The sequence below is a fragment of the Primulina tabacum genome, chromosome 17 (assembly GCF_025594145.1).
Source record: "Primulina tabacum isolate GXHZ01 chromosome 17, ASM2559414v2, whole genome shotgun sequence".
NCBI classification, from domain to species: Eukaryota; Viridiplantae; Streptophyta; class Magnoliopsida; order Lamiales; family Gesneriaceae; genus Primulina; species Primulina tabacum.
The window spans coordinates 29,273,560-29,334,507 of NC_134566.1; the positions used below are offsets into that span (position 1 = coordinate 29,273,560).

Sequence of the window (60,948 nt, forward strand, 5' to 3'; positions counted from 1 at the left end):
ATAATTAGAAGAAGATTTGTCGTTTTATGATAACGTCTGCTGGGAGTTTCAGAGTGCTGAAATATTTGAGCACTGTGACAAAACCAGCAGACTTATTGTTTTATCGAAAAGACAAATACTCTATCTGTTTTCTGAAAAAGGTATAAAAATCTTAGTCTGACTAAGATATTGTTCCCCCTCGGTAAATGCAACTAATAAGTGGATATTAAACACCAAACGACTTTTGGCAATCTTTCAATCTGAACCGTTGAAAATGAACAGTCGCAAGAGTCTTTGTGTCTTCCGAAGATTACTATAAATGCCTGCACAACTTAAACGAAGTTAAACATTCATAATCTAAAATGAAATCTCAAGTTAAAGAAGATTTAGAGTCTGATCCAGGGGCCGAAGCAAAAATGTTCAGAAGGAAGTTTGAAGATGTCATTCTTTACGTAATGATCCTTGGATCAAACTCCTGGAGTTGTAATGTCAACAATAAAAAAGATTTGTTGCTTCCATTTAGTCGGAGGTGTAGCATCGATCTTTTCCAGAGGCTTTCTAATGCAATAAGAGAGTGCTGGTTGATCGATGAAGCTGATGCCCTGGAAAGTATTTGATTATACATTAGTGCTAACAAGACCCAAGCTTGCTAGATTCTTACTAGACCCAAGCTTGCTGGAATCTTTTCGAAGCAGACCATCCTTTTCCTGCTGAAGATACTACGATCTGCTGATATTACTGAATGCAAAAAGTTTAATGTAAAGCTTCTTGTTAAAGAGCATTTGTTGATCTACTGCTTTTACTTCTGCATCGTTTAATGTACTGGAATTGTTTCTAATAAAATTTCAGTTTAAGTACTTGATATTCCCTTCTGCTTTCTTGCAAATAACTTACTGTTGGCTAAATAAGATAAATAACTGATGAATGATGAATAAAATTCAGAAGAAGAGAAGTCGTCTTGATAGCTTCTACTGGAAGATATAATAAGCCTTGTTTTGTTAATGAGACAAAATACCTTTTGCTTCTGACACAGAATCACAGAATATCAGAATAAGGTTTTTCTTAAATTAGTGCAATATATGGTAACAAATCCGATGAGAGCTAGATATGGGATGTTTCATATATCTACTGTAGTCAAGACTTTCTCGAGCTTTGGTCCCTGGTTTTCATCTATAAATATGAACATGGGTTAAACCAGATAGTCATTCTTAAGAAAAAAAATGGCAAGAGATAATAGTCCTGATTTGGCTGATGAGTTTATGAGAGAGGTGACTGCTGCAAGAAAGGAGGTAATAGAGGTCAAGGTGCTGAAGAAGACACTTGCTACTTGGACTAAAATCCAGGAGCTTAGGTCTTCCTTCGAGAGTGGGCGAACATCTTCTACTAAGGAGTTGATGATGATGTCGAAGTATTATCGACGTCTCCATAGTGCTGATAGTGCTGACGTTGTCTCTGATGATGGCGTCTACCTTCTTATGCTCTTAAAGGAGCTTAAGACTCTGAAAAAGATTGCTTTTTCAGATGAGTTTTTACATACCTCTACTGGAGAGCTGACCGCTTGGTTGGCATCCTGGAGAGTTTACGTTAAAACAGAAGTGACAAATGTACGCCCCCGTTTCTATTATCTATAATGAAATATTATGTCTACTGATTGTCTCCATCGTTCAACTTTTACCTTCTGCAAAATTAGAACTGAATAATCACAGAGGAAAAGTTAAGCCAAAATATCAGATAATGATAAATAATTAAGTTAAATCTATCAATCCAAGTGTATTTCGAAAGTAAGAAAACTTATTCTCAGGGAGAGGTTTTGTAAAGATGTCTGTTGCTTGCTGATCAGTAGGAATGTATTCCAGACGAATGTTCTTCTTCTGCACATGATCTCTGATGAAATGATGTCTGATGTCTATGTGCTTCGTTCTGGAATGAAGTACTGGATTTTGTGTGATTGCAATGGCACTGGTATTGTCACAGAAAATAGGTGATTCAGAGGCTTGAATTCCATAGTCTTTTAACTGTTGCTGAATCCATAATATTTGAAAGCAGCAGCTTCCAGCAGCCAGATATTCTGCTTCTGCAGTAGATGTGGCTATGGAGGTCTGCTTTTTACTAAACCAGGATATCATCCTGTCACCAAGAAATTGACAAAAACCACTTGTGCTTTTCCTATCCAGTTTACATCCTGCATAATCAGCATCTGAGTATCCAATAAGATTAAACGACGAGTCCTCGGGATACCAGAGGCCTACATTTTGAGTACCCTTAATATATTTTAAAATCCTTTTACCAGCAATGTAATGTGATTGTTTAGGGTTTGATTGAAATCTAGCACAAATGCAAACATCAAACATGATATCTGGTCTACTGGCAGTCAGATATAACAATTAACCAATAAGACCACGATACTGAGTTACCTCTACTGGAATTCCACTTTCATCTTTATCAAGTTTAATAGATGAGCTCATTGAAGTAGAAGCAGCAGAACATGCTTCCATACCGAACTTTTTCAGAAGCTCCTTGGTGTACTTGGCTTGATTTATAAAAATTCCAGTATCAAGTTGTTTAATCTGTAATCCTAAGAAGAATGTTAATTCTCCCATCATGCTCATCTCGAACTGGTTCTGCATTAACTTAGCAAACTTTGCACATAATTTGGGGTTAGTTGACCCAAATATGATATCATTAACATAAATCTGAACTAATAATATGTGTTTGTTTTTGGCTAAGGTAAATAAGGTTTTATCTACAGTACCAATGATGAAACCATGATTAATGAAAAATTGTGAAAGTGTATCGTACCAAGCCCTAGGTGCTTGTTTCAGACCATACAATGCTTTATATAATTTAAAAACATGATTTGGTAACACATGATTAGAAAAACCTAGAAGCTGTTCAACATAGACTTCCTCTTGTAGTAGACCATTAAGAAACGCACTCTTTACATCCATTTGATATACTTTGAAATTTTTGGAAGCAGCAAAGGCTAAGAATATTCTGATAGCTTCGAGCCTAACTACTGGTGCAAAGGTTTCATCATAGTCTATTCCTTCTTCTTGTCTAAATCCTTGTGCCACCAGTCTTGCTTTGTTTCTTACAACTGTTCCTTCCTCATTTAGTTTGTTTCTGAATACCCACCGAGTTCCAATGACAGCTTGGTGAGAAGGTCTAGGTACTAGAAACCAAATTTTATTCCTCTCAAATTGATTCAGCTCTTCTTGCATAGCTTCTATCCAACTGGGATCCAAAAGAGCTTCTTCAATCTTCTTTGGTTCATCTTGAGAAATAAACGCAGCATGTATGTATTCATTTATCATTTGCCTTCTGGTTCTCAAAGGCGCTGCTGGATTACCAATAACCAATGATGGAGGATGAGATTTTCTCCAAATAAAATGATTTAAAAGGATATCTTCCTGATTTGATATGTTGAGATTGTTCTTGACGGAATCAGTAGTAGGTTCTTGAGTGTCTTCTGCTGGTATAGACAGATCTAATGTCTGTACTTCTGGTTCCACTATCGGAATGTCTGGTTCTGGATTTTGAAGATCCTTGATGTTTGCTTCTACATCATCTTCACTGTCCAGTTCCAAGTGGATCCTGTCTAACCTGTTACTTAAATCTGACGTGTTAGATATTTCAGGAGCACTGCTGTCTTCATCGAAGACAACATGAATCGATTCTTCAACATTAAGAGTTCTATTGTTGAAAATTCTAAAGGCTTTGCTTACAGCAGAGTAACCAAGAAATAGTCCAGCATCTGATTTTGAGTCAAATGCAGTTAAGTGATTTTTGCCATTATTTAGTACAAAACATTTGCAACCAAACACATGAAAATAAGATACGTTAGGTTTATTCCCTTTCCATATTTCATACGGAGTTTGATTGTGCCTTTTGTTGACCATAGTTCTGTTTTGCGTGTAACAAGCAGTGTTAATTGCTTCAGCCCAGAAGCGCTGAGAGATGTCTGCATCTGCTAGCATTGTTCTAGCTGTTTCTTTTAGAGTTCTATTTCTCCTCTCAGTTACTCCGTTTTGTTGAGGTGTTCTGGCAGCTGAATATTCATGATGAATCCCCTGTTCATCCAAATATAACTCAAGATTTTTGTTAGTGAACTCAGTACCCCGATCACTTCTGATTTTAATGATGGAAGAAGATTTTTCATTTTGAATCCTTTTCAGAAGCTTGATCAGGAGGCTACTGGTTTGATCTTTTCCTGCGAGAAATATTACCCAAGTGAATCTAGAAAAATCATCAATAACAACAAGAGTATATTTCATTCCCCCTAAGCTCATGATAGGGATTGGACCAAATAGATCCATATGCAGTAATTTCAGACATCTTAAATTTGACTTGCTATCTTTGTTCTTGAAACTAGATCTTATCTGTTTCCCAAGCTGACAAGCAGAACAAACATGGTTTTTAACAAAATTAATATCAGGTAGGCCATCAACTATATTCTGCTTTTTGAGATGATTGATTGACTTGAAATTCAGATGATTCAATTTCTTGTGCCATAGCCAGTGTTTATTACTAAGCGAGGCAACTAAGCATGTAGGAGTGTTGACATGATTTGAGTTCCAAGAGACTCTATAGGTGTTGCCTTCTCTCTTTCCAGTTAATACAGTAATTTCAGCAGAATCTCTAACTACACATGAGTGCTTCTGAAAAGCTACAGAATAACCATTATCACATAGTTGACTAATGCTAATTAGATTGTAACAAAGGTTGTCAACTAGTAACACATCATTAATGGTTATGTTACCATGGATAATCTTACTTTTACCCACGGTTTTACCTTTTGAGTTGTCTCCAAAAGTTATCTTTGGTCCAGTGCAACTCATTATCTCGGAGAGTAGGTTTTTCTGTCCAGTCATGTGCCTGGAACATCCACTGTCCAGATACCATGTAGAGTTACTGATTTCTGTTTTCTTCTGCTGTTCCTGCAAACACAAATTTTAGTATCTGGTACCCAAATCTATTTGGGTCCAAGCCTTATCAGTCCTTTGGGGATCCACATTTGTACAATTTTTGTACTTCGGGTATCCATGGAAGTGTGTGCAACAAAGGGTCTGTTGTTTTTAACATTGTGCATCCTAGTATGTTGTTCTTCCCTTCTGTTTCTGTTGTCCAGCCTGTATCTCTTCTGAATAGGTATAGAATTATAGTACTAGTAGTTTTTAACCTTCATAGGAGGTTGTCTTCCTGAGTTGAATCCACTCATGATTCTAGAACTCTGGTCAACTTTTTCCTTAGGTTTAACATAACCCAGACCATAGTGCATTCTTCTGTTCATCTGATTTACATTCCTTTCTACTGAAGCAGTAGGTACTTCTGGTTTCTGTATCACGCTGGATTTCACAAAGTGAATATACTTCCCTTTGCACATATCCAGTTTTGGCTTAGTATTTGTTTCAGAGGTGCCTTCATTATTACAAAATCCGAGACCACTCCTGTCTCCAGATTGTTTTTGTAATTATTGCATCTTTTCCAGTGAAATAGAAGACTTGTTCCAAGCATTTACCAGTAGTGATAACTTCTGGTTTTCAGAAAGCATCTTCTGGTAATCTGCTTTTGCTTTTTCATTCTCCGTTTTTAATTTACTCATCTCAACTTGTAAATCATTACAGCTGTCTACTTGCAAGCAAGTTAACTTACTGTTCTGATCCTTTAAGTTCTGATTTTCGATCTTAACTTCTTTGAATGATTGAGAAAGTCTAGAATACTCTTCTACCATGTCATGTAATGCATTACCCAGATCAGTTCGTGTGAATTCGTTGAATCAAAATCAAATACCTCCCCAGATGTCGAGGTTGAATCAGTGTTTGCCATGAGACATTTAACTTCTTCTGCATCACTGTCACTGGAATGACTTTCTGAATCAGATGACTCAGAACTGGAGTGCCCATTTGCATTTGCTTTCTTCAGCAATCATTGCTTTTCGATCTCTTCTGGACTTTTTGTCATTCCTCTTGTGATCCTTTCTCTTCTGGTCATCCTTCTTTGGTTTAGGACAATCAGCAATGAAGTGACCTATTTTTCCGCAGTTAAAGCATCCCATATCACCAGATGGTGAATCTTTCTTGAAGTTGCGATTGGGACCCTGATAAGTTCGATGGTTCTTTTTCATGAACCTGGAGAATTTCTTTACAAACAAGGACATAGCATCACTACTGATTTGTTCAGCAGTCTTCTCCAATGTACTGTCAATGATCACAGTAGGTAATGCTTGAGGTACAGCTGTAGCAGCAGTAGAAGAGGTAGTAGCAGTAGCAGTAGCAGCAAGAGCCTTGGTAGGTAGACTTAAGGGCTCTTCTCCACTTCTTACCTCCAGTTCGAACTCGTATGCTTTCAGGTATGCAAACAAGTCGTGCAGTTCCAACTTGTTTAGATCTTTGGACACTCTCATAGCCATTGTTTTTACATCTCATTCTCTGGGTAAGGCTCTCATCACCTTGAGAGCTATTTCTCTGTTGCTATGCTCTTTACCCAGAGCTGTTAGCTCATTTACCAAGCTACTGAATCTTTCATCGAACTCATTTAGAGTTTCACCAGCTTTCATTTTTAGATTTTCGAACTTCTGCATTGCTACAGACAGTTTGTTTTCTTTCGTTTGCTCATTTCCCTCACATATCTGGATGAGCTTTTCCCAAATATCTTTTGCAGTAGAACACATTTTAATCTTGCTAAAGGTATTCTTGTCGAGAGTTTTATATAATATATACTTTGCAACATTATCAAGGTTGGCCTTCTTCTTATCTTCGCTGGTCCATTCACTTCTTGATTTTTCAACCATCTGCGGTGTACCCTCAGTAACAGCAACAACTGTGTTAGGCTTTAATATTTTCAATGGACCATCTGTGATGACATACCACATGTCATCATCTTGTGCTGCAAGATGAGCTTGCATTCTAATCTTCCAATCATCAAAATCTTCCTTAGAGAGCATAGGGATCTTGCTAAAGTGTGCCATCTGTTGTAGTTTTTCACGAACAAGAATAACCTGCTCTGATACCAATTGTTGAGGATCGAAGTTGAGTTTAGAGGGGGGGTGAATAAACTCTACTCGTTTTTTCTTTATTTTGATGAGGTACTAAAATCCTGTTAGAGATAGTAGTTTATCTTGTTGCGTATACCTTCACCTAGATTACAATTATAGGTGCGGAAACAATCTGATGAAGTAAGTGAAAGACAATAATAACAGTAGGCAGTAGTTGTTTATGGAAGTTCGAAGATGAAATCTTCTACGTCTCCCCTTCTCCTGTTTCCAGAAGATATAACTAAAAGACTTTGGATATTACAGTACAACTCTTGTACACACCCACTTCAGAAGGACTTACACCTTTGCCTACTGAAACTCTTAGTTACTCGACTCAAAAAATACGTGATACAAAAGGTTCTGAAAAGACTCTTTTCAGATTATAAGCTCTTCCTGATAAAGTATAAGTGTTGTAAAAGATTGTGAAGAGTGTAAGAATCAGTAGCACATGATGATCTTCAAAAGATCAGATATTTGCTATGAAGCCTGTGCTACTTTTCTTTGTGTTGAACTCAAAGTTATCAAGGAATTTCGAGGTTGTCTCGTTGAGTGAAATAGCGTTGATCCTTGAAAAGATATTATGCGTAGAGTTCTCTCTTTTGTAAGGGTTTGTTCCATGTATATATAAGCGACTGAGTTCAACGTTTATGATCAGAAGATGTCTTCAGATTTCTGATAGAGTCAGCTTTATTACCAAAAAAAGGTTCCTGCAGAAAAGCTATAAAACAATCAGTCCTGTTTTATATTAAACTCGGTAAAGTGAATTAAATGACTCCGTATAGTATTTAATGCTGCAATTAATACTAGTACTTGGTAACTTTAACGGTAACATTTAAAGTAGTCACATTAGGCAACATCTTCTACTGATTCTGTTTTTCTATCCTTTCTACTGCTTTTGTTTTACTAGACCAGTAGCTTCTGATTTTCTTTTTGTCTACTATTTTCTTAAAGAGTGCTGCTGGTCTGCTGGTTTTTATTTTCATCGCCACAATTAATTCATGTCCATCAGACAACTTATATTAAGATATGTATACTTACATAAATTATTATTTTAATTATTAAATTTATAAATGAAATTATTATTTGTGTTAGACTAATTTTGTAGTGTTATTTAATTTTTTTTTAAAATTTTAATTATTACGTGATTTTTTAGTCGGTACTAATTTTTGTAAAGAAGTGACTTCCCTTGTTATTTTTTTGATAATTTGCACACTTCCATTAATAATTTGTATTTTTGTAAAAAAAAAACTTAGTGTTACTGTTTTTTTTTTTAAAAAAGGGAAGTCACGCCCCTTGGAAAAATATAATAATTTTTTTTAAAAAAAAGAGAATTCATTATTTATGTTAGACTAATTTTGTAGTGTAATTTAATTTTTTTTTCAATTTTAATAATTACTTGATTTTTTAGTCATTACTAAATTTCGTAAAGAAGTGACTTCCCTTATTATTTTTTTGATAATTTGCACACTTCCATTAATAATTCGCATTATTGTAAAAAAAAAAAATTTAGCGTTATTGTTTTTTAAAAAAAAGGGAATAGGCGTGACTTCCCTTATTATTTTTTGTAGGCGTGACTTTCCTTTTTATTTTTTAATTTGTAGACTTCCATTAATAAAAAAACGTTAAAAAAAATCACACTTCCCTTATTTATTTTCTGTGATAAAAAAAGTTTAAAAAATTTAATTTAATTATTTAAAAAAAATATATTTGTATCGTCGATCGATACAATGTGGTCAAGGCTGCAAATTTATTTATTGATAATTGGATGGTAGTGAAAAACTATAAAGCCATATGCTTTATCTGTTTTGGAAGTACACGTGACTTGATGAATTTTTTTAAAAAAAAATAATTTGTGATGTTATTGAAGAACCATATTATGGTAAAAAAAAATGAGCTGCGGTTTTATTAATTATTGACATATGCTTGTTTGGATTTTTATTAAATTTTACAAAAAAAACGTTAAAAAAAATTTTAATTGTAATTCGTGTGTTAGAGTGATATGATTTTTTAAATTTTTTTTAAAAATAGATTATTTTTAATTATTGATATATGTTTGATTATAATTTTTTTTAACTTAAATAACTATTTTTAAAAAAATACGCTATCCGTTAATTATGAACCACGATAATGTTATATGTTTATTTTGTTGGTTATTGTTAATTTTTATAATATTTTTATAATCATATGTTAGGATAAAACTAATTGTAAATATAATATGTTTTGTATTTATATTTGTGTGAACTTGTTTTTCTTAAAAAACTGTGACTTTTGTATTTTGTTTGAAAAAATAATAATAATAAATAAATTCTTAAATATTTTAATAAAATACATTTTCCAATCGTTATTATTAACTACACTAATGTTAGATTCAATTGATTCTTTAAGAAAGATTCGAAAATTTAAATATGTGTGTGTATTTTAATTTTTATTATTAAAATAACTTCGTATTTTCAAAACTTGTAGATTGTAAAAATATTATTTTTAGTGTAATTATTATTTTTTACTTGTAGTTAATGTTTTATTTTATATTTTTTTTATAATTGATATTGTATTTGTTTTGTTTATATAATATTGTGATAGATAATAATAATAATAATAATAATAATAATAATAATAATAATAATAATAATATATTATTTTTATTATTGATTGTAGGATGTCGTTACATGCTGGACCTGTTGATCATAATGTTCTTTATCAGCAACAAACACATATATCTAATTTTATTACGCCTAACAACTTGGATAACATCCTAAGAGTGCGTCGATCAGATAATTTAATTTGGGAATTGTGGAAAAGTGGTATACTACACCATCGTGTTCGATCATGTCTAAACGAAATGGGCTTTTACGGCATCCTCTTATGTGGTGATTATGTTTATGATAATCATTTGATAACCGCTCTTGTGGAACGATGGCGCCGAGAAACTCATACTTTTCACCTGCGAGTTGGCGAGGCTACAATCACGCTACAAGATGTTGCGTTAATTTGGGGGCTGAATGTTGATGGTGATCCTATCATCGGGACTGATGTATCTTGCAAGTTTACTGTATGGCAGGTTTATTGTTACGATTGGTTATGTTTTATGCCACTTCAGACAGACTTCAGATCCAATAGTTTAAAGTTGATTACTCTGTACTTACACTGTACACAAACAGTAATTGATGAAAACAGTACAGACGTAGAAGTGGCACAATACTCCCGATGTGTTGCGATGTTGGTTATTGGTGGTTGTATGTTACTTGATTCTGAAGGTTGTGCGGTCAAACTGTTGTACTTGCATTTTCTGCGAGATATACATAAGGTTAGTAGTTATAGTTGGGCAAGTGCTGTACTTGCATATTTATATCACGAATTGTGTTCCGCCTCTGGGTCAGGAAAACAAGAAATCGCAGGCCCTTTATACATATTGTAGGTATATTTATTGCAATTTTTATTTCAATGTATACTCCTTTTTATACAAATTTATTAAACTCAATTGTTTTTTGTAGATTTGGGCATGGTCAAGAATGATTCCTCTATGTCCTGACCGCTTAGGATACAACCTCATCGCTCGACCTGAAAATGAAAACAACGGTGATAATATTCTTCCAATTCCACCATACGGAGCAAGGTAATAAATGCAACATATGATATAAAATTGATAACGTCATCTTTATTTTATAGTATTACGAATTTAATGTGCATACAGATGGAAAAATGTATTCACGTGGATACATACACCTACACATTCTGTGCGAATCATTCGTGATGTACTTGACAAGATGGGAGATTGTCAGGTGTTTACATTTCATTAAATATAAATTTCGTATATGTCATATATTATCGCTTGGGTACATGATTCAGTTTTTTCATTATTTATAGTTCAAATGGCTTGTTTACGACCTCGAAGCTGTGGATGTTTTGTCAATTGTCATTGCCCTTAGAATGTAGACATCTCACTCTCTGGCGAAGTGCGTGCCCATTGATATGTTTTCACATTGTGGAGATGCATCGCCCAAATCGAGTTCTTCGGCAATTTGGAATGTCACAAAACATTCCAATGTCAGCACTTGATGGAGATCATTTACATGAATGCTCGAGACGAGGACGCAAAAATTACGATTGGGTCAAACATCAAAGACTGATGGTGGATGCGAGGGAAAATCGTCATAATCTGATTGTTGAGAGTGATTTGGTTGAAAATTATAGCATGAAATATGATTATGAGACATGATATGATTCTATAACTCGACGTTTCATATCTCCTATAGAGCCTCAACAAATCGATTACGGTTATCAGCCCGGAGATGCATATTTCAGACGTATTGTGGTAAGTGCTTGTTAAACAATTTATTTTCAACACTTTGCCTTATTCTATTACAATTTAATATGCATGTGTTTGATAGGTTTTTTATTTTTATTTTATAATAGAGAGATGAGACATCAAATTTGAAGAATTTGTTTGGAGGACTCTCTGTTGATGATCAACCACGTGAAGCATTAGCTGAAGTTGTTAAAAAAACTATCCATACCTGTGATTTACTGTATGAAATGTCCTTTAGAACACCCGAGCAACAACATCATCATGCTAGGTCTTCAAATAGAAGGCGACGACTGAGAGATGATGATGTAGACGATGAACCATCATTCTCGACCCCTGACTGGCGACAAAGCCTGAGTACACAATCTCCGACGACTCATTCCTGGCCTCACAGCTCACATGGTACATGTTTTTATTATCTAACTACTTTGTTTAAATTCACATTCATGGTTCTTATTCAACAATATATTTATTTCACCTTCAGTGGATGATCCTTCGCATGGTACGATTACACAGTTGCCCGTAACTCTTGGTTGGGCTTCCACTTCACATGGTACATTTTTAAATATCAACGCAATTTCTTTATATTATCGAAGTATATGTTTATTTCTACCTCCATGTACTTATTGGACATCATATTTTTTTAACTTTCAGGAGAGGGTACTTCGCATGGAGATTCTGTATTTCGAGCTCCACTTCATTCCTATAGTGTGCCTTCCTCGTATGCTAATTGGTCAAATAAGGATTCTTTCAATGTTTCTTTTGGGTTAGGTACTTCGCGAACGGATAATGAATTTCAAACTCCACAGCAGGCTTACGAACGTTCAAACCTGCAACCAATCAACACGTAAACACTTCAATAATAGATTATTTTTTCATTATGAATGAAATATAAAATTAAAAGATAAAAAAATTACCTTTACATGTTCTGATTACGACGTTGTTGTGTTGAGCTTTCTCGCTGGATGCAGTTGCCTTTCTCGTGTGGAAGGCCGGTCCATCTCATTTCTGATTCTTGTAGTTCGGTCTCTCCCTTTTCTCCTTCTTTGACGCCTATTCGGGTTGTGACACAATTCGAATGTTGGTTCATCCCAATATTCCTCATCAGCAATTGGACAAAATCTTCCCTCGTACGTGTCTACGTATTCACTCATTTGGCGGTACATATTGCATGTGAACACGGAATTTCAAAGATAGTCCATTTTTCCGCATGAGCATTCATTAAGACTGAGGGTCACAACCTGTACACGTTCACCCCGACCTTGTCGCCCTCCCGTAACAACAGATGCCGATTGGTCTCGAATCTCGGTACGAACAACAGTGGGTTCACTAGATCTCGAAGACCATTTCTCGTACAGTCGAAAAGCGTAATCAGGCCAAGGCTGATTGCTCTGAATCATACGTTGCCTTCGTGTGATACGATCGATGAAATACTACACGCAACGATTGAATGTCAACTGAACTAACGCTGATACAGGAAGTCGACGAGCACCCTTCAGAACAGAATTAAGACACTCTGACATGTTGGTCGTCATAAAACCACGTCGCCATTCCCTATCGTGAGCAAGAGTCCATTTGTGTTTATCAATTTCAGAGAGATAAACAAAAGCTCTCGATTCGAGATTTTTAATTTCATCCATGATGGCATCAAATTTACGTATTTGATGTTGTATGCCTGCTTTCCAACATAGATCTTTTAGGTGCACATTTTTGAAATGTATATTGAAATTAGAACATACATGTCTAAGACAAAAACGATGTACGCCACGTTGATGTCTAAAATCGGGTATCTCCTCAACAACATTAATGATTCCACGATGTCTATCGGAGATAAGGCACACACCTGTTGATCCTCGAACCACATGCTTGCATAGAAGTTCCAAAAACCACTTCTAGGAGTCGTATGTTTCCTCATCGACTATGGCAAATGCTAAGGGTAAGATTTGGTTGTTTCCATCTAAACCCACAGCTATAAGCATCTTGTGCTTATACTTCGTGTATAAATGAGTACCATCAACACTAATTATTTTTCGACAATGTGCGAACCCATCTATACATGGTCGGAAGGCCCAAAACACGTAGTTTAACACCTTCAATTGAGAATTGTATCTCGGTAAATGGTTCCACTCTACAATAGTGTCTGGATTGTACTTCACAAGGGCACCCATGTACCTTGGCAAAAGACGTACTGAACTCTCCCATGTACCATATACATTTTCCACCGCCCGCTTTAAATTGTACCATGCCTTACCATATGAGATTTGATAATTATATCGATCTTTCACAAGCTGGATAACATATTTAATCTCATACGAAGGATCACACCGAACAATACCGACAAGTGTTTTTGCAATCATATTTTTGTCCAAGTTATGGTGGTCTAACCCCACCTGGCTAGACATACATGTATGTGGACCACCATATTTCGTGATCTTGAAATACCCAAATTTTAATTTTAACGATGCACGAAGACCCCACCTACAGTTGATATTTGAATGTTTATTTTTACAACTAACTTTTCACAAAGTCTTTGTACTCTCCACAACTTGATACTCACGTCGAGCAATTCTAACTGAAAAGTCCTTAACTGCTGCTATCAAATGCTTTTTATATTTAAAAACCATGTTCGTTTAAAGTTCTCTATCTGCGTTGTAATATGTCAAATTCGATGCAGATGGAATTCCAACAGAATCTGGGCGTTGCTCATCATATATTGTACTAAAGAATTGATGTACGTTATATAAAGATTGACCGACAGGCGGGACAGAAAATGGTAATGCATCGGGTCGGTGTTCAAGATTTGAGATGCCTTCAAAAGGATATGCATGCATATGATCACTGGTGTCGGTATGAGATGGACCAATATCAGCAAATGTGGCATTTTCGTCTTCATGCTCATCTTCATCTGTTTCACTTGTAGTTGTATCAGGTTCAGTAAATATTTCAGTGGCGTCAAGGTGAACATCTAATGATAACTCACATGATCTTTGTTCATCATGTACGACAGGTGTCAGTCCATAACCCGATCCAGTACGATGTGCACTCAGTGAACAATCCAAACCTACTTGATTTGTGTCAACTGAGTACCATCCTCTTGCACCAGAATCCCATCCTCGTGCGGAAATCGGCCAACTAACATTTTCTTCTACGGTGTCAGTAATATTCCGATCCCATCCCCCAGTCCAATCATGCGAATTAAATCGATTTTCATCTATTGGTTCGAAAAAAGCAGCAGCGGAAGTACCAGCTTCATCATGAAATCCCATCGAATTGAACCCTTCAGTTATACATGGAATGTATGATTCAAGAACCTCAACATCTACATTATGTTCAATGAAATCCTTTTCGATATACAATTCAATACACTGCATTTCGTTAATAGAATCCAGCATAAACTTTAAATTGTTGTCATCATTGATGTCAAGATGCACCTCTACGCAATGTGACTTATCCATGTAGGAATATTTTGTTGACAATTTTAAATTAAATTTTGAACTTTCAATATTTGTTAGACGGTATACTATTTCTTTCAACTCATGTAAATTAATAGATCTTGGTATTCGTGTTGCCCTCAATGCAGTGGTACTATATTTTACGGTGTGATGTCCTATAATAACATTACCACTTACGAATAAAAGCACCGGCACACTGTCTATTCCTATAAAAAAAAATTCAATAGGTCACACAAAATAAAAAAGTGATAATAAATTTTTTAAAATTTCAATTGAATAACAAAATGTGAAATATAACAAAATAATACACTATAAAATTAATTTACATATGCTTTCATTTTTATTAAGATTAAATATAATAATAATGATGATAATGCTAAATTTGTTTTACTAAACTTCTACTATCAATAATAATAATATTTTTTATTTAGTAAGTAAGTAATAATAAAAATAATTATGATAATAAATTTCATATTAAATAGGAAAAAAAAATAATAGTAAAATCATTTATATGTATATTTTTTTAATAAAGTTTTTAGAAAAAATAAATTTTATATTAGTTATGTAAAATAATAATAGGTCCTACTAAATACGAATTAAGTTAATAATAAAATCATAATACTTATTTTTATTTAATAAATTTATACCAAAAAAAATTTATAATAATAGATTTTATATTATTTGTTTAAAATCAATCAACTGTAATACGTTTTTTTATAACATACCTAAATAAAACAAAAATCATAAGAATTACAATTGTAAGTTTTATTTTTATTCTAAAATAAAAAATCGTATTTCTTATTTATATCTTACAAGTTAATTATAATAAAATAATATTTTTATAATAATAAGTTTTCACAAATACGCACGTGGAATAAAATAATAATTAAATAAATTAATTATACAACTATTTTATGTTTAATACGTTAAGAACAAAAATACAATATTTATACTAATAAATTTTATATTACTTGTGTAAAATAAAATAACTGTAATATTTAATTTTTTACATGCTACCTTTATAAAAAAACAACATCAATAATAATTATAAATAAAAGTATTATTATTATTTTCTAAAAAAAAGTTGATTATTATTCTAAAATACAAAAAATGTATTTCTTAATTGTATCTTATAAGTCACTAATATTATAAATAATAATTTTTATAATAAAAAGTTTTGATATTACGGATGTCAAATAAAATAATAAGAAATGAAATTAATTGTAATATTTATTTACATTTAAGTAATTAAAAACATTATTAACCGTATTTATAATAAAAACATTTATATTATTTGTGTAAAACAAATTAATCGTTATACTAATTTTTTTAAATACTACCAATATAAAACATTGAAGAAAAAGTATTGTTATTATCATTTGCATAATATAAAATAATAAGAATAACTGATAATACATAGAAACATAATTAAGCATTTTAATCATAAACTCGAAACCGTAAGATTATGATAAATTTATAATTTATATTCGAATACTCAAGTAAATTAATTTATATCAACGTTTACCTCAAATAGAAGTTCAAAATCAAAATTTTATCTGCAAATATATAATCACAAATAAATAAATTAACGGTTTTAATCAAACGTCGAATGAAAAACTTAATTTAAAGCATACAAACCTCATGTGCTGAAATACAATGCCTTAATCGAACATCGAACGAAAATCCACAAGGAATGACCAATAAAGATACATTTAAATCCAGAGAAATGAAGCACAAGAATAATACATTTGAAACGAAGGCAAATAATATATAAGCAAATTTTCAAATAAAAAACACGTCATGTTAATCTTCGTCAGTGATAAATCAAATCACTTTAATACATGATTTTTAATCATAAATTTTTTTAACGTCTTCTTTGTGAAATAAAAGAAAGAAACATGCATTATTGACTGCATTAGGTCGTCGGTGTTTCAGATGACAGACTTCCTCCACCATCCTCTACCACCAGCGTCCAGCAAATATTTAAATAAAAAAAAATTCACGCCAGTTCGATGGGCGTGATTTACTTAAAAAAAATATTATTAAGCAAGTCACGCCATATGAGATGAGGTGACTTGCTTTTAAAAAAAAAAAGGCAAGTCACGCCTCTTGAAGAGACGTGACACCTTAGTTTGTTAACTTTTTTTTTTACGTTATTTTATTAAGTTTTTAAGAAATTCGTTGTAAACGGTGAAAAAGCCCGGAAAACTGGTTACCTCCGCAGTTGTTATTTCAGGTTCCCGCAAAACATCGTTTCCAGGTATTGACACCCGTCTGCGTCACCTATACATCCCAAATCAACTCCAAAATCCTAATATAAATAGAAGAAAAGTCTTCAGATTTTCAAAATCAGTGTTCAAGCAGTCGCCTTCGTCTCTTTAGATATCCAAAGGTTCTGATTTCAGGGCCACAAATCGGCCATGGATTGGGTTCGCCGTGAAAGATTGGGACGTGGGAGTTTTGCTACGGTGAATTTAGCGATGAGCGACCCTTATTTATAAGGGGTTCCCCCGAGACCGGGGTTAGTTGACACCGGCGTTGTTATACAACCACACAATTGAAAACAACAAGCCTCGTAGTACAGTATAAACCAAAAATCAGTTTATTACTCATAATCAATCAAAAGATTGTCTTTACAACGTAGATTCTTAAAATGAAAAAAATAATATGCGGAAGCTTTTACAACTTACTAAGCCAAAACTAAAATAAACTTCTTGAATCATCTTATTATCAGCTCCAAAAATGGTCTTGTTCATCTTCCTCGATTTTCTTTTCTGATTTATCTGGGGAGAGTAGAGTAAGGGGTGAGTATTTTGGGAAATACTCAGCAAGTGGGGGCCGTTCGAGCACAATATAACAACATGCATAATTTCGAAAATCACATGACTTGCACTTACATAACATCATTCATATCACATGCATAACATTTACCAGCACTGAGATTCATCCACTTTCTATGGTTTACTGATATCAGTCCCTAATTTTTACTCATCTAAGGGGGCGAGGCCGTATAGCGGTTATGTCCCCCACCGCGTAAGGGTACGTCATGGTTGGGATTCCCACCCATATACAGTCGAATCCTCACAGTGCCCAAAACCGTATGACAACCAACACAAGAACGGAGTAGAAGAAGAACATACTCGACCGTATTTTCAAAAACACACGAAATAAATATGCATAAACGAAAGTTTAATCTTTAAAACAAGCCCACTTACCTCAGACCGGAAGAAAACGTGAAGAACTCTGAAACTATAGAAGAATCATGCAACCAACCCCTCGAAGACGCAGCAGCACATCTACGGGAAAATCAGCCGTCTTTGAAAAATTCACTGCGCCTTATTTCACCGTTGGATCGGACTCAAAATTTTACAGTACGTTCACAAGTACGTTAAATATATTATGAACGGTGAAGATCGGGTTTGGAAGTTGTTTAGGCCTGTTCATACAGAAAAATCGTAGGTATGCTGAATTCCCGCTTAAAATCTGAGCAGTTTTCTTTCAAAGGCTATAAACAAAAAACTAACCGTTGGATTTCGTTGAAATTTGGATATGTTATTCAAAACATATGGAAGCATATTCTGAACGGTGGAGATCGGATTCCGAGCACCCGAACGAGAGAAACGAATTTCTGAACTTTGAAAGAATTTTGATGACTCGTGCAGAATTTTTGGGAGGAATTTCGAAAATTGAAGAGCAAAATTTCGAAATTTGCTTGCTAGAATGATGGGTGAAAATTTCAAAGGCTTAGGGGGTATTTATAGGTGCTGGGTAAGAATCCTACCATAAACCGATTGATTTTCCTTCCAAAATTTGGAGATGCTCCTTCCACAAATATTGATATGCTTCTTTGCTGAGAAAAGCTGCCTTATATGTAATATTTCCTTCCAATTTGATTGATATCCAGCCTTATTTCGACATTAATACATGATTTGTACTGAATTTTGAATTTCACGTATTTATTGGCTTGGAATTTTCAATACCATGTATTATTTAATATTTTCGAACTTATTATAAATCGAAAATAAAGTCTTATTCATGTCTATATTTAATTAATTGAATGTCCAAAAATTTGGGTTATACAGTTCCCGCCATTGATGGCGGTGAAGTCTTGTGGGGTCATGCATTGTTCTTCACTGATGAACGAGAAGCTGATTTTGGAGGCGCTAAAAGATTGCCCACAAATTCTTAGTTGCTTCGGAGACAACTTTTCGTACTAAAATGGCGTCAAATTGTACAATGTGTTGTTGGAATACGCTCCCGGTGGCTCTTTGGCTGATAAAATCAAGAATTCCGGTTACCGGAGCCCGACGGAATCAGAAATCCGGCGGTATACAAAAGCTTTGCTCAGAGGGATATATTATATCCACAAGTTGGGCTACGTGCACTGTGATATCAAGCTTCAAACATTCTCTTGGGCCCGAATGGAGTAAAGATTGTCGATTTCGGGTTGGCCAAACGGGCTGGAGGACTAAAAGAGAATTTTTCAGGGTGTGAATTGAGTGGCGCCAGAGAATGTCACTGTTGGAGAACAGGGGGCACCAGCGGATATTTGGGCACTCGGGTGCGCGGTGGCGGAGATGGTCACCGGAACTCCGGCATGCCAGTGCTCCGATGTGGCGGGGCTGCTGCTTAGAATTGGCGCGGGAGAAGTTCCTCAAAGTTTATCAAAGCAAGGGAAATATTTTCTTGGAAAATGCTTGGTGAGGGATCCAAGAAAACGATGGACAGCTGAGATGCTCCTGAATCATCCCTTTGTTTCAGATGATCAAGATTTTGATTTTAGTGAAGAAGAAAGCAAAGCTTTAATCTCTCCTACATGCCCATTTGATTTTCCGGAGTGGGAGTCATCAGTATCGAGCACCTCTACAAATTTCGCCTCGCCGGCATATTCCCCAGAATCTGGGTCTAGGTCTATGACTCCGGCGAGACGGCTTCAGAAGCTTTGGCGTGATCAAAATCCTGATTGGTCTGTTACCGACAATTGGATCACCTGAGGTGAAGGATAGCATATGGTGTCCCAATTTCGAAGATCTCCAATGGTTTTATTATTTTTCTTACAAAGAAATTCTTTAATTTTTTTTTTAAATAAGTGTACATAAGAGTAAAGAGATTGTAGGATTCATACATTGTTACTGTACACAATCTTCAATTCATAAAAAATTATTCCTCTGTCATATAGCCTAAATGTACATGGTTGCAAGCAAAATCATCATATAGTAATGGTGGTCATTGAACGCACTTTCAACAACACCTTAATATGATAAAAATCTATGCTCGTCGAGCACAATATTTAATAGGTGGGGTTTTTTTTGGGGGTTCATCTGATCCAGTTAATTTTTTTTTTATTTTTTTGCAAATAAACTTTTCCCCCAATTACATTACTCAAACCTAAGATATAACATGAATCAACCAGTTTGCTCAAGTCTAGTACATAAAAAGAATCAACCACCGGCACAAGTACAACTTCGACCAAAAGATTGCTGCCCTTTAAAAGTAATGGCGGATGCATTAACTTTCTAACTTGAACCATCAAAACAGAATTCATGGCCTTCCAATTTACCAATACCGCTACGCATCCTGATTTCATTATGTGAGCTGATCGATGAAAAGAGAAAGAATGACCACCCATCAAGGTTGAACAAGAACAAAAACCATGAAGATCACCGACATGCCAATAGAAATGAGCACTTACCCAGTAAAATGTTGTGAAAAAGTTGTGTTGTTAACCAAACACGATTGGTTCATGCTGCTGCCTAAAAGGTCTTCTCTGGGGAAGCATGAGAGCTCTACCGCATTTGACTTGATATTGGATGGTTGTGCTTCGAATGGAACGAAAGTGTTTCCTTCAGAACTTACTCGAAAGGCTTTAATTTCATGTAGGAGAGAAGGTTAGAAGATCCAACGATATGATGCGCAGACATGCAACTGATTATTTAATGAGTGCAAGCGTTCGTTCACCTGTCATAGTACTCGGAAGGCAATCCTCGATTCGTCGTTTAAAATGTAGAATCTCCTCCTGACAAATTTCCTTCACATGTAAGAAACATTAAATTTTCAGATTAATCCATAAACTAATTGATAGGTTGCATCCCGAAAAGGCAAAAACCAAGCTTACTGACGAAGATTTGAGCAACTGAATTGGTCCAAAATTTGCCCGGATTGATGAATCCATTTGAAAAGATGTTCTTGAATCGATCACGGTTGAGAAGTCGGGAACTGGCATCCCTTCAATACCATCATTTTGTAGACTGAGTATGGCTTCGGTCGAGGTCTCTTGATCAATGGGAACTGCTTTTGTCATGTTCGTGTTTAAGGATCTAGTTCCCTCGTAGCTGTCTGTTCTAATTTGAGGGATTTGATTCGGATGCAGCATCCCAGGAAGGCAGATAGGGTACATACTTAATCCATTTCGCACTGTTAGCATCTGGTGAATCGGATTGGTACATAAAACATGATTTTAACATTTAATTGTAGACAAAAATTTCATAAAAACAAATTAACCAGTGTGATCATTCTTGAAAAAAATCCAGTGGATACTGCTTGATACAAGTATTTTAATGGTCTCATTTCTCAAGTAAGACTAGACCAAGTGTGGCTTATCCTTGGGGAAGAAATAACCAAATACATGATTACGTAGCCCAATTTCAGTTGATGTTTAAACAGCTTAATATATCTGCATAAAAATTTAACACCTGGTTTTGAGACAACTCTTAAATCTAGCGAGCTCCGAAACCTTGAGACATAACAAATGTTATCAAACTTAATGTCCATATATGGTTTCAAATCGACCCAGAGCTCATCGTTCGTATTCAGAAAGAGGGGTGATTTCGAGTTAGCTTTATACTTTCATTGGAACTAGATGATACTATTAGATATTGGATCATTAACCGACAATAAATTACATGCTACACAAAGGTTTACACACAGCTTTCAATCCAAACATAAATAATTTCCATTTGAAAAAAAAGAAGCCGACACTCTACTCACTTGTACTTGGAGCTGAAGCTGCTTGAGGTATTCGATCGCTTCATCGAGCATCGAAGCCTTATCTGTCTGGAGAAAATCAAGATATCACCCAATCACCATTATAATTACCTAAAAGCGAGTACATGAAATCGAACACTAAGTTCAGGTTTTTCCTAACCTTGTTCGAATTCGGTATCAGATTTTGCAATGCCTTCATTTTCTCATTAATCCTGCTTCTCCTCCTCTGTCAAACGAATATAATAACATCAAGATTTATCGAAGGTAAAACATGTATATAATTCGAAGTATGGAAAGGCAAATTTAATACAACTTTTTCTGAAAGATTATGAACTTCAGCAGCTCTGCTTCTCTTGGATGAATTTCTCTGGTGTCTTGGATTTGGCGCTGTTTCTTCCATCGATGCTTCAATGGCTTCCTACACGTAATCAATAATATCGAAACAGTCATTCTTCGCTTGTTCCGATGGCATATCGTCCACTGTTCCATATCAGATGGCATACAACAAAATACGTGTATATTGCACTCTTAACAATAAAAAATAAAACATGATTTCAACTGAAATAATCACAAGGAAATTTCAAATTTATAGATGTAAGAATACAAATACAACTGCAAGAACAAAGCTAAATGTTTAGTACCTCGCTTTCGCAGTCATAATCATCTGGATCGTTATCCAGCGTCCCAACAGAAGAAGACGCGACATTCACCACCCCGCCTACCGGGAAACAACCCCCTGCCGGCAAGTTCAACCCGGAACACAAATCGGACGCAGGAATCAGACCCGAACCCGAACCCGAAACAATACCAACCCCGCCTTCACGATTCTCCACAACAACATTACCAGAAGAACGGAGTAGAAATTGCTGGAGAAAAAGTGAAATGTCATCAGGCTCCACAGGAGAAGAAGATGAACAACACTTGTTTCCAGTATCATAAAGATTGGCCATCGATAATTTACACGTTAAAGTCTGCTCCTTTTTTTTCGCTCAAAAGAAGGGATCAAAGAACACAAGTTCAAAAGGGTCTTTATATCTTTCTTGGTTTTTCATCTTTTTTGACTCTGGAAAAGTTACGAGGAAGAAACCCATTTGGACAGTGTTTTGGTGAAGCTGGAGGTCTCTGATAAAGGTTGCTTGGAGTGCGGGAGCGTGTGATTATGAGAGAAAAAGGAACTGCAAAAAGCAAAATATGCAGGGTACTTGTTTGCAGGAGAGCTGGTGGTGAGAAAGATGGAATTCCACGGCGTGGATTCCAAACAGTCAAATTATATATATGGATTTTTATAAATAATTTTTTAGATTTTGTTTGGAGTCCAACAGAGATTGTCTTTCTTTATTTTAAAAATACAACAACTAACACGTCTTCCCACGCCCAAAAATAAACATCTGGAACATGAAGTTAGAAGAACCTGAGCTCTGGTATTGAAACTTAGACCTAATGACCCAATATGGACAGAATGAGTGACTCATGTGGAACCTGAGCTCTGATACCATCTTAAGATTGAAACTTAGATCTAACTCAATCCCAAAAGCTAGCTCAAGTGTGAAGACCATGCACTATGGAAGTGCACCAATTGTGGAGGAACTCATACAGCCAAAATCACTCCATTTCAGCATAAATCTCGAGTGAGCACCTTGAACCAAAAAGTGACCACATTCATCCGGGAGAGGTTAGTGCAATCACCCATTGATTAAGCCATCGGCGTCATTCGTGGAGCCATCAACGCAGCGTCATTCGTGGAGCGACTTCAGAGCTTACCTTGTAGCAGATTATTCGTGCCTATAAAAAGGAAGGCTCCTCATTCGAAACTTGCACATCCAAATTCTCGAAATCCTCTCTAGCAGCACCGTATTCTCGAAGCTCTTCGCCCTCTAGTAACAAAGCTCTGCCGCAATCTCACCGTTCACGTTTACGTTTCCTTGAGCAGTCAGAATACGGTAAGTGGGCTTTTGCTATATATCTTTCTTTGTAAGTGGGTTCTTGATACTATTTTATTTGGCAGACTTATTTCTTTTTAAGTGGGCATAATATGTTTCGAAAATAAATTAAACATGACTTTGAAAATTCGGTCGGCGTGATATATTCATTTCCATTTGGTATTGAAATCCCTTGAATTGTTCTTTGTTCGATATCAGTTAAATATGTGACAGCATGTTTGAATTTTTTTGAAATGCACTGTAATGACTCGATTTAGAAATGGTAAAGGAAATTCCGAACTTTGATATACTTTGTTTAGGCCCTGATGCGGTGGGTTATAATAACCGTTCCTTCGCCCCTTAGAGGAGTAACATATAGGGGACTGATCAGTAAAAAAAAAACCATAGAAAATGAGATGATTTTCAGTGCTATATTCGTATTTGTGTTAGTATTTGATTCAACATTCTTAATATTGAAATTTTGATAATTTATTCATATGTATATCCTCAATAATTGTCATGCGCGATCGGCCCCCATTTACTGAGTATTTCTCCAAAATACTCACCCCTTACTTTCCCACCCAGATAAGAATGAGAATCAAATTGAGGATGAGGAGCAAGACTACTTTTGGGGATGGTGATGAAGCAGTCTAATTCGGGACCTGTCGATTATTCTGTCTTATGATTTCAGTATCGTGTATTTACGCTTCCGCATGTTTCTATTTCTTTTGAGTTGTAAAGACAGTGAACTTTTGGGAAATTTATGATAATAAACTGGTTTCGGTTTATGATGTACTACGAGGCTAGTTGTTTTTCGATTTTGTGGTTTTTAAACAACGCCGGTGTCATAACCCGGTCTCGGGGCGTGACATTTAAGTGGTATCAGAGCCGCCAGGTTCATAATCCGGTTGGGGAAGGAAATTGTCAATAAAACAAAAACAAAAAAAAAATTCGGCGGAATTTTATAAATCGGCCAATGCTATCCCCTCCGAAATGGCCCAACGATCAAGACTCCCCACCCTAATCGGGAGCTACAGCGCGAAATCGCGAAATTCCTTCGTTTAGGCCTCCGAAACCTCGATTTTGCCGTTTTAGGAAAGTTTTGTAACTCCTATAACTTTTCGTAGGAAACTCCGAATTCGATTCCGTCAACTGTTCTGGAATCCTCTCGACATGTGCTTCGAATCCATATGTCTATCCCGAAACTTTCCATTTTTGGAAATTTTCGAAAAGTTTCCTTTATTTGACTCTATATGACTCTGATATTTTATTCTGGCCTATTTTTGATATTCTGAGCATTTTTCTTTTTCCAGGAAATGGCTCGCATACGTTTAACTGCCCGTAAAAGTGTAGCTTCGATTACTCATAGAGAGACGTTCCAGCTAGACAGTCCCCGACCTCGCCCGCGCGCTCAGTCTCCTATACGTTTAGATGATTTGGCTCTAGCACGCCACGATAGGACGGTTAGGAGGCTGAGAGCTAGCAATCTGGAGAGGAGGAAGCAAGTGGACGATCTGACTACCAAGCTATTGGCAGCAGAAAAGAGGATCGATCAGGTATATGAGATGTTCCAACTCGTTAATGAAGATAACGGCGAACTGCGAGAGTCATTACAACTGACGAGGGGCCAAACCAAACAAGCTATGGATGAATTGGACCGACGTACCGTAGAATTGGCTGAAGCTCGTCACGCATGGGTAAGAGATAAGGAGAGAATGGAAGAGTCCTGGAAGGTGGTCATGCAATTGTCAGAAAATAACCAAAGGCTATCAAAGGAGATAGACGAAAGGAAGGCAAGAGAAAAGGCACTCATCCAGAAGGATCAAGCAAACTGCGCGCGTGCAAAGAATGAGTTGGACAACGCGATAGGGAAGATTCTGACTCATAGGGAGCAGATTGCTGAATTAGAATCGGAGAATCAAGACCTGCAGATGCAGCTGGCAGAGTTTTTAGACCCGGATGTGCCGGAGGAGGATTCCGAGGAGGAAGAAGCCCCACCTGACGTAGCCGTGGGGAATGGAGAGATAGCAAATTAGAATATTTTAGTGAACCATTTTTAGTTTATTTCCGTTGTTGCTATTCCAGTAAATCCCCATTCAGTTGTTTATGTTTATTTGAGAAATCAATAAAAGTTGTTATTTCGATTACTTGTTGGCGTCAATTTATTTTCGCACAAATTATTCAATGTATTCTATCAGTTTGTGCAACAAATATCTTAGAAACTTGTACGCTTGTAGGAGATGGCCGGAAGACCTCCCCGAAACAATCACAACCCGCGATACGCAAATGTTAACAACCACAACAACAATGAGGAAGATCCGAATGCTGACGGCAATCCACCTCCCAGAGTGGGCATGAGCCAAGTAGATTTAATGGCTATAGCCACCATAGTGGCAACAACTATCCAGGGTTTGGGAAACCCCAATGGTAACGGTAATCAGCAGCCACAACCACCACCGGCACAGAATGGGATCAAGTATCATTATGAGTCCCTTCGTAAGAACCGTTGCCCAGTGTTCAAGGGAGACGCCGACCCTGAGAGTAGCCAGAGTTGGTTGAAAAGCGTGGAAACCCAACTGCGACTGCTAGAGATACCTGAGGCACTTAAGGTAGAGGTGATAGTGCCATTCCTGGAGGATAAGGCAAGCAAGTGGTGGGAAACCGTCTCACCTACCCTGACAGCCGCCGGAGCAATCACTTGGCAACAATTCAGAGATGTCTTTCTCAAACAGTATTTCTCAGCAGAAGTCAGACTTCAGAAACTGAGCGAGTTTGAGAACTTCTCGCAAACTCTAGACATGTCAGTGGTAGATTACACCTCCCAATTCAATGACCTTGGAACTTATGCCCCGACAATCATGGCAGATGAAGTTCTAAAGATGCACAGATACAAGAAGGGTTTGATCAGCCGTATCCAGTCATCCTTAGCAGTTTACCAACCTACAAGCTTTGCTGATTTAATGGGAGCAGCGATAAGAGCTGAGATGGATATCAAGCGTCGGGAGAACAAGAACAAGAATAAGCGACCTCTTACTGGACAGTCATCTCAAGGGAAGCCACCATTCAAGAGACCGAATCATTCCAGTGGACCCTTCAAAGGTGCTTCGTCCCACCCAACTTACCAAGAACCAAAGATGTGCCCCAAATGTAATAATCTTCATTCTGGAGAATGCCACAGACAGACGGGAGCATGTTTCAATTGTGGGAAATTAGGGCATCGAATTGCTAACTGCCCCGAGCCATTGAAGAGAAGTACCAAGCCTAATGCTGATGCTAACCTCAACAAGCTAAGGGAGAATAAGCCCAACGCTCGTGTGTTTGCAATAACCCAAGAAGAAGCAGATGATGCAAACGATGTCGTGGCAGGTACCATTTTTGTCAATGAAATGCCAACTTATGTGTTATTTGATAGTGGTGCTACTCATTCATTTATATCTAAGAGGTTCACTAAGAAACTAGGGCTTACGCCTGAATTACTAGTTGAACCATTTAGAGTAGCGACTCCTACTAGTAAGACAGTCGAAACACATAGAGTGCACCGAAAGTGTAAAATCTGTATCAATGAGCACCTATTCCAAGCAGAATTGATACAACTGAACATGGTGGAGTTCGATATCATCTTAGGAATGGATTGGTTAGCAAGAAACAATGCGATGGTAGATTGCAAGGGAAAGAGTGTTAGGCTCCGAACCCCGAACCAAAAAGAGGTCGTGTATCATGGCAAATCCAAGGAACGGAAGTCACTTCTTTCCGCATCCCAAGCATGGAAAGCCATGAAATCTGGAGCAGATATCTATCTAGCAATGGTTAACGCAGTAAAGGAAGAAATTGAACTTAAACCGGGGGACATCCCTATCGTGCGAGATTTCCCAGACGTCTTTCCAGAGGAACTACCAGGGACAGTCCCGGATCGAGAAATTGAGTTCGAAATCAATTTAGTGCCCGAAGCGGCACCCATCTCCAAGGCACCGTACAAAATGGCACCAGCTGAACTTAAGGAGCTAAAGGAACAACTTCAAGAATTGCTAGACAAAAAGCAGATTCGACCAAGTGCGTCTCCATGGGGAGCTCCAGTACTTTTTGTCAAGAAGAAAGATGGGAGCATGAGACTGTGCATTGACTATAGGGAATTGAATAAGATCACTATCAAGAACAAGTACCCTCTTCCGAGAATAGATGACCTGTTCGATCAGCTTAAGGGAGCCACAGTATTTTCCAAATTGGATTTGAGAACGGGCTACCACCAATTGAAGGTCAGGGCTGAAGACATCCCAAAGACGGCCTTTCGGACAAGGTATGGACACTACGAATTTACGGTGATGCCTTTTGGTCTGACAAACGCACCAGCAGCCTTTATGGACCTAATGAATAGAGTATTCAAGCCGTTCCTGGATCGGTTCATAGTGGTATTCATTGATGACATCCTTGTCTACTCTCCTAGCAAAGAAGATCACGAAGAGCATCTCCGCCTCACTCTACAAACCTTAAGGGAGAAAGAACTCTATGCCAAGTTCAAAAAATGCGAATTCTGGCTAAACAATGTATCCTTTTTAGGGCATGTGATATCGGAAGCAGGAGTATCAGTGGATCCAAAGAAAGTGGAGTCAATTCTAGATTGGTCGAAACCGAGAAACGCCACAGACATTAGAAGCTTTCTTGGATTGGCAGGCTATTACAGGAAATTCGTTGAAGGATTCTCTTCCATAGCCGTACCATTAACAAGGCTTACTCAAAAGAATTCTAAATTCATTTGGGATGACAACTGCGAGAAAAGTTTTCAGACATTGAAAGAAAAGCTCGCGTCTACACCAGTGTTAGTCTTGCCCACTGAAGATAAGGATTTCACCATCTACAGTGACGCATCGAAGAAAGGGTTGGGATGTGTACTCATGCAAGAAGGAAGAGTGATTGCCTATGCATCAAGGCAGTTGAAGCCGCATGAACGAAATTATCCCACTCACGACCTCGAACTGGCAGCAGTCGTCTTTGCTTTGAAGATATGGAGACATTATCTCTATGGCTCCAAGTGCGAAACTTCACGGACCACCAGAGCCTCAAATACTTGTTCACCCAAAAGGAATTAAATATGAGACAAAGGCGATGGATTGAGCTGTTGAAGGATTATGACTTGACCATAAGCTACCATCCAGGTAAGGCAAACAAAGTAGCTGATGCTTTGAGTCGGAGGAATATGAGTAAGGTTACCTTAGCTGCACTCTCCGCTCAACCATGTCTGCGAGAAATCGTCAAGTTGAACCAGGATCGAGACCCAGTTCTAGTAAAACTTAAGGAACAAGCCAAGGAAGCAAAGGCTCAAGATACTCAGATCGACGACAAAGGAGTCCTTTGGATGAAAGGACGATTGTGTGTACCAGACATAGATAACCTTCGACAAGAAGTAATGGCAGAAGCACATAAGTCGAAATTTTCAGTCCATCCTGGCAGTACCAAGATGTACAGAGACTTAAAGAAGAATTTCTGGTGGAGTGGAATGAAAAAGGATGTTGCGATATTTGTTTCCAAATGTCTTGTGTGCCAACAGGTCAAAGCAGAGCACCAAAGACCTGGAGGACTTCTTCAACCTCTAGAAATTCCAGAATGGAAATGGGAACATATCTCCATGGACTTTGTGGTTGGGTTACCAAAGTCTAGACAAAGCCATGATGGCATCTGGGTAATCGTAGATAGACTCACAAAATCTGCGCATTTCTTACCAGTCCGCATGAACTATAATTTGGACAAGCTAGCCACATTGTACACGAATAACATCGTACGATTACATGGGGTTCCAGCCAGCATCTTGTCAGACAGAGACCCGAGGTTTGTATCTCGTTTTTGGAAGAGTTTTCAACAAGCCATGGGAACTAAGGTCACCCTCAGTACGGCCTACCACCCTCAGACCGATAGTCAAACAGAGAGGACAATTCAAACTTTAGAAGACATGCTGAGAGCGTGTGCCCTAGACTTTAGCGGTAATTGGAGTGAACATTTGCCTTTGATTGAGTTTGCTTACAATAACAGTTTTCACAGCAGCATCGGAATGGCGCCGTATGAAGCTCTGTATGGGCGAAAATGTCGGTCACCACTATATTGGGATGAAGTAGGAGAAAAGGCCATCACTGGACCCGAATTGATCCAAGAAACAGTGGATAAAAACACTATAATCAAGGAGAGACATAAAGTGGCACAAGACCGACAGAAAAGTTGGGCTAATTTGAAAAGAAGACCAGTGGAATTCATAGCGGGAGATAAAGCATACTTGAAAGTATCACCAATGAAAGGTGTGGTTCGATTCAACAAACCCGGGAAACTGAACCCTAGATATGTTGGACCTTTTGAAATTCTAGGGAAAGTGGGTACACTTGCATACAGATTGGCACTCTCACCGAGTATGTCTAGAATCCATAATGTTTTCCATGTGTCACAACTAAGAAGATATGTTTCGGATCCAAGCCACATCCTCGAAGCTGAACCACTCCTAATCGGGGGAGACTTGAATGAAGGCCTTACTTATAAGGAAGTCCCGATCAGAATTGTGGATGCCAAAGACCAAGTGCTAAGACGACGAACGATTCCATACGTCACAGTACAATGGTCCAATCACACCGAAAGAGAAGCCACTTGGGAACTCGAAGAGAAAATGAGAAACCATTACCCTTACCTTTTCGAAGGACAAGATAATCCAAGTTTCGAGGACGAAACTTACATTAAGGAGGGGAGAATGTGAAGACCATGCACTATGGAAGTGCACCAATTGTGGAGGAACTCATACAGCCGAAATCACTCCATTTCAGCATAAATCTCGAGTGAGCACCTTGAACCAAAAAGTGGCCACATTCATCCGGGAGAGGTTAGTGCAATCACCCATTGATTTAGCCATCAGCGTCATTCGTGGAGCCATCAACGCAGCGTCATTCGTGGAGCGACTTCAGAGCTTACCTTGTAGCAGATTATTCGTGCCTATAAAAAGGAAGGCTCCTCATTCGAAACTTGCACATCCAAATTCTCGAAATCCTCTCTAGCAGCACTGTATTCTCGAAGCTCTTCGCCCTCTAGTAACAAAGCTCTGCCGCAATCTCACCGTTCACGTTTACGTTTCCTTGAGCAGTCAGAATACGGTAAGTGGGCTTTTGCTATATATCTTTCTTTGTAAGTGGGTTCTTGATACTATTTTATTTGGCACACTTATTTCTTTTTAAGTGGGCATAATATGTTTCGAAAATAAATTAAACATGACTTTGAAAATTCGGTCGGCGTGATATATTCATTTCCATTTGGTATTGAAATCCCTTGAATTGTTCTTTGTTCGATATCAGTTAAATATGTGACAGCATGTTTGAATTTTTTTGAAATGCACTGCAATGACTCGATTTAGAAATGGTAAAGGAAATTCCGAACTTTGATATACTTTGTTTAGGCCCTGATGCGGTGGGTTATAATAACCGTTCCTTCGCCCCTTAGAGGAGTAACATATAGGGGACTGATCAGTAAAAAAAAAAAACCATAGAAAATGAGATGATTTTCAGTGCTATATTCGTATTTGTGTTAGTATTTGATTCAACATGCTTAATATTGAAATTTTGATAATTTATTCATATGTATATCCTCGATAATTGTCATGTGCGATCGGCCCCCATTTACTGAGTATTTCTCCAAAATACTCACCCCTTACTTTCCCACCCAGATAAGAATGAGAATCAAATTGAGGATGAGGAGCAAGACTACTTTTGGGGATGGTGATGAAGCAGTCTAATTCGGGACCCGTCGATTATTCTGTTTTATGATTTCAGTATCGTGTATTTACGCTTCCGCATGTTTCTATTTCTTTTGAGTTGTAAAGACATTGAACTTTTGGGAAATTTATGATAATAAACTGGTTTCGGTTTATGATGTACTACGAGGCTAGTTATTTTTCGATCGTGTGGTTGTTAAACAACGCCGGTGTCATAACCCGGTCTCGGGGCGTGACATCAAGGAGGGAGGATTGTCCAAGGGACAATTAACACATTTCAATTCAACATGAATAAATTTTAATCGCATCAATATAAACTAATAATTTCGAGTTAATTACACATCAAAACACTATTTTAGAATCGAAAATAATAACTGGATTGTCTTTAATTTGAAATAAATCCATTTGAGGGACTAAGGAGAAAAATTAAAACATGAGATTTTGACATGCATAAGATAAAAGTTAGCAGCATATCGTATGTTGTCTGTCTCCTTTGTCAAACCCCCTGCACGTATGCTCTGCAAAGTCGGGGGGAAATGTGTTTGACTGGTTTTTTGATTCTGTAAATACTGCATCTGTCAATCTTGCACGCAGACCCAGTCTTTGACGAAACTAAGTCTATAATATTTTGCACTCACGGATTTTTATTTGTCTGAATGTAGTTAAATTTATCCAGTAAAATCCTTGGAGTCATGCTTATTTTGATCGGTTTCGTGAGCCAATTATTCTTAATTTTAATTCGAATGTCGGATATTCGGATTATCGATAGTGATTAACAAGTTTCGGAAGGTGCATGGGAGTTTTTCAAATTATTATCACATTTTTATATGATGTTTTCATTTAGGCTATTCATATTTCACTTTTTTTTAAAAAAAAAATTATTTATAATCTAATATGAATTTATTTATAGTTTATTTAATATTCTTTAATATTAATATTTGAAGTCATAAATTTTTTGATTTTTAAAAATATCTTATTAATAAAATAATAAGTCAAAGCAACATCCAATATTTAGAATAAGAGGGAAAAACTTGTCGTTTCTTTTTTATTTTTGCTTATATATTTTAACGTGTACTATATAAGATTTATTGTTGTCACATGAGCTATATAAGATAACATCGATGCCAAATAATCAATATTTGATGGATTTAGTGATTTCTGGTGAAAAATAATTAAAAATATTTGATGAAAAATAAATATTGATAAGTTATAAGATTAAAATGCAAAACACGCCAAATATTTTTCCCAATTTAGCTTACGTGCACGATTAAGATATAACATCAAAGAGTTTAGGATTTTCAATCATATTTGAAAATTATAAGGGTGCAAAGGAGATGCTCGAGATCAATATTCATGAGCTAATAAAGGTTCTCAACTATATCGATCTCGACTCGAGCTGGTTCGCGAACTCAGTTCATGTGATCACAAGTCACAAAATTGAAGAACATGTTTGCGAGCTTAAGTTTTAAAACATGGTCATGACTTATGAGCATTGAGCATTATATATAAAATTAATAATAGTTTATGAATTTACATGTGAATAATTATGTACGAAGGCATACCCGTTTTAAACTCTAGGTGAGACTCATAATTAGTATTGAGTACCACAAATTTATGTTGACATTATTTTACGTCCAAAAAGTTATAACCTGTGAGGGTTTTCAAGAAATTACTAACAAATCTGGAACGAGATTTTCTTTAAAAATATGGAAAGCAAGCATTACGTAATAAATAATCAACCATGGCAATATTTTAAACACATTAAAATTATAATTTTGAATGCTTATTTTTAAAAAATTATCATTATTTTTTGAACAAAATTTAGCATTAATTTCAATTCATATGCAATCAATTAGCTAGTTTGATCGTACTCACCATCTCAAACAAGAATAGACATCTTGTGAGACGGTTTCACAAATATTTATTTGTGAGACTGGTCAACCCTACCGATATTTACAATAAAAAGTAATACTCTTAATATAAAAAGTAATAGTTTTTCATGGATAACCCAAATAAGATATCTGTCTCACAAAATACGACTCGTGAGACCGTCTCACACAAAATTTTGCCCTCAAACAAATAAATTAAACATCGTGTTACATCAATCCTGTAATGCCCAGAACACGAAGTTTACTTTTACTTAAAGTAGAATTTTATGTTGTTTATGGTTAATTTGATCTGAATAAACTCCAATTTAATGGTATGGTTTTTTTAAAAAATAATAATAATAGGCAAATGCGTTCAAAGAATAACTTTAAAATAGCTTTCTTTTATTGGCATGGTATTGCGGGAGACAACTGATTACAGGCTCAAAATCATGATAAAGATTACTCATTTAAGCTAACGTACAAATTCATGTGAGAAGATCTCACGAATCAATTTTGTGAGTCACTCATGAAAAAAATATTTTTTTATGATAAACGAATAAAAATCCATGAAACTGTCTCTCAAAAGACTTTACTCATAAGTTAATTTGTCATATATTGGTTTAAATAAAGTTTGTTTTTTCTAACTAAATCCAATGAATCCGACTGATAACGGAGTATCATTATAATATTAACGTAGTATCGATATAATGTCAGACATTATGTATTTGATAGATTGAATGTGCAAAAAAATCAATTTTTTAAGATAAAATTTAGCCAATTAAAGGGCCAAATATACATTAGTCAAATTTGTTGAAATTTTTGAAACTCGAGATCATGTTTTATCTTGGGATTTTGGATATTTCAAAATACTGATTAATTGGCTTGTCGTGTTCTTATTTATGGAAGTTTAATATAATGGCATCAACTTTTTTGATTCCTTAAAACCATCGATAAGTCACTCTCCAATATCAATGACTCTCACACAACCACTTTTATAGATGAGGGGACCAAAACAACACATTTGGATGACCAAGCAAAACATTTTGTGGTTCACTTTTTTTTTCTTTTTCTTATCGACAAAAAAAAATGTATAAGACGATCTCTCGGATAGTATTTTGTGAAACATATCTCTTATTTGAGTCATACATGAAAAATTAATATTTTTTATGGTAAGAGTATCACTTTTTATTGTAAATATCGGTAGGGTTGACCCGTCTCATATATAAATATTCATGAGACCGTCTCCCAAGAGACATGCTCTTTCTTATTATCAAGAGATATTTCTATTTTTAATCAATTCGTGTTGTTAAATTAATTTAAAAATAGTTTTGGATTATAATAATCCTTCACGTTTCAAGAATCAAAATTTGGTGTTTGAGTTGCTATAAATCGAAAAATTACAGGAAATTGTGAAAACTTGAACGATGAAAATGCAAAGCTGATCTCTTATATGTTCATGCGTACATCCGCTATACATACTTACGTGTCAAATATTAAACATATAATTTTAATATATTTGATCACGATGCACGTGGCACCCTTCCATTGGCAGAACGTCATCAATACGTCACACATCAAATTCAATTTCCAAACACGGCAAGCAAACGCAGTATTAGACTAGGGTTACATTTTCTTCTTCATTACATCATTCACATTTTAATTTATTAATTAATTTTTTTAGTAAAATATTTATATCACATCAAAAAATTATACCATATGAAATCATTGATACGACACATGAATTCTAAATATATTATTACAAATTATTTCAAAATTAAAAAAAATTGTTTTATCCAAAGCATTAAACATGTTAATTTATACTATCTATATCTGAATAATTTTCAAAACATCGTCCAACAATTCAATAACATATACCAACATTTTTTATTTTCTAATATTTCAATTTTAAAAAATAATAATTTTAATTTTAATTTTTTTTAAAAAAATACTGAAAACACCCGTGAGAGCTTATATAAAAAATGTTATTCACGATTTCAGAGTCAGTCGTCTTTAAATAGGGGTGTCAAAAATGAACCCGACACGCTAACCCGACACGGGACGACACGAAAAATATTGGGTTTGGGTTTATGATTTTCGGATTCGGGTCGAAACGGGTCAGACCCGATTACAAACCCGTAAAAAAAATAATTTCTGGGTGGGTTCAGGTTGACCTGAAAAAAATATCAGGCCACCCGGTGACCCGAACCACCCGACCCACCATTTTTAAATTTTTTTTTTTTTACATTTTGCACAACTTTTGTGACTCTGTCCAGGCTTTCTCATTAAAATAAAGTCCAACCCAATTTAATCATCTAAGTATTAACCCAATAACCCTTGTTGTTGACTTGTTGTCGACTTCTCATTTCTTAATTCTCAATTTCTCTTCTCGTCAAGTGTATCCTTCGCCGCTTCTCACTCAAGCATCCAAGTGAAACCCTTCGGCCTTCTCCGCTAATCTGCTTCTCGTCCAGCCGTCCAGGTGAACAAACTGAGTTTTATTAAAGTAATCTCTGTTTGGGTTTGTTCTCAAAAATTTTTATTGAACATATAATTTGAAATTTGAATATTCTTCAATATTTTGTTCCGTTCTTCAATATATTTGTTCCGTTCCCAGAAATTGACAAATTGTATCGTGCGGTGTTTTTGGCTTTTGGGATTCTTGACCCTGTGAGTCTGTGATTGAGTTGTTAGCCATATATATATATTTATCCTTCAAAAAGTGGAAATATATCCATAACTTTTTTCTGGACGTATTTAAGGAATATAAATAAATAATATAAAATAAAAAAGATTGGAAGGGAAGATTCAAGATCCGAAGAGTTGCATAATGCATTGCTGGAGAAGTTTACATTTGTTAAATATGAATATTTTTACATTTGTTAAATATCAAAATATATGTTTAAACCTAACATGAGGGAAGAAGCAAACTTTGTTTACAACTTCTTTTGTTAAATAAAGTCTGTGACAATTGGGTATCATTGTATAACATTTTCTTTGGTACAATTCTTGAGTATATGATTATGTTAAAATTGACATCCATTTATTTCTGTTTCTTGTAATGCCTATACCAAATGTAGTCTTTCAAGGAATTGTTAATTTTTTTCTTGTAGCTAATAATATTGTTATGCTTTTTAATTGATAGAATGAGTTCAGAACCTATTGGTCTTGTTCATGAGGAGGATAGTGTGGAGGGTGTACATGTGTTGGATTTAGATGTTGATGAAGAAGCAGGTACTAACTTGAAAGGTCGGGCCTCCGGAAGTGTTAAACGAAAGAGACCTTTAAAATCACAATGGTGGCAATATTTTGAGATGCTTCCAGAAGTAGAAGGAGAAGAAAAGCGTTGCAAATGTAAAGCATGTGGGACTACGTACAAAGCTGACAGTAGCATGGGGACAGGTAATCTCCAACGCCATATTCTCAAACAGTGTCCTAGACAGAGAACTCGTGATATTGCTCAGGCTTTGTTAGAACAAGGCGATAAAAGTCTTGCCATAAGGTCACAAAAATTCAGCCAAGAAAGATTTAGAGAGTTGCTAATATTAGCAATTGTGAGACATGATTTACCGTTTCATTTTGTGGAATATGAGGCAATTAGATCAATTTTTACATATTTGGAACCTCAAGTCAATCATTTCACTAGAAACACCGCAAGGACTGATATTCTCAATATGCATAAAAATGAATACAATAGACTAGCTCAAGAAATGCGTTCATGCTCTGGAAAAATTTGTTTCACTTCCGATTTGTGGACTTCTATTGCCACTGATGGCTATGTATGTTTGACAGCGCATTTCATTGATTCTAATTGGGTTTTGCAAAAAAAGATCATCAACTTCTCTTACATGCCTCCACCTCACTCTGGTATTGCATTGTGTGATAAAATCAATAGCTTATTCAATGCTTGGGGAATTCAGAGAAAGGTTTTCACAATTACGTTGGACAATGTCGCTGCAAATGATGTTTTTGTTGGCCTTCTAAGGGATCATCTTAGTTTAAATTGTTCATTAGTGAATGGTGGCGAGTTTCTGCATGTTCGTTGTTGTGCACACATTCTCAATTTAATTGTCCAAGAAGGTTTGAAAATAATTGATCATTCTGTTGATAAGATTCGTGAATGTGTATAGTATGTTAAAGGCAGTCAAGTAAGAAAGAAAAAGTTTGTAGAATCTGTTACCCAAACTTTGCTGGATCCTAAGAAATCACTTAGGCAAGATGTTCCTACTAGATGGAATTCTATGTATTTGATGCTTTCTAGTGCCATATATTATCGACGTGCTTTTAATCATTTGAAATTGACTGATACTAATTTCACACACTGTCCATTGGTTGACGAGTGGGTTCAAGCTGAAAAAATATGCAAATTTCTTGAGGTTTTCTATGAGACAACGACTTTGTTTTCTGGGGTGAAATATCCTACTGCCAACCTTTATTTTCCTCGTGTCTTTACGGTTCAATTGACATTAAGTCAAGCCTTGCAAAGCTATGATGATTTCATGAGATCAATGGCCAATCGGATGTTTCAGAAATTTGACAAGTACTGGAAAGATTATAACATTTTGTTGTCCATTGCTGTGATAGTTGATCCGAGGTTCAAGATGCAGTTTGTTTAGTTTTGTTACAACAAGTTATACGGACATGGTAGTAACGAATTAAGTCTGGTGAAGTCTAAATTAGTTTCTTTGTTTGAGGAATATATGGGCCTTGCTTCTAAATCAAGTAGTAACAATACATCTACGAGTTCTCACAGTGGCATTGATGATAATGCTTCTCTTCCTCTAAATTCAGATAGTGGATGCATGGATGTTTTGAAGGTATTTATGATAATTTTTTCTTTTTCTCACTATTTTTTACTTTTCGTTACCAATACATTTAATTTATGATGTAGGAATTTGACACATTTCAAAGAACAGAATTAAATGATAGAGCTCAAAAGAGTCAATTAGATCTTTATTTGGATGAACCAAAAATTGACAGATCTTCAAAATGTGATGTTCTTGCATTTTGGAAAGCTTACCAATTTAGGTATCCTGAACTTGCACAAATGACCAGAGATATTTTGAGTGTTCCAATTTCTACAGTTGCTTCTGAATCAGCTTTTAGCACGGGTGGTAGGATACTTGACCAATATCGTAGTGCAATGAAGCCTGATGTTGTTGAGGCGTTGGTTTGTTGTAGAGATTGGTTAGTTGGACAAAAAGGTTAGTGATTCTTCTTGTTATTTTCATTTTAAAGTTATCTTTTTTACTAATATTTTATTTTTGTAGAAACTACTGAGGTGAGGTTGGATAATTTGACTGAAAATGTTACGAATTTATTCATAAAAGAGGATGTTAGATCAAACAATGCTGCAACGGATGATTGATGATTCTAACAATGCTATGATACCTAGTATTGAAAAGTAAGTTAACTTTTATAAATTCATAATTTTTGAAAACTTTCACCATTTCCTATTTTAATTTTTTAAATGTTATTTAAATGTTCGACTTCTACAAACAAATGTAGAACAATGAAGAAAACTATGATATAAGTGGAATGCAATATACAAACAAAGTAGTGATTACTAGAGAAGTTTAAGTCAATTTATGGTGTCATCTGGTATTGTATGTATTCATTAGATCATAAAGCTGCTAATGGTAAGTTAACGGGTTTTGTTTTTGTGCAAGCTGTTGTTAAAGCGTATGAAGCATGTCTTCTGAGTATTTGTGTTAGAGAGTCTGTTTTGGACTGCTTTGGGAGTTAATTAAAAGTGCACATATATTCGATTGTTTTGAAATGTGTTTTCCAAAAATTGATTTGTGTTCTACGAAAAAAATGAGTGCATGCCCCATTGTCATGTTTTATACTTTGTTGCTAGCTCCTCAACTTCTTTTGAGATATTGTTAACTTGAACTTATAATTTTGCTTAATATGTCTATCAATTGAATCTCAGGAAGTGCATGTGATTTTTGGAAGATGACCCGGTTGGAAGGTTAAAAGTTTTCATTTATGAGATCCCAGGCAAATACAACAAAAAGATTCTACAGAAGAATCCAAGATGTCTCGATCATATGTTTGCTGCAGATTTGCAATTTTACATGCATCGTTTTCTTTTATCAAGCGCTGTTCGAACTCTAAATGTTATTATTATCATTATGTGTTTTGAATATTTATTAGAAACTTGTGAGGATATTATTAGAAAAGTTAGCTATATGACATATTATTATTATTTATTATTTTTTCGAATTTTTTTTAAAAAAATAAAAAAAAAATCGAGTTAGGCGGGTTAGACGGGCTGAGTTGGGTTAGACGGGTTCGTGTTCGGGTTGAGGGTTTTCCGGTTGCTTCGGGTTGGGTTCGGGTTGGGAAAAAAAAATTATGCGGGTTGACCCGAAACCCGACCCACCCGACCCGATTGACACCCCTATCTTTAAACCAAATTTTCAGCATTTTCTTTGTGATTGATAATAGGTTGACAAATAGTTTCTTGCTTAAAAGTTAAAACTTCTTTTCTCACGTAATAATGAGTATGTCTTTTGTGAGACGATATCATGAATCTTTATATGTGAGACAAGTCAATCCTACCGATATTCATAATAAAAAGCAATATTCTTATCATAAAAAGTAATACACTTTCATAGATGCCCAAATAAAAGATTGTCTCACAAAGTACGATCCGTAATATCGTTTCACCCAACTTTTTGCTCATAATAATAACCGGTGAGGCAAAATTAAAAAAAAAAAACAGATCACATGAATTTTTAAATGTATTCAAATTGTAAAAAAATTTCTAATCTACAATTATAATGTCATTTGAATAAATAAAAACAATTGTTTTCAATGGCTTAGCTAATGGTGCATAAATGATAGGGATATTTTGGTCACTATAAGAAAATACAGGAAACTAATCCATCATATTAAGTTAAAATTATATCTTTTATCATGTAATATTGTTTATCCATTTCTTTCAATTTCTTTTTAACTTGATCATATATCAATAAAAAAAACCGTATTTTTATATTACAAAATTTCTCTTTACCTTAAGAAACTCAAATGTAATACATTTATTTGTCAGCTACTAAAATTTTGTCATAATTTTTTTCGTTTCTAAAAATAAATATAAAAGTCTTAATTTAATTTTAAAATTTAATACTATTAATATTTTTTGGGACTAAATTATTCATATTTTTTCTCAAGGTTTTGTAGAGTAAGATGTTTCTAAATCTTTCTTATAAAATACATAAAAACAACGGATGTACATTGACAAAAACTTGTGTGAGACGGTCTTACGGGTCGTATTTTGTGAGAAATATATCTTACTTAGGTCATCCATGAAAAAGTATTACTTTTTATGCTAAAAGTATTACTTTTTATTGTGAATATCGGTAGGATTGACTCGTCTCACAGATAAAAATTCGTGAGACCATCTCACAAGAGACATGCTCGTGTACATTATATTTTTTTTCTCAAAGCATTTACTACGTACTCTGGTGATTAAAATATAATTACAATCTATAAAATATTATTTGAAATCTATTCATTTCATATAGAATCACATTAAATATTAAAATCGGTTTATCACTATTTTTTTTCTCGAAGAATGTTTATAAGACAAACATAATAACTATGAATATGATAAAATCATATTTTGTTTTAAATAAAAGTTTTATCGGTATCCAATTCTTTTATAAAAGATATAGTTGATTAAATTAATTTTATATATATTAAATTCCATATCTAAACATGATCGTAGTCTAGGGTTTCCCATGCACAGCCCATAGCTCCCCTTCCAAATCTCCGATCACCTGTTATCCACTTCAGTCATGTATAAACTCAACTCCCACTCTCCCAGTCTTCACTGATCTTTAGATCGACGATCGATTTGCTTATGAAGGACCAGTTTCTCTGGCCGTGCTAGAAAAGGTCGAGGAAGACGACCATTTACAGCAGCTGGTTCTAAACTGGTCTCTCATTCGCAAATCGATCCTCGGAAGAGCTGTATTGGAGATGGTGTAATATGCTCTCTCCACCGGTGGAGCATGCATCACGCTTTCTGCCCGGTAGAATATAAGATTTCACCAGTAAGCCGCCGTTGAAGAGTCCATCAGTTTTTCAAAAAAAGAAGAAGAAAAGAGTCCATCAGCGCCGGCTTCAAAGAGTCTTAGCCACTCTCTTCTAGGGTCGGATTCATATAAGTCAACAAATCACAAGATTGACTCAACTGAGGCAAAAAATAACCGGACTGCACCACAAAGACCACGCCGCCTCCCGCCTGTGCGTTCACCAGCGGCGTGGCGAACCCCGTTTCTGTTCCTGTGGCCAACGTGGTGGCGGTCCGGGTGCAGAAGCCGGACACGGTGTTCACGACCTTCGGGATATGAAAAAAATAGAGGTGAGCTAGGAACTGCATGATGGGATTGCAGCAGCAGCAAGCAGCAGTAGGCATTACATTGTGCATTCATAAAGCCAATGTGAATGAGAGATTTCGGAATCCAACCCTGGAAGACGGAGGCTAAGACTCGCATTGCCGACCGGGGATCCCTTGATTTTCTTGGAGAGAGCTTATATATATTTGAAACGGGTCCTCTGGTTTACATGAAGTTTGAAAAGAAAAAGAATCAACAGTGCGATAAAACCAAAAGCAAACTTTATCTTCTCTTTGTTGTGGTTTTGAGATTGGATCGATGACAGTTCATTTATTAATTTAAGCATTGATATTGCAGATTTATAGTATGATTCTTGTTATTTTTTCCACATCTTTTGTGATGTTATGACGAAAATATTGGAATATAGCTAGGGGTGTAAAATGCGACACGACTCGTCAACCTCGACACGATCCAACACGAAAAAAATCAGGTTCGAGTTGAGGTTTTTCGGGTTGGGTTCGGGTTCGGGTTAGTACCATGTTAGGCGAGTTTCGGGTTGGGTTGGGTTGGTTGGGTCGCGGGTTGACCCGCGAACTTTTTTTTTTGAAAATATTACCTATAGTTTTATATATTGTATGTTTGAACAAAATTTACTGTATATTTATATGATAAATTTTCATCACTTAATTTTTATTTTGCATATTTTATTTTTTTAACAATTTTTTATTTGATTTATAAATATACTTTTAATTTTCTACGATTAAACTTTCAAATTTAAATCAGAAATTTTGTTATTATGTGTTTAAATTAAAATATTATTATTTTTTATTTTTTTGAATTTTTTTCATTAATTTTTTTAAAAAATTTAAAATAAATAAATAAAATTCGGGTTAGGCGGGTTAGACGGGTTGAGTCGGGTTATACGGGTTCGTGTTCGGGTTGCTTCGGGTTCGGGTTGGGGGTTTTCGGGTTGAAAAAAAATAAAAAAAATTTCGCGGGTTGACTCGAAACCCGACCCAACCCGCCCGATTGACACCCCTAAATATAGCCTCTTACGAGTTTCAGTTTCAAAACACGACCATCTCATTTTTAAATATTTATTCACTTGTTTTGGAATATTAATGAAACGACTCGTGCTATTAAAATACTCCTAATTTTTTTTTTTTTGTAATCTAATTTAAAAAATATACTCATACACATGCATGCGAAAGAAAACAGACCACCATGCGTATTAAAAGTTACTCAATCACTGAATAAAAATATTGTAGTTAAATAAAAATCTAAATATCATCAAAATACCTAGGATACTGATTTAAAATAACTCTAACGCAACAATCAAAGCTTGTCGTACCATCAACGTATAAAAAGATATAAAATATATAAAAACAATATTCATCCATGACCCATAAACATATATTGCGGAAAAATGCAAGGTCCTCGGGTCATCGTGCGCACCCCCAACTCCGCCTACTCAGTCTTCAGCGCCTCCAGTCTCAAACTCATCATGCTCACTTGTATCATTCATACCTAATGAGTCTAAAGACTCAACACACCTGAATCGTTATAACAAGTACATACACATAACATGCAACATCGAAAAGTACTGTAATTAAAATAAACTTCATGATCTTGAAAGCATGAGCATAAACATAACATAACATAAACATACTCTAAACATATCTCATCATTTAATCATTTATGTGTTTAATTTCCTTATTTGAATTCAGATCATTAGTTGTGACTTTCGTATCAGCTCTAGTCGATGGTTCCATCTACGTATAATCGCGGTACCCGACGGCGGGGACATCAGCGATAGTATTACCTATCCATTGAGCTTTGACCTTACATGTTCGTGTTCATGTTCATATTAGTCACAACCAGCTCTCATCTTTCCAAACATATCATAATATTCATCATTTATAAAAATCATGCATGTATGTAATTTTCTTAAAATCAAGCATGCAACTTATTTTCGTATTTCCATAAAAAGTCATGTTTGTGATTACATATGCATTTAAAACATTTCGATTTGTGATCAGGGCGCTGCCAGGACTATTAACTCGACCCGGATGCAAAATGATTATGTTGCCCCTGGAAACCCTAATACCCCTGAACCTCAAAATTCCGACTCGAAGCCAACCAAACTCCTTAAAATACCTCAAAAACATATTTATAATCATTTTCTAGACGTAACCTTGAGCTCATTCCATAACTTTTACGATTTGTTTTAAAACTTGGACCGGGATTTCGATTTTAATTTGAATCAACCCGAGACTAACCAAACTTTCACAAATTTTAACCACAACTTAATCACACTCTACCAGACCCTAAACAACACAATTACAGCCTTTTGAAACCTTTAAAACCGGCTGCTCCCTTGCTGGAAAATTTTTGCACTTGCATCTAACAAATCCTAATGCGCCTAGCCCTCAAAAACTCGATCCTAGCCCAAACTAGACTGGACCTGCCTCGAACCAACCACTCCTAGCCCACCTCTGGACCCTCCTGGACCGACCTAACCACTACCCTCAGCCTCATGTATGCGCACCCTCGGTTCACCATGAAACACCCGAAATCACCCAAAGCCGAAACTTAATCGCCATTAGCTTCCTCGATCTCCCCCTAGCACGAGACCAGCCGTGCACGAGCTGCTCTAGGCCATCCCTCAGACCCTCCAGGCTCTACTCCATGTCCATGGAGCGTCCCTTACACCGATGTCCTCCCCGAAACATTCGATCGAGCCACAACCTATCCCGAACGCAAAGGCCCGATTGGTCACCTACAAGAGCGTGACCTAGCCTCAAGCTCAGCACCTAAAACGCCTAAACATATGCTATAGAACCTCCTTAGAACCCCCGACCTGGCAGCATCCCATCAACCGAGCCGAGACGTGATGTACATGAAGGCAAGAAAATCATATTCAAGGAGAAACGCATGTAAAATCAATTTATAACATTAGAACCGATATATATCATGCATAATCCATCCAAAACACGTATTTATGGTGTGAAAGACGAGAAAAAAAGGTAATGTGTGTGCCTTTGCGTAATGGCGCTTGAAAACTTAACTACAATTGCATAGAACGAATATCGGAGGGACGGGGAAGAGCTCCTATAAATTTTTTTGAGAAAATCCGAGCAAAAAGGCCGCTGGTGGTCACGAGAAGCTGCTGGTGGGGCGGCCGAAAGGGAGAATGGAGGGTTAGGGTTTTTCGGAGGTAGGGTTTGTTATAATATAGATGTATATTGGGTCCATTAATTAAAATAATAAGGATGTGAAGGAGTTTAGGCCTAATATATATTAAAGTAGGCCCAATAAGCCCAAAATCACTCCCGAAAAATATCTTGTTTAGTTACGTTTTTGAAAATATTGTTCGAACCCTAAAAAGTCCACCGACTCGCTAAATTTTGCATATCAGTTTAAAATATGATCCGACGAGTAAAATCAGCCAAAACCCATTTTCAAAAATCACATTTAATTACATCATATATTAAATAATTAAAAATAATTTTTTAATAAAAATATTTTTCTTCAACTGTCCTCATCTCCGTTCCACGTCTAGCGTGAAATACTATTAAAAAACCCTAATACATGAAACATTAATAAACCATGAAATAAAACATATATTGATGCAATAATCATGCATTTAATGCTTTAAATTAATTAAACACATATTTTAATAAAATTCTAGATTGCATACAGTCATGTTATGTCGCTTCGAATTTTCTAGACCTTACAGTTAAAAGTGTTGGTGTGTTTACAACAAGCTAATAAAAAAATCCAATTAGCCAAGGGATGCTAAAGAAAGGCAATAAAGTGATGAAATATACAAAATAAGTTGCATCAGATGAATCGTGTTTTCTCCCACCAATAACACTAATTATATTTCATTATAATAAAACTCTCTCTAAAATATACACAAATATATAAATAAAGTGCATAAATACGCAATGTGCAGAAATATACTTCGAACTGTACAGTTTCGGGCGGAGCTAATGGGCAGAACTCCGAAAGCTAATATGTGATGGGCGACGCCCCCGCGGCGGCGCTGGTGGATGGATTTGTTTAAGAAAGATCAGCGGATTGTTGGTGAAAATATTAGAGGAAAAAGTTGGTCGAAAAAATTGATGGTTCGGATGAATTAAAAATATTTTATGTGAATATTTTTTATGACATTTTCTTCCAAAATAATTAACCACAGGCAACTACAATTAAAGTTAGAATGTCTTTTGCGATTAAATATCATATATATATATATATATATATATACTTATTCCATGTTTATACAAAGTTTCATATTATTTATTATGAATTTCAAGTTCACTTAAAGATATTTGAAATTCTATTTACTTTATGTAATTAATGTATAAATAAGTAAGATATAAATTTAGAAATACACTTGATTTTTCCCATTTAATTGCAATTATGGCATTCATCCTTAATGTTTCTGTCCTTAACGAAGGATCCGTGTTTACTAGATGTATTTTTCGTTAGGGACGTTTCTTTTCCATATTATAACACTTACACATTGTGTTTGGATACTTCAAATTTTGAATTTGGATTTGGAAGTTAGATTTGAAATTGGATTTGTAAATCTATGGATTTAGAATTTTATCTTGCTCTTGTGTTTGGTTTGAAATTTAAATTTTTTATTTAAAACTCATTTTTTGTTTGTAAAAAACAAGATTTGAATTTGGAAATTTAAAATTTTTCTAAAATAATCTTAATTATCCTTTACATAAATGATCAATATTTATAACATATTATTGACATTATTAAAAAATTGAAAAATTAAAATTAATTTTATCATATATTTCCCTGTATCATTTCAATTATATATTTGTGTTATATAAACTACATAAACTCTTATATAATTAATTAACTGCCGTTAATAAACACAAAATGAATTATTAAAATAAAATAATCAAACATAACATATAAATATTCAAAAACATTCAACCACATCCTAATTTTATAAATATAAAAATAATTATTATTGAATAAAGAATTATTCAATATTAATGACAACTATAAAAATAGATCTCAAAAATCAACTATACAAAATAAAAAATAAATAAATTTGTCATTTAATCCAGCCATGACATATAAAAACGGCAGAAGAATAATAACTTAACAAATTTGTTATGGATATTTTTTAGGTTTATTCAAATCGAAATCTCATCAAATCTGACCAGTTTTGATAATTTTGTTTATACACAATGAAATCAAGTCAAATCCTGTCAAATTCAATTCCATTTTTAAAATTCAACTAACGAAACAGTTAAAACTAGAATTTTACAGAACCAAATATCTCAAAATCCTTGCTTCCAAACATAGAGTTAATTTTATACTAGATTTCTACCTATTATGTAATTGTTTCGTGATATAAACATGGCTCAATATAATTATTTTGTAAATCGAAAGATTAATTCAATAAAGACTATAATAAAAGTATCTAGACCCTAAAAAGTAATTAAATTATTTTTTTTAAATTTGTATTATTTTGGGTTTTTTTTAAGAAATATTATTATTATTTGGTTTTTTTATGAAACATTATTATTTGAGTAGGTCTCTTGTGATACGGTCTCACGAATCTTTATCTGTAAGACGGGTTAACCCTACCGATATTCACAATAAAAAGTAATACTCTTAGCATAAAAATAATAATTTTTCATGAATGACCTAAATAAGACATCTGTCTCACAAAATACGACCCGTGAGACCGTCTCAAACAAATTTACCTTATTACTTTTGGTTTTGAGTTCCTTCGTTATGTTTTTTTATGTCGAACAAATATAATAACGTTTTCCAAATTAATTAGAAAGTCAAATGTTTTGATTTATTAGATGGGTTGATCTGATCTATATTTTTAAATTAAAAAAATAATCTTTCTACATTAATTATCTCTACAAAATTGATAGACCGACGGAAGATTTTGTGAAGAATCTATTATAAACAAAAACCGTGCGAGAATGTACGTCCTTGCTCTCCTTGATCGATAATGGAGTAACATCAGTAAATCTATTCAAATTGTGCCTCCTTAAACCCTTCTGCCCCCAAAATTTATTGACCTATTTTTTAAAATCAAAATCACATCGAAGTTGTCGGTGCGAATTCAATAATAATGGCCAAAGGAAAGCATCAAACAATCAATTCTAATAAGCTACCCCATGTAAGTTATAAGACCCTTGATTTTTCCTGTTTATTTGCAATTTATTGTTGTTAATAATTGAGTTATTCTCGACTATGCTTCTATTTTGATTTTGTTTGAATTGTGATCAGAGAAAAAAGCGCGGAAGAGAAACGGATGTATCTGAACTGCGGGCAGAGCTTGATGTTTTGGGTTTGAAAATCATTCAGGTTACCCCAGATGGTAACTGTTTCTTCAGGTATTAATTAATTTTATTGCGGTGCGATTGTTAGCAAAACTTATTCTCTATGCATAATTATTGTGCAGGTGCTCATGAATTGATGAATCGTGTGAATTATGGAGTATTTTATTCCTGAATTAATTAATGTGCGGTGATTTTGATCACCTGACTGTTGTTTGTTGCAGGGCATTGGCTGATCAGTTGGAGGGGAATGAGGACAAGCATGAGAAGTATCGAAATATGGTAGTTCGATTTATTAAGGTATAATTTTTTTAGACAGCCTGTTTCAGTCTAACTTTGGATGATAATTTGTAGTTATTATAACAGGTTGCAAATAAGATGAATGATGGATGAGTTTGCTAGTTTGTTATTTCATCTTTTTTCGCTAAGAATTATTATAGGTACTATCAATGCGATATGACAGCGTCAAGGCCATTTACTACTTGAGTTGCTTTAATGGGGGCTTGCATGGCTCTCGTGGGGTTTAAATGTAAGAGTTGATTAAGATCTTTTGTCTCAATCTGGAGTGTCATGTTTTAACAAAGTAAATTTCAAGTTTAGTTTTTGTGAATATTGAGTTAATTGTAGAATACGATGAATGTCTCAATCTCCGAGATTACTTGAAAACAAAGCGGAACTAATGAAGAGAAAAAGCTTGCGTTTTTTGCTAAGACGTGGGGGCTGGAGGGAGGCGAACTTTATCACGATGTAGCTGACCATTCTAACCATCAACGGGTGTCGACCCAATTTCGGCTTCTTTTTTATGTTTTATAACCGTTTTACATTGATATTTTTTTGGGAACCAAATTAAAGAAAATTACAAGTTATTACATCATTCTCTTCCTCAAATCCAAGTGTGAAATGCCATGTTCATGCATTCGGCACGAGTTTTGTTCAAGTTTCTACTGCATTTTTTATACTATAAAATCAAAAAGATTTAATTTCATGGAATACTGATCCATAAGTTAAACTTGGCAGAACAATCGTGAAATGTTTGAGCCCTTTCTTGAAGACGAAGTTCCATTTGATGAATATTGTCGGTCCATGGCCCAGGAAGGCAATTGGGCAGGACATGTGGAGTTGCAAGCAGCTTCTCTTGCCACTCATAGAAACATATGCATTCACAGAGTGTGTTTTCTTTCCTGACCATTACTTTCACACTGTTCCATGATTTTAAAATTTCCAAGCTCAATTATGGACAGCAGTGATGCCTTTATACTGTCAATTTATACTGTGATAATGTTTTAGAGCGTTTAGATTAATTATCAATTTCCATTTCTTATTTTTACAGCATAGATCACCTCGTTGGCATGCACAAAATTTTGATGTACGTGAAGCTCCACAGATTCACCTGTGAGTACTATAGAAAATTCAGAATTTGGTCGTGTTTAATTGTTGGCATAGTTAAATTCTTGTGCTAACAGATTTTTATATTAGTGGTTTATTATTTGTTCTTTTGGTCTTTTTGTCCTGTATTGTTACGATTTTTTGTCTTGCAATACTGGATAAGGTTCTTCTGTTGTAAATCTTCTCAAGTACCCTTCTGTGATTCCCAATTACCCAAATAAAAATCAATAAAAGGAAACCCTTGTAAGTCTATGGATATTTCTTTATAACTATAATCATCTCTGTAACCATCTGGAAATCTCTGCCGGGAAATGAAGATCTTGAATTCGTAGTTACTTGAATTTTAGGTATTGATAGCTTCCTGAGCTGAATATAGGCTATGCAGACATGCTAAACTTGTATTGAGCCATGACTGTGATCTGAATCATCAATGATAGTCCGACCACAACTTACAAATATGTGGATAACGACAATGTGACATTATTCCTGAACTGTAACTTGTTCTTGTCATTGCTCTAGTTTTCACATTTTTGTGCTTTCACTGGATGGAGGGTATTATTGAGTCTTTCGTTGAAGAGGAATGTTTAGCTCAATTATGCTCTGGTCACAGCCAGTTTTAAAATTCATAGGACGCAGTACTAGAAATTTTCAAAACACTCACGTGCGGAAGAAGTTAGCATCCTCTTCTACAAAAGACAAGAATTTCACGCCAAAGAATAAGTTGCATTTCTTTTTCCACATTATGATATTGCACACAAAAGAATAAGTTGCATTTCTTTCTTCCAGAATATCTTCTCTTAAATAAGAAATATTTCCACGTATAGACTATTGACTGAAGTTCTTAATTTGTTGGAATAAATGATGCTAGAACATATGCCTAATTTTATTAACTTTTGTTGTATGTCTGTTTAGACATTACACACCCCAATCTTAGTGTAGTTTGGGCATTGAAGTGCTAAATGTAATATGGAAGAGATTAGTCACAGTAGAATTCTTTGTTGGAAACTGAATGGAAATATGCTAAAACAAAGTTAAAAATTTGTCTATTTAATTTGAGACTCCTGGAACTTATTAAATTTCACCTTGATTAGCAGAGCATCAATCTCACTTTATTTTTATTTGGAGTCAGAATCTAATTTGTCTATTTAATTTCAAGCTCGTGGAACTTATTAAATTTCACCTTGATTAGCATAGCATCAATCATACTTTATTTTTATTTGGAGTCAGAATCTTAGGTCCTTTTAAAGATTGGAATCTTGTCAGTGACAAAGTGGTGTGCTAAGAGTTGCCAGTGGAATCTTGTATTCTGTTCTCCTAGAAAAAAATACTGAAAAAAGAGCTCCTCCAGTTCTTCCTAATGACGATATTGAGTTTTATTCCGTTGACTTGTTTTATAATTCTTGTAGTTCTTATCATGATGGAGAGCATTATAATAGTGTGCGTTTAAAGGAGGACACTTGCTCTGGACCAGCTAGGCCAATATTTATCGAGGTGACCTATGTGTTGCTCTTAGTATGTCATTATCCAATGTATAGTATTTTCTACAATAGATTCTGATAATTTCTAGTTTTCTTATAAAGGACAACACAGGTCTTTCAGGGAAATCTAATAAAGCAGATGTAGTTTGCACAGTCCCGGAAAAGGAAGGTGGTGAAAATATATTACAGGAGAAATCCAGTAATATTGTAAATGCTACAAAAGCACAGCAGGTGATTATTTCAAGTAGTTGAAAGGGTTACAACAGTTCCACTTGCGTGCATTAATTGGCTCACCAACTGACCCCCACGATAGATGTGGTGAAGAAAACAAATATTGGCTGAAAAGTTCACTGTTTCTTCTTCAATTGGGTTTTGATCTACTGAAACAGGGGAGTTGCAAATTTTTTCCTAATTATTTTGATGTCATGTAGGCTTTAAATGTGGGAGGTGAAATTGTAGCGGAATTGCTTACTCCAGAACAAGAATCTGGAGATCACATGTTTGCTGATTTAGTTGTAGATAGTCCTTGCGGTAATGACCTTTTAGTATGTTTTACAATTCCTTTGCTGAGTGGTCCTTTTGTGTGCTTGATTTATATGTTGCCTGAGTATTTAACCTGACAAGGTTATCTTCGTTTTGCTCTGATGATTTGTTCTTGTTAAGGTTTTTGCTTTAAACCTAAGTTGTTAAATCAAAAGTTCATAAAAACGAAGAGAAAAACAGAAACGATAAGTAATGTTGCACTTTTACTTAATACTAAGTAAGACATACACAATATTCTCAGTAAGACATACACAATATTCTCAACCCTATAAAGGAAAACCAAGGGAAATAGGACAGTAACAAATCTCTCAGGTTGCATTTGGATCAGAGGATTTGGATTTGAGAAAGAATTATTTGCAATGACTTCGAAAGGGATTTGAAATCCTCTACAATAATTCAAAAATAACTAGCTGATGATTTAAAATTCATTATCAAATGGATTAAACAAACAAATCAATGAACTTGTTATTAAGAATTTGAAATTTCTAGCTTCAAATCAAATCACTTCAAATGCAACCTTAAAATTAGGGATAATATAAAGCTAATAGAATCATTCTAAGATTATGTACAACTAATCTGCATACACTCCCCCTTGACCTGGTGTATGAAGGTTGTATAATTTAGGCTCATCCGTGAGCTTCTTAAATGTTGGCTTCATTGATCCTTTCGTTAAGACATTCCGTGCTCGTGCTGATATAGGAACTTAAGTCAAGTGCAGAATTCTTTCTCAATCTTTTCTCTGATCAAGTGCCTATCAACTTCTACGTGTTTAGTTTGGTATAGTACAAAGGATTATAAAGGCTATTGATAGCAGCTTTATGGTCAATTGCCTATCGACTTCTACATGTTTAGTTTGGTCTAGTACAAAGGATTATAAAGACTATTGCTAGCAGCTTTATTACCACGGTAGAGTTTCATCTTCAAAAATTGTTCAATTATAGAAGCTCATAAACGTCGTGTGTCAAAAATATGAGTTCAGCCTTTGCACGACTCCTTACTCCTTGCTACTGCTGTTTGTTTTACTGTTCCATGTAACAAGATTTCTTCAAAAAAGTGAAGGCTAATCATTTTACCATTCCATGTAACAAGATATCTTCAAAAGTGAACACTAATCAAATGATTCTATATCATTCATAGAGGCTGCCCAATCTACATCCGTGAAAGCTTCGGTACGTCAAATTTTCGTCAACTATAATCAAACACTCATTACAATTTTGAAGGACCCGAGACCCACCTATGTGTCTAAACCTAAAGCCATGCATGCCTCGACCATACCCAAAGCTAAAGTGTTCTACCGATTAGACCGGTCACACAATTATATTCATAACATTTTTTTGACATTGTTAATTTTTAACTTATACAGTTATATTAAACTAAAAATTAATTAAAAAAATCCAAACAAAATCTATAACTCAATTTAAATCAAATATCAAAAGTAGCAATTCCATGCCATCAATAAGTCATATAAATCCGACAAAATTTGATATTAACATGTGTGCAATCCACAAAATCTCATATAATAGGCAATCTTCAAGAGAGGATAGAAGTGGATAAAATATATGGATATATTGGTGGTAATTTCACCAGGACCCAAATGAAAAGTTTAAAGGCATAAACTGCCTAAAAAATATTAATACATTAATGTATCTTTCATTTTTTACAAAATAAAACAATTTAACCCCAAAAATCGAGCACATTCACCCAATTTGTAAGGGATTTATGCCAGACTTCTAAAAACATGGCGCTTTAAATGCAATAATGTTAAACCAGGAGTTTTTCCCTCTTTTGAATTTTTACGAAGGGTGATGATGCGCGGTATATATTGGTGAATGTTGGCTTTGGAAAATCTCCAAGCAAAAGTTATTCCTCGTAAAGTTATTCCCCGTTAAACATGGTAGAAACAATATTTACTTCTGGTAAAAACCTAAATGGGTCGAGCACTATAAACCCGGTTATCCGACCCATACTTGTCCGGGTACAAAAAGTAAATATCATCACCGACTCATGCCCATTTAACATTACCTAAAGCCGACCCAAATAGGTTGGGTTCAGGTTGAGTACCCGTTTCGAACCAAATCCATCGTCATCCCTAATAGCTTTTCCAACCAATCTCACCTTATGTCGTTCAATTGAGCCATCAAAGTTATGACTCTAAATACCACTCGCAAGCAACTAGTATTTATCCTTCAAGTTTTTTCATCACATCATTCCATTCCTGTTGGTTTGATGCTTCTCCAATGTTTTTTGAAACATTGGAGGTTTGACATATTTGTCTCTAGACTCTAGTGATACAATTGAAATAATCAGATTTAAGGGTTGTGATTCTGGAATTTCTAGAGCATTATTTGGTCAATTTTAAAGGGCGGAAGTGAATCTTCGGTTTTAAGGTCAACAATCCTGGAGAACTTCTTAGGTATTTTGGAATTAAAGAACTTTGGTCGACATTCTATTGATTACATAACATGCAGTAAGAACTAATCAACCCAAAAGAGTTTTGGAACATTTTTTGTGAATAAGAGAGGTCGGGGGATACCTCTAGCAAATAGCTATTTTTTCTTTGTAAGTTCCATTTTGTTCCTCAAAAAAATTTCCATTTGTTCCTCAAAAAAATTTCCAATTTGTTCCTCACTAAATTGAGTTTTAATCATGGAAAGAAAACTTTGAAAATATGCTATATTTCTATTTTTTCTTTCAAAAGATGCACAAAACAAACCTTTGTATGATCATCGGTAAAGGAGATGAACCACTTTTTTTATTAGTAAGAGTTTTTATATGAGATGGATCTCAAATGGCACGGTGAGTAAGTGAGTCAACATGAATGATTTGGAAGCTCGATCAGGTTAAGGTGGTAAAAAATACATGCTTGTATTTTGAAACGGTCAAATTTCCTATTGAATTTCCAAGTGAGGGTGGAAACAAATGTTTCAAGTACAAAAAATATGGATGTTCTTGCCTACAATGTTGCAACATTATTTTTTGTGTTTTAGGCAAAGAGGGATAACCAACAGCTGCATGAACTTGACCACTTACAGATAAATCCTCGTCGAAGTAGTAGACAGATGATGAAAGTTGAATGACACGATTCAATATTTTATAATTGTGCCAACGGTGAAGATTGTATGACAGGCTAGTTATATGTGGGACAAATTTAAAAAGTACTTTGGAACTAGTTTACTGGAATCTATTCCAGCAACGATCTAATAAGAGCCATGGGCTACTCTAATTTTGTGATTTATGGGACATGGAATATAGGAGTAAACATACTCTCACAACCAGTCATATGCTCAAAGGATCTAGAGTCAATAATCTGTGGCTCAAAGGTTGGTCATGCTATCAAAATCTGTCAAAAATGTACCTTTTTATGCCACGAGGCAAGTGGTAATAAATTGATTTTTGGTTAGCAAGTTTTCAGTCTGCACCTTTGAAAAACTGGTTTTGTCATAGTTTTTCTCCGTTAACGGTCAAAGGTGACTTGGAGGCCTTTCCCTTCACATCCTCGTAGTCGATTTGGAACCTAATTCGCAGGTTTTCCATGAAGATCCCAGCACTTGTTCTTAGTATGATACAACATCTAACAGTGGTTGCACCAGGCTTGACTTCTCTTTGCGGGAGGCTAGAAATTGTTATGATCATTGATTTGGCCAAACACAGATCCAACCCACTAGTTTTAAAGATAACGGATAGAGAATCTAGTTTACTAAATTTTTTTAGGGCTCTAGTTTACTTCTTATCTGTTTGATTAATTTTCAAATAAAAGATAACCGTCAATATCTCATGTGTTCTATAAATATGGGATAAGTTCTAGGATTAGGAGATATTTTATCTTTAGGATATGAGTTTATTTAGTACCTTACAGAGAAATTTATGTTGATCTATTAGTAGTTGACACAGAGAATGATTCTTTGTATATATAAGTGAATATGCGGAAATAAATGGTTAAAGCAAAATATTTTCCTAAAACCCTAGTGCTAAACTTCGTGAAGTTCTCTTTAATGAACCTCAAATCATCTACAAGATCGTGAGGTTCTCTCCTAAAACGAGACTCAATTTCTACCATAAACTCTTTTTAACTGCCCTATAGCGTGATCCATAACTCGAGATCATAACAAATTGGTACCAAAGCCAGTCTTCATGGAGGAATTTCACGTATTTAATCAACATTTCGAAGCCTTTATGAAAATATATCGAGAGGGCAAGGCAGCCACCGAGAAACAACAAGCTCTTCTTGATCAGTTTGATGGGATTAACAAATGTCTGTTAACCATTTGCTCGGAAGAACAAGACCTGGGCGAGCTAGGCAACAGTCCCACGCTTCCCCAAAATCAAGAAAATGTTTGTCGTCCCAGTCCCGAGCTATTTTGGACAGAAGAACAAGAAATGCCCAGACTGAAGTTTTAATGCATTGGGATGGACTGTCTCTAATAAATGCATCCTGGAAAAATGCTTCCACCATGAGCGAGCAGGTCACCTCATTCGTGTTTGCGGACTAACACGTTCTCCAGGAGGGGAGTGATATTATGATCATTGATGCGGCCCAAACACAGATCCAGCCCACTAGTCTGAAAGATAACGGATAGAAAATCTAGTTTACTTAAATTTTTAAGACTCTAGTTTACTACTTATCTATTTAATTATATTTCAAATAAAAGATAATTGTCAATATCTCATGTGTTCTTTATATAGGCTAATGATTATGAGATATTTTATCTTTAGGATATGAGTTTATTTTTAGTAATTGATAGGGAAATTTATTTTGATCTTTGGTAACTGACAGAGAGAGATTTTTTGTATATAGAAGTGATTGCATGAGAACAAATGGTTAGGATAAATTTTCCTAAAAGCTTAGTGCTAAAAGATTGTGAAGTTGTCTTTAGAGTGATCCTAAATCATGTACGAGGTCGTGAAGTTCTCCCCTAAAGCGAGCCTCATTTCCATCATAAACTCAATAATCGCCCCAATAATGTGATCCATAACTCGGGACCATAACAGAAATCTCCAATCTTGGTTGCATCTTGCACGAGGGAAAATTTTTCAGTTACCGGAGTCAATACCTCACCAAGAATCATTTTCCTTAGATATTCTTCATGAAAGACCTCAGGAAATTCTTCATCTATGACTAGAAAAGGCCTTATCTTTAGAATACACCCTTTAACTTCATTAAGATCTCTACTCAGACCTGTTAAAAATCATGAAGATGATCTTTATCCACCATATTCTTAAAAGTAATCGCAACCTCATAATCTTTCAATTGGCACATGTTAAACAGATCCAATTCATACTAATTTTTTTGGTGCATAAAGAAGTGTGTGACATCGAACTCCCCTTTCTTGAGTTTATATATCTTGTTCCACAACTCAAACATGTGAGAAGATTTCTCAAAATCTGAATAGCGGAATGAGATTGTCCCAGATCTACTTCACCGTAGTATAGAATAGATTATCTCCAGTGTTATCTTCTATCGAGTGAATCAGCTAAGCCATCACCATCGAGTTTTGAATATCTCATATTTGGTATGAGGAACCACTCGGTGAATCTTTAGGAATTGATCCAATCCAAATAGCCGATTTTGTCCATGCTGTGAGTCACCATTGAAGGTGACTGACCATTGAGGATAGTTTTTACCGTTCAGCTTTTAGGTTGTAATTTGCAGGATATGGAGTTCTAAATTAATGCAGCGGGAATAATTGGAGAGGAGATGGTGAGGTTTGTGTTCCAGACATTTGTCTTTCTCAACTTGCTTTTAGCCTTTAATCTTCTGGTATCGGTTAAATATGCTGTATTTTTACTGAATAATAATTAATAAGATACACGATATTCTCAGTCCTATATTTAGAGGAAACTGACTTAAGAAGGAAAATAATAAATCCCTTAAAAGTAGGATAATGTCACTTCTATTTTCTGGAACTAACAGAATCAATCTAAGATTATATGCAGCTATTCTGCCTACATTTCAATTTGAAGTTTGTTAACTGCTGCCAGAGATGAACTAGCACTAACATTATGCTTGAGTGGGTTCGGATTTCGTTGCTCATATTTCTCTCAAGCCACTTTTTGATTTACACCTTCATTTATTTCGTGATCTGCTACTTATTAGATGTTGCTTGTGCAATCATAAAGTAGATGAAATTTGCAACCATAGAAATTCTTCTTTGTTGACGAGATATCCTGTCTGAAACTGCTGTGTTGAAAGTTTTTCTGCTGAAGATCGTCATGTTACCAAGGAAAGGATGTTCCTATATAACTAGCTCTGTTTCCATATCTTCATTTTAAAGTAGTTGAACCTCCTAAATTTTAGTTTTGATTTCTCACTTAAATTAAAATCATATCATTGGTGTACCCATGGTTAATACTTTTATCTGTTCTTCTGATGAAATTCTCTTGTTTCATAATTAGTGTTTGCAATTTTTGTTTCTTTTTCTAAATTTGCACGTGATCTACCGAGCCATTACCGATATGACTCGAACCAGAAATATATGATATGAAAACCAATAATTCTACCGTTCAAATATTTGGTATTTCACTATTTTTCGTGAAGTTGTGGCTCTCTGTTTATATGAAGCTTGGTTTCGATATTTTTGAGTGTTCTTCCGTTCTTAATCCTCTTCATGGAGTGTTTTGTGCTTTGTTTGTGGCAAATTTACTTGATTTCGTAGTAATGATTTTGAGGTTTTTTAGATGAACATCAGGATATGAACTGTGTACAGCAGGAACTAAGAGTTGAACACAAAGCACTTGAACATGATTTATCTAGCAATGATGTGGAAAGAATCTGCAGTATGAATAGCCCACGTGCTAATGAGAAGGTTTCCTCTTGCATAAGCTGGACAGTTACTATTTTCAGTGGAATTTTTTTGTATTTCCATACTTCTCAAGCTGATTTCCATTTTTTCCCTGGTGCAGAAATTTTTTAAAAATAAGGCCTGTCTACATGGTTTGAAAAAGAAACACAAGTCATGTTGCAGATCTGTTGCGGAGAAATCTGAAGATTTCCCATGTAGGCCTCTTAATCAAGACCTTAACTTTGTACAACGCCCTACTTAAGTATATGTACAGTTCTTATTTCTGAAGTTTTTAAGATGCCTCACAATGAAATTCTTAACAAATGGGAACTGGAATGCAACTCTAACCTCAATCCATAAACCATATGTATGGATGAAAGGATTGAGTAAATGATTTCAAATCAATAATTGCATTTCAAATTTTCTGTTGCTGCCAACTTCAGATTGTTTAGCGAACGATTCTGTGCTATTTTTAACCATCATGTGTTTTATCGCCCCTTGTTAGTTTTTGTTAACAGACTGAAATATTTTATTAGGCTTTACAATGAATTCTTTTAAAATGTAAAGCGGATATGGATTTGAAATAGTTGCTAGTGGTATTCCTAGCATGGTAATTTCTCTCAACTTACATGGTGCTGTTTTACCTTGACAGGCCGAACTGATGAACATAGGAAGAATTGGAAAGACAGAAAGCCGGGTCAAAAAGGTGCAGCACCTGTTGCGACTTCCATTCAGTGTAATGGACGATCACCTGATTTGGGCGGTTCACTATGCCCTTAGAGCATTTCCAGGTTAGCCGCTGCATCCAGCTTTTGGTAATGTACTAGAATTGCATGTCGTTAGGGAGATCTCTGTTGCACGGGCTGGATAAGGAACATTTTAGCAGTTTCACTTGAGGATTTATTCGCCATCAATGATCTCATCGCAGATCCCTTTCATTATAACCTTTACTTAGCTTGGTCATAGAGAACAAAACCATTACATGCAGAAACATAGCCCATAGCCTTTGATATCTTTGTTATATGAGCACACTCTTATACCAGTAACTCATCCCCAACCCGTTTCCCATCAGCCCTAAAATAAAATTAGAAGCAATAAAGTGTTTATTTTTTGGGTTAACAACTTGCAATATTATTTTTCGCTCCCCTCTCTTTCTTTGTCAATATATTCATTGATTTGAGAATAAATGTGAACCAATTTATGCAGGAAACCGAATTTGCAACTCATAGCCAACTGCGGTTCAGAGGGCATTTGTACGTGAAAGGACGCATGTTTATATTATACTTACAAAGGCTAAGAGAAGAACTAAAAAGGAATGCGGTAAAAGGCAGCTGAATTTCTAAATAAGCTACAATCAGAAAAGGATTGAATAATGTCATTGCATTCTTTATTTCTTCACCAAAATTTGGGTCATAATTTCGAGTTCGATGTGTATATATATGACTTAAAGTTAACTACATGTTTTGCCCCCCTTTTGTGGGGTGGGATGTTTGGTCATTTGAATTGGGTTGTATGACTTCAGAAGTAAAGATGAAACGAACTCATACCCTATGCATCAATGCCATATCTGAACTGTTGGTCTTGCAACTAGATTGTTGTTGTCGATGTAAAATTTGACATTCTTAGGTTAATATATTTACACTTTCAAAATTACTCTATATTTCCTATGTTCTGGGAGCTCATCTGTGTTGTAAAAGCTCTGAATTAGTACCATTTGTAATATATCAGCAAACACTCGATAATAAAATATTGATAAGTAAAACTCCAAAAATAATATTCATAAATTTTTCAAAAAAAAGAATGAATGTTAAAGCTGATTTGTTAAACTTTATCTTTAAGATAGTACCCAAATACTTGATCCAATGATTATAAAAGGATTTGTGTGTTTTTTTTTTTGTCGGTGGAATCATACATTACATCATGTGAAAACCTATCAAATTGTTGGAATACGAACTAAGACTAAGATGGAAATAACACGTAAAAGTGCACCAAGGACAGAAGCAAAGGTTGATGCTTCAAGTTACTTTTTTCCCCTAAATATGAAATGACACAAGGACTACCTCCCAATGGGAGCATTGATGCATTCCACATTAAGTCACTAAGAGATGTATGGGCAGAGACAAGATTGATTAGACATACTTACTTGTATCGTAAGAATTGGCAAATATAAAATAAAACCAATTAAAGAACGCCTAATTTTGGCAAAGAATTGGATAAACTGAATTTAACCAGCAAAGCCATCTTGTCATAGCTTTTACCAGCCAGATATGGTGTAAAAATAGCATCTAAATGCCCAACTTTTAAAGTTGAAATCAAATTTATTTCATTTGTATATAAAAAAGTGAGTTTATAGTAGAGAATTTAAAAAAAAAAAGTAAACTTTTTTGCTTCAACTATTACAAATAAAATATGTCCACACTTTTTCTTGGAATTTTGAGGGTGGCCTGCCACTGAATATGGTCTTCATTGTACTGCATCAAATTAAATTTAACGAGGCGAGAAACTGAATGAAAACACATGCCGAAAAACAGTGCAATTAATATTGGGTGATTAATTAAAGTTGCGTGTGAATTATTAAAAACTTTATGTCATTGTCTCCTCGAGTAATTAAAGTTGACAGAGCACACTAATTAAAATGTCATAATTGCTGGTGCCTAATTGAAAAGTCGTGTTTCATCTCTTATTTACTGTAATGCCCGAAAATTTAATCCTAGTAATCTGTAATTATTGATTTATAATTTGATATCATTATGAGAGGATTAATCGGGACATGATTTGATTCAGCGTGAAAAGATGTAAGTGCGAGGACAGTACC

At 35.2% G+C, this 60,948-nt stretch overlaps 5 protein-coding genes and 1 pseudogene across 10 annotated transcripts; 5 read left to right on the plus strand and 1 right to left on the minus strand.

The window, feature by feature from the left end:
• The first annotated feature begins 9,636 nt into the window (after positions 1–9,636).
• Positions 9,637–15,014, plus strand: LOC142532016 (uncharacterized). Of its 3 annotated transcripts, XM_075638314.1 has the most exons (8): positions 9,637–10,427; positions 10,504–10,625; positions 10,704–10,791; positions 10,877–11,324; positions 11,426–11,717; positions 11,800–11,868; positions 11,970–12,023; positions 14,497–15,014. In XM_075638314.1, exons 5-8 carry the CDS (start codon positions 11,546–11,548, stop codon positions 14,571–14,573), a joined length of 372 nt encoding a protein of 123 aa, XP_075494429.1. In that variant the 5' UTR covers positions 9,637–10,427; positions 10,504–10,625; positions 10,704–10,791; positions 10,877–11,324; positions 11,426–11,545; the 3' UTR covers positions 14,574–15,014. The 3 variants fall into 3 exon arrangements, 1 of the variants encoding a protein (XP_075494429.1); XR_012816448.1 differs by lacking the exon at positions 11,970–12,023 and having other exon boundaries at positions 9,639–10,427; positions 13,990–14,929; XR_012816447.1 differs by lacking the exons at positions 11,970–12,023; positions 14,497–15,014 and having other exon boundaries at positions 9,641–10,427; positions 10,939–11,324; positions 11,800–11,911.
• Positions 15,015–17,057: 2,043 nt separating this feature from the next.
• Positions 17,058–19,910, plus strand: LOC142532054 (mitogen-activated protein kinase kinase kinase 20-like; annotated as a pseudogene).
• A 119-nt stretch (positions 19,911–20,029) lies between these two features.
• On the minus strand, positions 20,030–22,981 carry LOC142532053 (uncharacterized). Of its 2 annotated transcripts, none has more exons than XM_075638366.1 (8): positions 22,393–22,981; positions 22,065–22,169; positions 21,912–21,977; positions 21,755–21,820; positions 20,883–21,191; positions 20,726–20,783; positions 20,460–20,631; positions 20,030–20,362 (listed from the first exon to the last, which is right to left on the minus strand). In XM_075638366.1, the coding sequence occupies exons 1-8, from the start codon at positions 22,699–22,701 to the stop codon at positions 20,284–20,286; spliced, it is 1,164 nt and encodes a 387-aa protein (XP_075494481.1). In that variant the 5' UTR covers positions 22,702–22,981; the 3' UTR covers positions 20,030–20,283. The 2 variants fall into 2 exon arrangements, with proteins under 2 accessions (XP_075494481.1, XP_075494480.1); XM_075638365.1 differs by having other exon boundaries at positions 20,034–20,362; positions 20,726–20,795.
• A 2,929-nt stretch (positions 22,982–25,910) lies between these two features.
• On the plus strand, positions 25,911–30,069 carry LOC142530665 (uncharacterized). The gene is made up of 5 exons (XM_075636485.1): positions 25,911–27,743; positions 27,810–28,551; positions 28,821–29,034; positions 29,692–29,956; positions 30,043–30,069. The coding sequence occupies exons 1-5, from the start codon at positions 25,911–25,913 to the stop codon at positions 30,067–30,069; spliced, it is 3,081 nt and encodes a 1,026-aa protein (XP_075492600.1).
• A 5,549-nt stretch (positions 30,070–35,618) lies between these two features.
• On the plus strand, positions 35,619–38,635 carry LOC142530666 (uncharacterized). The gene is made up of 4 exons (XM_075636486.1): positions 35,619–35,749; positions 36,413–36,669; positions 38,283–38,471; positions 38,538–38,635. Exons 2-4 carry the CDS (start codon positions 36,414–36,416, stop codon positions 38,633–38,635), a joined length of 543 nt encoding a protein of 180 aa, XP_075492601.1. The 5' UTR covers positions 35,619–35,749; position 36,413.
• An 8,908-nt stretch (positions 38,636–47,543) lies between these two features.
• LOC142530775 (OVARIAN TUMOR DOMAIN-containing deubiquitinating enzyme 7-like) lies at positions 47,544–59,798 on the plus strand. Of its 3 annotated transcripts, none has more exons than XM_075636596.1 (12): positions 47,544–47,787; positions 47,898–48,004; positions 48,172–48,247; positions 48,965–49,114; positions 49,278–49,339; positions 50,740–50,824; positions 50,914–51,042; positions 51,243–51,342; positions 58,030–58,157; positions 58,255–58,348; positions 58,786–58,948; positions 59,340–59,798. In XM_075636596.1, exons 1-11 carry the CDS (start codon positions 47,740–47,742, stop codon positions 58,911–58,913), a joined length of 1,107 nt encoding a protein of 368 aa, XP_075492711.1. In that variant the 5' UTR covers positions 47,544–47,739; the 3' UTR covers positions 58,914–58,948; positions 59,340–59,798. The 3 variants fall into 3 exon arrangements, with proteins under 3 accessions (XP_075492711.1, XP_075492710.1, XP_075492712.1); XM_075636595.1 differs by having other exon boundaries at positions 47,545–47,787; positions 58,786–58,924; positions 59,340–59,795; XM_075636597.1 differs by having other exon boundaries at positions 47,739–47,787; positions 47,898–47,988; positions 58,786–58,924; positions 59,340–59,797.
• Positions 59,799–60,948: the final 1,150 nt, after the last annotated feature.

Coding starts and splice junctions, on each gene's coding strand:
- LOC142532016 (XM_075638314.1), top strand. CDS start 11,546: ATGTCCTTTAGAACACCCGAGCAACAACATCATCATGCTAGGTCTTCA. Junction 11,869..11,969: donor TTGGGCTTCCACTTCACATG/GTACATTTTTAA, acceptor TTTAACTTTCAG/GAGAGGGTACTTCGCATGGA. Junction 12,024..14,496: donor AGCTCCACTTCATTCCTATA/GTGTGCCTTCCT, acceptor CCCATCCCCCAG/TCCAATCATGCGAATTAAAT.
- LOC142532053 (XM_075638365.1), bottom strand. CDS start 22,701: ATGGCCAATCTTTATGATACTGGAAACAAGTGTTGTTCATCTTCTTCT. Junction 21,978..22,064: donor TTCATAATCTTTCAGAAAAA/GTTGTATTAAAT, acceptor TTCGTTTGACAG/AGGAGGAGAAGCAGGATTAA. Junction 21,821..21,911: donor TGATACCGAATTCGAACAAG/GTTAGGAAAAAC, acceptor GATTTTCTCCAG/ACAGATAAGGCTTCGATGCT.
- LOC142530665 (XM_075636485.1), top strand. CDS start 25,911: ATGGCCGGAAGACCTCCCCGAAACAATCACAACCCGCGATACGCAAAT. Junction 28,552..28,820: donor ATCGAAGAAAGGGTTGGGAT/GTGTACTCATGC, acceptor GCTACCATCCAG/GTAAGGCAAACAAAGTAGCT. Junction 29,957..30,042: donor TATCACCAATGAAAGGTGTG/GTTCGATTCAAC, acceptor ACTTGCATACAG/ATTGGCACTCTCACCGAGTA.
- LOC142530666 (XM_075636486.1), top strand. CDS start 36,414: ATGAGTTCAGAACCTATTGGTCTTGTTCATGAGGAGGATAGTGTGGAG. Junction 36,670..38,282: donor TGACAGTAGCATGGGGACAG/GTAATCTCCAAC, acceptor CATTTTGGAAAG/CTTACCAATTTAGGTATCCT. Junction 38,472..38,537: donor TTGGTTAGTTGGACAAAAAG/GTTAGTGATTCT, acceptor TTATTTTTGTAG/AAACTACTGAGGTGAGGTTG.
- LOC142530775 (XM_075636596.1), top strand. CDS start 47,740: ATGGCCAAAGGAAAGCATCAAACAATCAATTCTAATAAGCTACCCCAT. Junction 50,825..50,913: donor CTAGGCCAATATTTATCGAG/GTGACCTATGTG, acceptor TTTCTTATAAAG/GACAACACAGGTCTTTCAGG. Junction 58,158..58,254: donor GCCCACGTGCTAATGAGAAG/GTTTCCTCTTGC, acceptor TCCCTGGTGCAG/AAATTTTTTAAAAATAAGGC.